Source organism: Gambusia affinis, linkage group LG01, assembly GCF_019740435.1.
Source record: "Gambusia affinis linkage group LG01, SWU_Gaff_1.0, whole genome shotgun sequence".
Classification (NCBI taxonomy): domain Eukaryota; kingdom Metazoa; phylum Chordata; class Actinopteri; order Cyprinodontiformes; family Poeciliidae; genus Gambusia; species Gambusia affinis.
Window position 1 is genome coordinate 16868383 of NC_057868.1, and position 61912 is coordinate 16930294.

At 41.1% G+C, this 61912-nt stretch overlaps 1 long non-coding RNA gene across 1 annotated transcript; it reads left to right on the forward strand.

Annotated features, from left to right (window-relative positions):
* The first annotated feature begins 28874 nt into the window (after positions 1–28874).
* LOC122830514 lies at positions 28875–60405 on the forward strand. The gene is made up of 3 exons (XR_006370551.1): positions 28875–29187; positions 29912–29994; positions 58537–60405. It is a non-coding gene; the product is annotated as an uncharacterized LOC122830514 (long non-coding RNA).
* Positions 60406–61912: the final 1507 nt, after the last annotated feature.

Consider the following 61912-nt stretch of genomic DNA (forward strand, 5'->3'; position numbering starts at 1 on the left):
TTTCAGAAAATATGAAAACTCATTTCTGTCAACCTTTTCTAATTTGATTTTTCAAAATGTGCATAGAAAAACCTTTGGTAAAAACATGGTTATTGCTACAGCAGATATGAAAAAACCTTTGTTGTATGACTGTTTCATAAAGAGGATGATTTTGGATGCCCATAACTGTCTTTATTTTATGAAGAACCATTTTAAGCACAGTCATCTCCAGTGGGTCCACACCACATTAGTCTCCAGTCCACAAGCAGCCTTCTTTATCGGTTTGTTGAGTTTTTTTTTTTTTTTTTTTATCCTTGGCTTTGATGCTGTTACCCCTACAGATGGCAGAAGAGACTGCACTCTGCACAACAGACAACAGAAGACATGCAGACTGCAACATATTGGACTCACTCTCCTTCCAGATGTAAAGTCTGCTCTGTCCCTTCTTGTAGACAGCTTTACTGCGTCTCCAGTCCAGTCTGTCGTCCAGGGGAACATAGAGACGTTTATCATTCTCTATTTCTTCTCTCATGAGAACATTGTTTGACCTAATCTTCTTGAAATCTACAATCTTCTACTTTGCTTTGGTTGCATTCAAAACAAGATGACTCTTCCTCCAGAATGACACAAAAGCCTCCTACGGATTAATCTGTGTTTAATCTGTCACTTACTGTCATGTCATCCTTGCAGATGACAGAATTCTGTCTTGTACTGGAAATCTGAGCTACGAATTGAAAAGGAGTGGTAAGAGTACGGTGGCGCTGACCATCTGGTTAGACACATGAACATTCATTGTCACAAACTGAACTGAATCAATCTGGACACTTTCAAGGGATATTCTTGGACAAAACCCCAACTCCATTGTGTGATGTCGGTACGACACGTCATCTGAAACCCAGCAATATGTTAGCAAATAATCTGCATGTCATATTAAAGTTTCTTTTATATATTACCATTCAGGGTACTGATATAAATCTATGTGGTATAATCTGATAGCAAAGTAGAAGAAAATTTCAAAAGAAACACATTTGGCCCAACCTTCATTACCAAATGCCTGGATTTACTTTTCCTTGAATGGAGAGAGAAGCAGACGATCTCGAGGCTGCTGTTAAATCTGATACAGTGAATCCTTCATTGGTAATGAAGTGGGAGATGACAGATGAGAGCGGATAGTGCTGGAGTCCTTCAGTGAGGAAAAGCTGAGGGAGATTCATGATGTTTTTGCCCAGTGGGAGCTACTTTATCACACAGCTATGCTGGCTGAAGACCAGTGGCGGGAAAATACTGGAGGCGTCCGAAAACTGTAAATGAGCCCAGCTTCAGACTCCATATTGCATTTTAATAGATACTGGAACATGCATTTAGCCCTACATAAACTGTGCCAAATGTCCTTTAGAAAGGCAGAATATATTTGCATATCCACATGTGAACATATCTAAAACCAGGATCCAAGGTTGAGGTTGAAAGGCCTTTATTATTATGACTGTCAAATAAAATATGTCATTTTATTTGGAAAATAAAAAGACACATTATTGCAGCATTTGTCTTAAACCAGCTTTGGATGTTGAGATTTTGGTACTCTTCCATTTTCAGAAAATTCAGACATAATTAAAATACAAAAGCCAGGCTAGATAAAGCAACACAGTCACAGATAGTAGCTACATTTCCATTAACCACAGAATTGCACAAATTAAAATTAGAAAAATAAATTTAGTTAATGGAAACATACTTTCTGCATCATACGAGGCAGTGATCAACAGCCTGACTGTTACTATTGGCTAAAATAGCAAAGATAACTAGACGTGGTAGGAGAATGATTATTAGTCTTTTTGTGTGTGTTTTTTTTTTTTTTCTCAGACAATGTGCAGCTGGCTCCATCAGAGGTCTCACAACTTCATGAAAAGTTGCGTGTCATTCCAACGTGTTGAATCCAACACTCTTCTGTAAAATTGCTGACTACAACTTCCCCAAAACACCACATAAGTAGCTGCTCCCAAGTAGGTGGGGCTTGTCGCTAATGCTTTTATTTTATGCTTGTTTGACTTTGACAACTGTAACATGTAGATGTGATGTGGAATTCTTTGTTTTCCAGTTCCATTACAAAATGAAACAAATGATGGCTTTGAGTTGTTCTTTAACAGTTTTCTGCGTATTTTTCCCTTTGCTGCGGCACACTGCACTAAATGAACAATATTTAAATCTCCAGGTTTCAGTTAGTTAAAGCTTAGTGTTTCTCTTTGCCTACATTCACCGTTTTTCACCAGAACTTGAATACACTGCTGACAGAATCAATTGGACTTCTAAGAGAGTTCCCTAAATACTTGGCAGCTGGAGGACTGACTTTTTTCCCTTCCTGAGTGGGACATAAAAGTCTTATGACTGAAGAGGTTTTTTTCTTCCCTACTTTGAAAAAATAAAAACAGACAGCACTTTGTGCAGAGCCTGCAGAGCCCGGCGTCTGAGGGAGTGAACCAGTGCACTAGGGTAGGCTTTTTTTGACACATCTGAATGCATGGTTGTATTGTCGATTTATGAATATTAATCGAGATATGACACTATTATTGCCTGCAATACATGCTGAAAGATGGCACCTTTCCCAAATCGTCTATAAGGCAATAAAAACCTAAATTGGAGTGCTGCACCATATCCTTTATCTATGATTAACGTGTTCTTCCATGACTATAAGCAAAATCTAGGAATATGGAGATAAGAAAAAACACCTAAGTGATACAAATGTGGCCTTGCAGCACCAACCACGACAAGGCTGGGTAATTGTTCTGAAAAGCAAAATATTCCCTCTGATATACCAAGTCACATATTCCTGGGTATGATGGCATCATGCCGAGGTTATGATCTCATTACATGGAAGAGAGCAGTCACTTGTTCCCACATAAAAAAAAATACTTCAAAAAAGACACTCAAGCCTCAAAACCGAGGCGCAACGTCCTCATAGTGAAGAGTTACCAGCATATCTATCAGAACTTCTAACCGGACCTGGCAAGGTAGGTTTGCCAACACTAAACCTGATGGTAGACTGATAGAAACTACAGATTCAAGAGAAGCAACATTATTTCTGCAGGAACTTGTGACATTTTGAGTTTCCTCCTTCTCTCTCGGCTCTCTGCGTCCACGCAGCTTCCTTTTCAGCTCCGCTAGGATTTGCGGTTGTAGTTCCAGTAATTTTTTTTGAGATTTTGAGTTGCTCCCGTCGTTAAAAACAATCCCCTGTTTCCACAGTCAAGCATCAATTGTTCAAAAATTTAAAGTTAAGAGCAAAAATCCTTCCAGCTGGACGACATCCACATCCAGAGGGACTTTGTTTTATGAACAAAAGTCTACAAATAAAAAAAATTAACCTGCTGCTGTGGATCACAGGCCATGTTAGCATGATTCAGTATTCAAATGTAAATTGTTTTCTCAGTGGTTTTTTTTAACCAGTGGTGTTTCAGGGATTAAATAGATTCGTAAATTTGGTTAAAAATGAAATTCTTCTTCATCAGTCACCGTTTGGCCAGCAGAGGTCATCAGATGTATTGCATGTCCGGTAAAATAGAGGGAACATTTGCTATATTGACTTACCTGCTACTTGTTGATTTTCTTTAATATGTGTAATCAAACAGAGAGGTAACTGTTGCTAAGACAGATGACCGTTGCTATGAAAGTCATCGATAAAATTGATCAAGTTGACATGGTTACATATATATTTTGTGAACAAATATATGATTATGTCTGAGACAATTTGAATCATGTCAGGAATTTAACCCTTTCCGACATATAATAATTAGATGGTGAAATTTCTTGTCAATTTCTTTTCTGCAGAAGCTCCCGAAGGTCATCCATGATGACCTCCAGCAGCAGTACAGCCAACTTAACACTGAGAGCATCAATCTGTGTGCTGACATCTACAAACTCAGAGCTGAGGATGAGCATTTAAAAGCAGGACTACACAGTTCTGCTTCCCTTCTCTGAAGGGTAAAGCAACACAGGTGCTATTTTTCACAGGTCTGACCTGTACCCTCTTTAATTGGGCCCTGGAGACGTTTAAAGACAATGTAAAGATTGTACGTGACTCCTTGACCCTGGAGGATCACTGGACATCACATACATACATATGAAGCTGAATTGATGGTAATACTCATGGTTCTTCTTCAGATGGATTAATCTGTCTATGCAAAAATCTGTCATCACTGCTCCCTGTCAGACCATTACGGTACTTGCATGGACACATGATCTCCACAGACCTTCTACCACAGCAGTTGCAATTCGCCTTTCCATCTGGTGATGCACCAAGATGCACAACAAGACCGTAGAGTTTAACATAGAAGTTCTGATGATGAGGTTTCATTGCTTTAGTATAACATTTTCTGGCTGTCGGCTCATTTTCTCTTCCCCATTCCATAGCAGTAAAAACAGATAAGTCTCCGTTGCCATAGTGCATCATCTATTTATCTGTTTAGCTGCCTCAGCTCCAACAGTGCACACGTGATGAAGGTCGGTGCTTGTTATTAGTCCTATTCTGTGTGTTTACCAAGATTGTGACTGGGCCTGATTTTTAGCGATGCGCTCAAGGTTCTCGCTCTTCTCCTGTGTCATTTCCTTCCTCAGCCTGGAGAAAGTCTCATCGCTCTTCTGTTCCAATGCGGCTGAGGAGAGGCCCCTAAGATTTTCATCATACAGAGCTGCTAGTGGCTCTAGCGGATCTCGACTCGCTTGGTCAGATGACGGAGAGTCTGCATCACTGCGGTCCCGACTACTGAGAACAGCTGCCTTGAGTTTATGTTTATTAAGGTTCTTAATATCTTCACCTGTCACCTCTGAATAGTCAAATAAATTCAGATTTAAAACAAATTGTAAAGTAGTATAGGAATAATAACAGCCTAATTTAAAGATTAAAAGCTACATCATGTATTGCATTTGAAGCCTGAGATGAACCTTGCTCCATTTGATGGAATTGATTAATTTAAGGAATTTATCAGCTTTACTTCTCTTCTGGATGTAAGAAGCCACTAGTTTGTCCCTGAGCTACCAGCCAGCTCAGTTTTCCCACACCTGACCCAAAGCTCCACTTTGAGCTTCAGTGCAGCTCAGAGTGGAGCTTCCTACAGCATGATCCCAATCTGAAGGAAGAAATAACACTGATACTAATTTCTACGAATATATTATGTACATAAGTTTCAGTGGTGATGGTAAATCTGTAGCAACAAAGTTGAGATTTTTACTTTTCTTTTCTTTTACAATAACTCTCATTGAAGACGGCCATGGCAGCGGAAAGCAATGTAATATTAATTGATTATGCAGCATCATTTTAAATCGCATGCACAGCCATTTGTCAGAATGTAGTTGTTCGTCATGTTTAAAATGACCCAGACTTTGTACATGTCAGTCCTCTTCCCTTGTGTTTGACTGGGCAACACTGTTTATGTCATATTCATGTAAAAATATGTCCAGTCCACGACGGTTTGTCCCAGAATAGAGACTTGGTGTCTCGATCAGCTAACAGTGGACGTCCAGCCACTGAAGTTTGGGTCATTTTCTTTCATCATTTATTCACTCACCTCCCTATAAGGTGGATATTTAGTCGTGTCCCATCAGTTGCATAACTTACTTTATCACGCGGTGCTAAAGAAGTTGTAGTATGTTGACAACATTGTAGCCAACATGAAAACAGAGAGATGATCAGGTAACCAAATCAACTGGAAACATTTTAAAGGCTCTTTCTGCCAACAAGTTGCGCTTTGTTTCCAAACAAATAATCCCTTTAAATGAGCTCTGTGTAGCGACTCTACTAAACTGAACTATTTTTGTTGCAGATCTTTAATTAAATGTTGCACCACCAAATCTCTTTTGATTGTTTTGAAACGTTACACTGAGTAGTACCTGAGTAGTAACCTGAGTAGTCCTATACATTTCTAGTCACATATCTCAATTGTTGGTGAATTGTTTTAAATGAACCAATATTCTTCTTTGCCATAATACTATTTACTATTATTCAATAACCACATTAACAGAAAGAATTGGCATAAAGATATGCTTTTCATTAATGCTCAACTCTGCCATTTTATTTTATACAGTACGTTTAACATAAGAATATAACAAATTTTTAAGACCAAAAATTGAATCAAGCCTAAATTCTTTGGAAAAAATGTCTTAATGCAACCAGAACTGACATTTTTTGTTGCTTTGTTTTTCTTGCTTGTGAAGAAAATCTATTCTCTTTTTCTCTTCTCATTCTAAATCATAGTGCTAAGGAGTTGGGCCTTGATGACGCCTTTTACTTAGACACCTTCATTTCTAACAGACATTGAAGAAGTCTATCCGCGGCAGCCCAACAGGCGTGAAATGTGAAAAGGAAGACATTCGGGGACATAAAAGGCGGGAGAACTCGAATTTCACCCCTCATCGCTTTAATACCTATCACCTCTTAGCTCATTCACTCCCCTCCCAGACACTTTTAAACCGTTATTTAATCCCGCCTAATGAAAGAGAATTCCTTTCTCTCTTTGTTGTTTGAGTAGGGCTTAACAGTAATTGAATGGTTAGTACTTCTTTACATAATTTTCTTGCACTAAGAAAAGGTGGAATAAAAAACCCATATGAGAGTTTAATGTAAGCTTGCTAGGAGGAAACTGGCCTTGAACCCACAGAATGAGTTTATAAGTGGGGAACAGGGCAGCTCAATTCCTGCCTGGACCACCCACTTGCTGACCTTTCTGAAATGGACTTTAATGCATGAAGTGGAATAAACCCAGATTAATCATGTGTTTCCACTGGGTCATGGACATGTGTGTAACACAGATGGTTGAGCTGACTTTCTAGTTTGTTTCTGGCATTAGTGGGGCGATCCCAACTAACCCCAAAACACACCTGTGCCAATATATGTGATTAGAGTGTTTTTTGTTTTTTGTTACTATTAAATAAAAGTGTAGGTAGGGTGAATACACTCAAACAGCTCGCCCATTTAATCTCAACTGTGAGTTTGAAGCGTTTCAAAGGTGAACAATGTGGCCTCAGTCAACCGTTAATATATGTATTTTTTTCCTCTTCTTTTTCCAAGAAGTAACATGCGGAAAGGTTGGGAAGCTGAAAGGTGCAAAATGTTTATTAAGGTGCCTGAAGATAACGCCTAAACCAGGGGAGGTCAAACTTTTTGTGCTGAAATACAAATAAACTTTACGTGATCTGTCAAAAAGACGCTGATGGAGTTCCTCTCACCCAGCTCTTCGTTAATTAACCCCATTGAAGAGTCTGAGCTCAGCATGGAGATGGAAAGTATGATCAAAAATTCCACTGTATTTCCTACAGCACTGAATGTACAGTTTCCCTTAAAGAGATTGTCTTATGTTCCCATTTCTACCTTTTTCTGCCTTCATGCTCTGAAGTGCCGTCTTTTCCTGTCTGTATCACAATGACGTGATCTGTCAACAAATCACAGTGAAAGCATAAATAACGTTTGTCTTTAGTCCCAACTTCTTACCATTGATTTCCCACTGTTACAATTTGGAATACCTGTCACGAAAACTTTAGCCACAGTTTACAGCAACATCTCTCAAAAGTACATGGTTATATTGGCAATGTTACTCAGCAATTTAATTCTTATTCGTAAGCAATTGAGTTTGAATTTGCATTGAATAAAAACGGCTTCCTCAGCGTATTTATTGTCATGTAAGAACGACTAAAGCATGAGAGTCTGAGCTGTTAAAATCTCAGGGTTCGGTAGAGCAGCCGAAGCAGCCAATTGAAGATGAGAAGGGCTTGGAGGTCTTTCTCTCCTGTGATCCATCAAAGCCTCACCGTTACAGACACGCGTAGGGGACTCGCCGCTGTGGCTCTGAGACTGGGTCTCTCTGCGGGCAAGAAAAGCTGGACTCGACCCAACAGCAGCTGAGCGGGGGAGAGTCATAACACTTCAAATAACGTGTAAGGGTTATGTGATCCTCTGTGAGCAAGCGAGACACTCTGCTGTGAATCTGAGCAAGAGAGAAATGAAAGGTGAGCCAGTGAGTGTTGGGTTAGGGAAGGAGAGAGAGAGAGAGAGAGAGAAGAAGAGGAGCAGAAGTCGTAAAGAATAAATCACTGTGCTAAATGAACAAAGGAATGAAAGAAAAATGAGCATGAGAACAGAATGTGTTGAGAGGACAGAAACGGAAAAGTCAGGTTCAAAAAAGGGGAGAGAGGGAGGAAACAGTGAGTGTTGAGTGTTAAAGGCAGCATAGTGACGTCTCTGCAGTGCTCCAGCAGACTGAGCATCTACAGGACATTGTTCCTGTGTACTGCAGGCATGCAGCATATGGGTGAGAGTGCAAATAAGTGAGTCATTGCTTGTCCTCGTGCAATAACATGGCCATTCTAAACAAGGGTCAGGTACTGAGGAACAAGTTCATATTTATGCATTTTAGGCTGTATGTGCGTGTGTGTGTGACTGTTATGTACTGGCAGTAACTGCTTAGTCGGGCAGGAAAATCGGAGCAGCGCTCCTCTCCATCCGTCTGCCGTAACACATCAGCGCTGCCCTCACCATCAGATGCGACAGCTCATGACTGTCAGTGTCCTCGCTAAAATCGTTGCCGTACGGCCGAGACAAGACCCAGCGGCGAAGCTCTGCTTACAGCCGCCGACTGAGGCGCATTTCAGGTTCAGCTTGAGATGATGAGGATGTAGAAGGGAGTTAAAACGCTTCAAGTGATTACATTTTTGACATTTGTGTGTGTTTGTTTTGTGATTTGTTATTCTCACACTGTTCATTCATTGGCCTTGTGGAAATCAGTGAGGTACAGTGGTGTAAGAAGAGCAATAAAAGTCCTAGAAATTAATGGAGGGAAAAAGAGGAGAGATTCCTTTATCTGTTAACTGACACCCCAATCGAGTTCATTTAGGCCCCCACATACTCGGGTGTACTTCACTCATCTGAGGTCATTCTCTCTTCTCTTTTCTAGAATGCTATAAAAAATAGTTGACTAAAATCGCTTTAAAGGCCAAAAAATCTCAGAATTTCATAAATTGTTCAATCGTATAAAGGCATTCCTTTGGGATATCCCAGCAATCCCTGACCTTTGAGCTTTAAAGCCTCCTTGTAGACTTTTACCAAACTAGACTCCTCAAACCAACCTGAATTTCTTGGGACTTCTCTCTACTCTGTAACTTGTGCAGCTTTTATTACCCTCATATATTCAGATCCTTCATGCCACCGAATGTTGCTGATTCCAATTTTGCAGTCGCAACAGTTCCATGGCAAACAGATCAGCAGTGTCCTCTGCAGAGTGAGGATCTGACGCAGTGTTATACTCCAATTAGGTTTCGGAGTATGTCCATGGCATTGTCTTACTTCATCACAGTAATGTAGACTGTCTATATTGTGCACTCTATAAAGTTTGTTTTTTGTTCCAAATGACAAAGTATCTGATTATGGCAGAATATGGGTGTCAACTGTACAATATTTTAATGTTGTGTTTTTAACTAATTAGATTCTAACAATGGCATCTACTGATCTAATCATGCCAATTTTCAGGAGGGCTCTTGGGTAATGTTGAGATACATTCCTGCCATGTGTGGTGTGTTAAGAGTGATCTGGTCCACTCACCAAGATGATGGGACTGCTCCAATCCAATATACTGGATACTGAATTGTCTTGGCCCAATATTGCAGTCTGTCTGGGGTTCTCCTGAGGACAAACAAGCATGCAGCCTGTTGAATTTGTGACGTGTAACCAATCAGAAAGCCAGTTGATGAAAAGACAGAGGGAAATCCAAAATACACAGATGATCAAACTGCCATGGCTGAGCAGAATGTCCTGTGGACGTTATAGACTTCTTTGTATTGTTTTTCTCTGTTGAATATAGTCCACAATCACCATTACGTCTTCCCAATCAGCCATATTTGTTTACGCTGAACTCACATTTGGAGTCAAGAGGTTTTACGAGATTGGTGTATAGTGTCTTGCTCCTCCTGTGTGTCTGGACACCACAAACTCTACAACTAATCCTCATGCCAAAGAATTTTTATTTTACTGCCTTGTGTGTGCTCTCTCTGGTTTTGAAAATGTTACTAATCTGGCCATGTGTACCAGAAATAAAAACAAACAATCTAAACAGGATTGCTCCTGAGGCATGCCTCACTAAGAAGAGATGCCAGGGAAGCTCCAGAGCTCTCTGGAGGAAGTACTTGTTCCTTCTGCGAAGGCTTCGGGAAGTCCCACAATTAAATATTAAGAAATCCAACTGTTTCTCTACCGGACTTGGTACCAGTGGCACATAAAGTGGGTATACACTTTGTGATGCAATGTAGCGCTGGGATACAGGGGGCTCCAAAGTCCATCCATCCATTTTCTTACACCCTTGTCCCTAGAGGGGTCAGGAGGTGCTGGTGCCTATCTCCAGCTAACGTTCCGGGCGAGAGGCAGAGTCACCCTGGACAGGTCGCCAGTCTGCCGCAGGGCAACACAGAGACATACAGGACACACAACCATGCACACACACACTCACACCTAGGGAGAATTTAGAGAGACCAAATTGTACAAAGGCATTCCTTTGGTTTCCTGTTTCCATTGGTTTTTGGACTGTGGGAGAAAGCCGGAGAACCCGGAGAGAACCCACGCATGCACAGGGAGAACATGCAAACTCCGTCCGGAAAGACCCCGGGCTGGGAATCGAACCCAGAACCTTCTTTCTGCAAAGCAACAGCTCTACCAACTGCACCTCTGTGCAGCCTGAGTCTCCGAAGTGACAGTGGATAATGCAATGCAAGGCAACATTTTCCATTTTTACTAGTAACAACTGTTTCTGCATGTGTTTAATGATGTGATCAATATTAGAGCTACCGACCAGACGTCCTGTCGCTCCTTCAACTCCTCTGCTTTCTCTTGCCCGCACTTCATGTAACTGCACTCCAGCACGCGCCTCTTTGAGAACTGCCCTACAGTGAGTCTGTATACACCTCACACATAGTTGCGTCTTTGCTTTGTACTTCCTTAAATTATAATAAGTGGAAGACTACGGTTGGATGAATGCTGTTTCTCAAATGTCGGAACAAAAAAGGCACAAAATGTAAAATTTTTATTCCATTGGTTAAATAACTTTAGTTTTTTCAAGGAAGGTGGGTATATTTTCAAGAGACGTTAAGGTGATTCGATGACTTACTGAACCGGATGAGTTTGTGGTCCACGTAGATCCTAATAATAATTGGTCCAGACAAAACCTAATGTCTTACCTCCTAACAAGTGGGTAAACACACAGAGAAAGAGAGTAGAAAGCGATACACCCACAGCATGTCTCACAATCAATCTCTCCTTTTTAAAGAGCTTTTCTCAAAGCTGCTCATTTAACAACCAAATCATCTCTTCCCTCCTCCTTCCACTTTTATTCTCTCCTCCACCAGCAGTCCTACGTAAGGTTATCTATAATGAATGAGATGTGTTGGAGAGACACTGTACATATTAATATACCTCAAGTTTCTGTACGTAAAATGTCTGCAGCCAGAAAAAAATGAATAAATAAATTAAGACTATTAGTCATAAAATTACCTTAATAACCTAAGCCTTGAATAAAATCCAACTATACTCCAAGAAGAACCATTTTCCCGATTACTGAGTCTTTTTTGTTTTCTTTTCTCTGTTCATTTTGTTCTCCGGTCACTCTTTAGAGACAGAGTGGGGTGCATTAGAATGGAGTGTGGAGCTGGGAGGACTTGCAGGATACAGAGTCTATGAAAAGGTTAAAGGTTGTTAATGAATGTTGTTTTCCTCCCCCCGCTGATACTGTCCCTCTGCTAAGCTCTTGTCTTTAAAGCTGTCAAGTGGCAAGCCAAAACCATTACTGCCTCGGGATAAATACGGGCGATCCACAATGCTGCTTTGTGTGCGGGTGTGCGTGTGCGCGAGTGTGTTAGTGCCTTCTGCTAAGGGTGATGTTGGTTCAATTTCTTTCTGCAATTTTTCTAGATAGCAGGAAATCTGGTTGAGTTGGGAGAAAAACCTGCAGTGATGCACAAGTATGCAAAAAAAGACAAAAACAACAACCTGAAAGACGCTTAAAGTGCAAAGATATCGACAACATCAAGAGTGCTGCAGAAAGCAGTGAGGGATGTGAAGCTATCTGCTCATAAATCATATTGAACCAGTGAGACCAGTGCAAGGTATGTTAAAGCTCACCTGGTTTCACTTGGTTTTCACTATTTCAGACCTTCACTATCTTGCACTTTTCTCCTTCTCTAATCCTCCCTCCCTTTTTTTGCCTCAACATTTCCCCCGTTTCCCCTTCTTTTCCATTTTCAACGTCCTTTTTCATTACACTGGATTATCCCCTCCCATCCCTCTTCTTGTCCTCTAACCCTCCTCTACTCTTCTTCTCTCTGCGTTCATTGTCTCTCCAATCATCCACCTCCACTTTCCCATTTTTTTCCCTCTGTCTCACGTACAAACTGATATCAGGTACACCCCAGCCCAGCCTGCTCCGATCCATCTCTACAGAGAGCTGCAATTTCTGATATCTGGGTTTGCCCTGCCCCCTCCCTCCTCTTCTTTTTTTTTTACTCACCTGCACCAGATTCTCTGCCCTTCCTCCTTCACTCGCCTGCTGCTTCCTCCTCCTCACCACTTTCAATATCCATTACTCTCTTACCTCACATTCAAGACATATGAAGAATGCTTAGTCTGTCCAGTATGCATCCATCTTCAGCCTGAGTGCCAGTCTGTTCTCGAAGCAGTTTCCACCGAGGCACAGATTCAACAATAGATCTTTTCCTGGAGGAGAATAGCTACAACTGCCCAAAGGTCCAAGTGGTTTGAAATTAGCATCCACTTGTAGTCAAAAATAACCATACATCTGCAGTTTGTCCACATTTAATCACATTTCCACCACAACTTTGAAGTATCTACAGTGTCTTTGTGAAGTGCATTATTTCTAAAATGAATTAGAATCAGGCTGAACATGGAATGAACATGGCAGGTAAGCCTGCCATGATGGAGAACGGTAGACAGTTCTCCATTAATGAGTTTTCTGCACATTTTGAAGTTTTGCATTAGAAAAGATTGAAAACGGCAAAATACTACAAGACTTCCAGAATTTCGCAAAACAACGTTTTTACATTAGTTGACGTGGTTTGTGGCTTTTCCAAAAGACAGTTAATGCACTACCGGGGGGACGGAAACACATTTGCCAAATAAATCCTGATGTTTGACCTCACATGACTGATCAGCTGTTACTGCTGCCAGCGTGCATCAGAATTGCATGTAATATATGTAAATACTTGTTGGCATGACAGAACAATTCCGCTTTGCCCAATGGCAACACGTTGAAACACTTCTCTCCATGTTTCTGAGATGTGTGGTCCATGCCAATTTTGCTAACTATGGCTTCCTGTTTGTTACAGGTATTTGTAGCGTCAACATCTGACAAAATTACACATTGCATATCCTGGTCGATTCCCTTTTTTTTACGTTTTACTCAACTTTGACAATAAATTGCCTGACAATTCAGCGTTTCCCTCGGAAAACTTGCTAAGTCCAGTGACAATTGATCTTGATTGTCAAGACAGATTGTCTTGATCAAGAAATCCCACTGATGAGTCCTCTTCTATTTGTACTTGGTTAAATTTTGGTTCCATGCCACCATGCAAACATCACATGTCTGTCTTTCCTGTAACCGTGAATAAGTCTTAAGGTCTGATCAAGTGAAAAGCCACTATGCCAAATTCCTTGTAATCCCAATTTTATTATTCAATTGAATTTAATTCTGCTCGGTTCATTCACATACGAGGGCAATTCACAACACGCCATCGCAGGGCATTTCACAAGAAAACTAAATCAGATTAGTTCAATCATACATCCATCACAACTGATGATAGTTATCAGACAATGCTGCTTAGCATAGTTAATTTGATTTCCAACATTCTTGTCCAACATCAATGTCTGGTCTCATAAGTGTGACTCTGGAAGAATGATCAACCTGAAAGTGTAACAGCTACAAGGGTTGGTTGACATAATTTTAAATCTAATAGGAATAAGAATATTACATCACTGTAATTTATTTTGAGGATGATGAGCATCTCAAATTTAGTCCACAATGTCACAAAGATCTGATTTGGTCAAAGATGACAAAGTCTGCACTCTGAAACGGTGCAGAAAATACGTTTTTCAAAGAGCTGCGTAACAGTGGACACGTCCTGGAAATAAGCAAAGGAGCCAAAGAGAAAACAGATAAGTTAGAGGAGAGGTGCTTTATTTTATCATAGTGCTTCAGCCTGCAGTGTATTTACAGGAACCGGGACCTGCTGTATCAAACCTTCGATCTCCACAGAACTCTCTTTGCCAGACCTTTTAGCTTTTTCATCATAAGGAATTGTTCTTTCACTTTAGTCTGCACCGCTCTATTATCCAGCTTACATTTGGTGCATCACCTCTGAAGATGACATCGTAGAAACTTTTTACAAGAATTGAAAAAAGTTGACTGCAAGGTTAAGGAGCTGAAATAAAATAAAACCCCCAGTACAAGCTCTGGTTGATAAAAACAGAAAAATGGAATGAACTTATAAAGAAAATGTCTAATCGTACTGATCATTCAAAGCTACTTTTCACGTTCAGTCCTCTGCATCCCCAATGTTCAATCCATACATCAGTTCATTGTATCAGTATGCAGCTCAGGGGTTACTGTCCTGCCTGAGTACATTTTGTCATATAGTGGGAGGAAACTGGAATCGACCCCACAGCCTTCCTCTTCCCACTGATCCAACATGCCGCATACCTGACGTTGGTAACCACACTTTTAACAGATGCATACAGCTTGTTTGTCACGTTTGCTTAAGTCCAGGGCTCCTATCTTGTCGAGTGACTTACTAATTTCAGGACCTTGAATGCAGCGTTGATGATAAATCAGAGCTGCCAGCACCAAAATACACACAGATTCATCACTGGATTAGCGTTCTACTTTTACTCATCTCCCTTTCGCTTCCTCACACCAACACAAAGATACATGCATCGTAGATAGTCTATTAGGGCCTTCGTATGCGCTTTATTAACTGCATTTGAAATGCACTCTTTTGTTCCACTGAATTACCTGCATATTTGGCCAGGAGATTTTTCTGTCTGACATCACTAGAAAAAAAAAATGTAGGAAATTTTACTAAGACCACCATGGCACAGTAAAAGCCACCACCTCTTCAAAATGAAGTTTTAAATTAATTTGAATTTTATGAAATTTTATTTATTTTGAAAAACCAACATCACTGGGTCCTGCCTGTCTGGCTGCAAAGCCGACTGCTGTGCGATGCGCTGCTCTTAGGAGTGAAGGAAAACCAGAGTGACTGTACGAAGTAGAGGAAGAGAAAAGATGAAAGAGATAATGAGGGAAGGTTGAGTTGAATGCATTTTTTGCTGAAGCTTGTGAAAATGACATATGTTAGCGTATGTTGTGTATTTAATTAATATATTTTTATACTTTGTGCATAATGTTTCAGATATGTTTTGAACAGCACGACGTAGCTTAATGTTGGATCATTTTTTCATGAAGACTCATTCCTGGTTGCATTTTCAAATGAGCATATTGAAATATTTTCCGAAGAGGAAGGGACCTGAGAGAGATGTTGACGGAGATGCTCAATGTTATTTACTGTGATTGTGAGGAATATAAGAAATTACACTGATCTGTCTCGTGGCACGTGCAATATTTCAATATTTCTAACGTTTCTTGCCTGGTATTGATTGAAACAAATCCCACACTTCCCAGTTATTATACTACTCAGCATCAGTGGGCCCCTTCAGAGTGAGTTCCCATACAACAGGCTGGTAGACCTCTTTTTCAAAAAACCAAGAAAAATAAGATGATCTCAGCCAGGTTGCAAACTGTGCCACTGGATTACTACAGAGGAGTTGTAATTTCAGCTATAGTGTTACTATAGTGAAAAAATTTCATTCAAAAAACGTTTACTTTGAAATGGTCCTATTTAAAACCATGTTGTTCTGCAAATGTGCAGATGTGCGTGAAGCTTCGAAGGCTGAAACATGTAGGCACAATGCTAATGGACACACTATTGTCTGCTGTTTGTAAAGAAGTCAATACAGGAGCAGCATTTATTTATTTTCCTTGGCACTGATTGGCTTTACCCCCAAGAGTGGAGTTAAGTGGAGGAACACTGTAGCAGTAAGTTTCTGCAGTACTGCTGAGACAGTTTCCACTGAGCATATTAATGCACATTATAATGTATTTGGTGTTTGAACTACTAAAATAGATAGTTATAGGTGTTTTTGAGGGGGTCTAAAATATTTTACTATTTGCAGTCAACCCTAACTATTGCAAATATTTGTGACCAAGGTGTGGTGATGAAGCTTTAAAGTGGGAGCGACCAACTCAGGACCTCCATGGTAGGGGTGGGGTTTGCATTTCCTCCTGTGTGGACGTATACGTTTAGAGTGGGTGTTTGCTTGCAGGCTTGTTTGTTTTGTATGCCATTCTATTGGTTAATCCATCCATATGGAAACCGTTTTTTGTTGGTTTTTTTTTTTTTTTTTGGTTGTAACTGGAAAAATTAAACTTAAGACACATCTACAGGTTATATAATGGCTGCTGTGTCAAGAAACAGTGATGGGGACTATAAGGTGACTTTACCTCCTTATTCCTTAGACATTTTCACTGTTAGGATGTTAAGGTTGTTAGATAATGCCCAAAGTTAAGTTGTTAAGAAAACACCAGAAGTAGAAGTATGGGTTCACTTTGGAATCTCTCATGGATGCAGAAATATCAGCAAAGAAACCTCTATAAATCACTTCCTCCAGGATTTTGCAATTCTTTGTGTGATTTGTTTTTTCTTTTTTGCAATCAAAATTGATTTTGTGATGGTATTTGAGAAATATTTGCAAGAAATTGTCAGCAACTTTCCCCAAATATAACGCCTTCCTAAATAGGACAAAAAAAAAAAAAAATGTTGAGAAAACAAGCAACTACACCAAGGGGACACAAACATTTTGATTCTTTAAATAACTTAAATAGTTTGAAGTTTGTTACTCGTCATACTGATCAAAGACTTAACAAAAAGTAAGGCTTGAGGCAGCAGTGTAGTAGAAATAAGAAACACTGTCACCTGCTGGTGGGAGTTAGTAGTCACTCAAACCCAGTGTTTTTGAGGAAAATTTGAAATAAATTTACAATTACGCATTGGTGCAGAAAAAAATGCAGGATCTGTTGATTTTGCATGAATTTCTGTGTTTGAGAAATTGCAAAAAACCCAGAAGTCCTGGAAGCTCCTGGGGTTATCACACAGACTGACAACAAGGTGGTTAACCTGGAATCAAACCGACAACCTTCCAGTTACAAGATCACTACTCCACCCACTGAGCCACAGTCACTTATACACTAAACATCATAAGATGTATATGAAATGGAAAGAATCCCTGTAAATGGTGAGAAATAATAGCAAAAATATTTTCAGTTTACTAATCAATGCTGTTTGACGGTCAAATGTGGAATCCAGAAATGTGGTATTCAAATTCAGCAGGGAAACTTATTTCGATGATGTGTTCATGATAGCATTTTGACAGTTAACATCCTGAAATAATGAGATAGCATGAAGCAAGTCCTGTTGACGTGTAGCTTTTCTCAAGCTCAATGCATCCTTTAATTACTTGTAGTGTCCAGTGTTTGGGAGGCAGGTTTGCCCTCTGGCTGTGTTCTGGAGAGCAGTGCTGTAGACAAGCTGGAGGTAAATCATGCTGTACAGCAAAGTACTGCTGAACGCAATTAATCACTGCGGTGGCAAACACAGAAAATTAAAGTCTAGGCTGAAAATGATTAAATCATCCTTCCAATTAAAGTATCAATGGATTTATCCAGCACTTTAAATGGAACAGCCCTGATCGATGTGTTTTACTTAACATTAAATGTCTCAGTTGGTTAAAATTTTAGAGCTTTTCATGCTGAATGGAGTTTCTTGGGCAAATGTCTGGTTATTTAGACATACCTTCAGAGGAGAGAGTATGTTTTTGATGCTCTGCTAATTTCTGTTTTCTCATTTATCATCAAAGACAATCTAAATGTTATTGCATCTCAAAATAGAGAGAGAGAATATAAAAAAGTGCATATATATATATATATACAAAAGTGTATTGAGTTAAATAAGTATTTGATCCCCCATAAAAGTGTGGCAGCCTTAAGACATTTTCCAAAGCTGGTCACCAGGTTTTACACATTAAAAGAGAAATTTTGACCAACTCCTTTTCTGGGCCCTCCAACCATAGCATCATGATCAAGAACATTTCTTCTTAAGTAGACCTAATTTATCTTGTGAACGCTGTTATAGCCAGTTGCGGTCAGCGTGGCTTCACCTGATGAAGTCGTAGTAGAAGTTGCCCCAACTAGTCCTAAAACATTTGCTTGGCAGCCTTTTGAATTTCGGTGGTAAGAAAAATGAAAATACAGGGAGAGATGAGACACAAAGAATATGTGAAGCTCTCCTGAAAGCACTATTGTAACAACCAACAGTCCAGCCATTGGTTGTCTCCCTACATCATATTTATCGCGCACCCTGTGAAGAGCAGTAATTGTTTTACAGTGGACTATGTTCAGCTGAGGGAAGATCTGGAGAGATCCAATCGGTAAAATGACATTTCGTCTCGTTTTCATGAACATAAATATGTGTCTCGTCTCATGAGTTTTAGGTATTGTTACATTACTTAGGACTAATATAAAAATCGAGTTGTTTTTTTCCTTCCTCTTTTTCTATAGAGTTAGAAACATCCCCATTTGTGCCATCAGAGCCAAGGACACCGGTGAGAGAGGTCCAACTGGTATCTGCAGGTGACTGTGGAGCAAGAAAGCAAAATGAAGGGTATAGACGTCTTGCTCAGGTGACACTTAAGGTAACTAGTTATTCAGTTATTTTTGGAACAAAGTAATGATGCGGCTGCATGATGCGGAGTTGGGGAGTGCAGGTTCAGGCTGCAGATTCTCCTGTCTTTACATGCGACTGCAGATGAGAGGCTCAAAATGCTTAAAACACACCACACACACACACTCTGCGACCAAACTGTTACAGCCAAGGTTTTTTATTATCACGTGTGGTCTCTCAGCTTTTGAAAATTGGCCAACAATTTCAAAAGTTTTCTAGAAAAAAAAAAAGTTTATCTAATGCCTGTGTCGTAATCTGGTCCGAGATAGGTTTATTTATATGTTTGAAATATGTGAAGATAGGGTTGAGACAAGTCAAACAAAAGGGATATTGGAATAATTTGTCAAAAAAAAGTACAAGGAAGGTGGAAATAATCACCTTTATCATTTAATGTTATGTCCTTTATTGTTCTGATTTATGGGTTGAAAGATAAAAAATGGCATCCAGAGGCCATTATTCAACACTGTATTTTGTGGTTGCAAGTGATACATTTGAAGTGGCAAAAATTAGAAATTTTTACGGTTGGGTCACATGGCAAGTCTTGTCCAATTTAACAGCTTTGTGTGATGAAACAAGTGTCACATCTAAAGGTACAGTGCGGCGCTGGCTTGTGCTGCCGCCAGCGACCGCTTGTCTGTTCTTGCTCTCTCATGCTCAATTGGTTGCCTGAGACACTGATACGCAGCGACCCGCCCTAATGGACTATCCTCTGCCCAGGAGCCCTAATTCACAGAGAAAATGATCACCTGGCGGCGCCCAGCTCCGAGCGAAGGGGAGTGAATGAACAGATGTACAAGGGAGCGAAGTAGCGTGTTAACATGCACGCTGCTATCGCAAACCGCAGCTGCAGGTCTGGTTTCCCTCGACCCCAAGGCATTCTTAGCCCCCCCTGCCCCTCTTTTACAACCCACTCTCTGACTCTCAGAGAGTGGGTTGCAGCTTTGCTTTCCCCGCCTCAGCCTACCTCCCTATCAGAGCGCTTTGCATCGCTCAGCTTTCTGCTCTTTTTTTCCTGTCTCAGAATAATGCACCACCCGGTGTTCTGGCTCTCCCATCGTACAGTTTTCGCTCTCAAATGCCCCCCCTGCCCCTATTCCATCTCCTCCCTCTGTGTCTTTTTGCTTTCCTTCGTCTGTCTGTTCCTCCCCCTCCTTCTCTCGCTGTCCTCGAGTGGCCAGGAGAATGATTATGCGAAGCAGGACTTAGATCCATCAATGTGTCATCGGCTCGCTCCCCAAGTCCCCTCCAAGGGTCCATCCCCTCCGCCAACCCCCACTGCTCGCTCTCCTCTGGCCCTTCTTCGGCCCACCAACTGACGCCGTATTAGCATGGCAGAGAACAGCAGCAAGACAAGGCACACTTGCTCTGACAATAAGGATAATTGAAACGCTGCTTGATTTAGCATTCTTCCTCATGGTCGCTCTCTCGCTGAAATGCAACGGCATATCTGGGATCGAGGGAGGATGGGGCTGAGTGAAACAAAGAGAGGAATAGAGAGAGATTGTGTAGAAACTGTCACATGACCTTGCCATTGAGACAGTTATATATCTATGTGAAACAAAGGGCAAGTCAATGCTATTCTCAGCCTAAAGAAGGAGTCCAGGTAGTCACAGAAAAAGCAATTTGGCTCAAAGCCATGACCGCCTTTCCTTTCTTCCAGAGTCTATAGATGGCTTTCTTGCTTGGAAAGCATCCTGGATGTATGAGAAGCTAGTGGGTCAAAATACAGTACTCTAAAGCTGAAAAAAGTCTTTTGAAATAAAACGTGCTCATAAAATGAGATTTAATGTTTCAGCTTCTGTATAAACCAATGAGAAATGCAAGTAAAGAATGTTTTGATGGCGTTATCTTTTGATATGTTGTATGTATTTGATTTTCCTCTTTGAGTTGTTACAGATAATGAGCAAATGATTGATTGTGCTTATTTTTGAGTATCTTAAGACTACATATAGTGCACAATGGCCGGGAGGAAAGTCAGCTTCAATAGTTCTACTGCGTCCAGGTCAACGCTCAGTCTCCACTGGAGAAGTTTAACTATCTAGGTGTCTCATCTTAGTGGAGGTAAGCTGGACTGGAAGATGGACAGACCAATTGGGGCCATGTCTGACAAATCTTTCTGGTCTTTTGTGGTGACAAAAGAGATGAGCCAAAAGTTTAAAATCTCTCTACTTAGGCCTTTCTGTCACAGTTCCACCTATCGTCAGGAGATATGGATCATGACCAAAAGAGTGAGATCCTGGATGTAAGAAGATGCGACTACAGTCACTGGAGTGGCTGGACACAGCTTTAGCATTAGGAACTCTATAATGTAGATGTAGCTAAGAGTAGAGCAAACGCTGCTCCACATTCAAAGGAGTCATCTGAGGTGGTTCAGGCGTTTGATGAGTAGGAATGTGCGATATATATGGTACACGGTAAAAACTAGGGGTGCAGTTGGTAGAGCTGTTGCCTTGCAGCAAGAAGGTCCTGGGTTCGATTCCCGGCCGGGGATCTTTCTGCATGGAGTTTGCATGTTCTCCCTGTGCATGGTGGGTTCTCTCCGGGTTCTCTGGCTTCCTCCCACAGTCCAAAAACATGACTGTCAGGTTAATTGGTCTCTCTATAAATTCTCCCTAGGTGTGAGTGTGTTGATTGTCTTGTATGTCTCTGTGTTGCCCTGCGACAGACTGGCGACCTGTCCAGGGTGAACCCGCCTCTCGCCCGGAACGTAGCTGGAGATAGGCACCAGCAACCCTCCCGACCCCATTATGGACGAAGGGTGTTCAGAAAACGGAAGGATGGATGGTAAAAACTATAGAAATTTGGCCTAGGAGATCTGTAATCTGTCGGCTAACCAAGGTAATGCTTGATAACCTAACCTGCCAGCATTTAAACAGAGCAAGTGGGAAGCAGCGTATCTAAAAGTGCGAGGGAAAAGCTCGTTAAAGAGCTACGTGCAAAAACATCAATTATCTGGACCTGGTTCGGGTTTAAAACGCAGGTGAAGTCAGCTCCAACCCTGCAGGACGCACACAAGACAAAGCTTGCATTTCTTCACCCTTCCGGCTCTCGCGGTCTTAGCACAATGCTCAAGGACATGGCAGGTGTCACCACAGACAAGGTCGGACAGCGAAGAAGCGCTGTGTGGTGGAACGATGGTGTGACGGTCTTTCCAAAACCACAGAAAAAAACCTTGTAAAAGCATGCCTTGCAACCACACACACAAAAAAGTGAAGTTTTAATGACCCAGAGTATTAAGACAGCAGGAGAATAAACCAGTGAAACCAAGAACCAAAGATATGTAATCTGCAGTGTGTGGAAGAGAGGAAATACAAGCATTAAAGTTTACCATCTTGAAACAAAGCAAGTCTTTAATATCAGCAGAACTCTACAAGTTCCTGTCACAACACTGAGAAGAAAAGGCAGGACTCAACGCAGACATCCATTATATTAAAGTTATTGTGTTTCTACGTATGGATATATTTTTCATTTATTTATTTAGCTTTGGTTTAACCGGTTAGTCACCATTGAGATTATGTTGTTGCCTTTCATTGCCAGGTCTCCCTTAAGATGAGATGTTTTGAGGAATATCTGACAATAATAGGCAGCAACATAAAACAAAACAGCTACAAATATTATGTACAAATATCACCCACGGAAACAAGCATTAAATAAGTTTGAAAACATACAAATATATACTTTCCACTCAATTAGTATGTCTTAAGCAAATCATATTGTGATATAAATCGTTACCACCATCCGTCACAATATATATCATGATATAAATTTTAGGCCATATTGCACATTGTTACTGATGAGAATGATTCCTGATCAGAAAGATCCTGTGACCCTCAGTGGGTCAAAAGTCATTCAATCATTGTTGCAAATGTTGTTTGTGCTGCAGCTTTACAAAACTACTAGAAACACATTGATACAAAGATTCCAGCTCAGGACTTTTGTATAGATTAAAAACAAACAAGAAATGTATTAAAACATGTTAAAGTCCATGCCGTACTTACTAAGCATTAATATGCAGGTTGGATCATCGCAGCACTGCAGAAACTAACATCCAAGCTCTTCTTTATCTCCACTGTTGGGGTTCAGCCAATCAGTGGCAAGAAAAATGAAAGGTGGTTCTTGATTGGATGCTTTGCAAATGCCAGTCAATTATCATTGCACCTAGGTACAGTATATTGGCTTCCCAACATGTATTTTGCATTGAACATTTCTGATATGTGGGACAAAACGTTTTACGCATAGGCAGATTTCTGCAAATAATTCAAAATCTGTTAACAATAGAATTGCGAATACTGAGCCACAAGCAAATGGGGGTCCACTGTATTGCATACTTACGTAATAACAGCTATGGCTGTTAGCATCAAGGCAGAGTACATAAAGCATGTCACATTATACGCTTGTGCAAATAAACAAGATATTATTTTGTTACAGCTCACAACTACAGTCTGTTTTTGGTCGGCCGTGACATCATTCCCAGGTCTCACTTCTAACATCCGAGGCAAATGTAACGCAGTGTGATGCTCATCTTTCTCCACCCTCAGCTTGTCAAACCAGGTTCTCTTTGAGTGTGTGTGTGGCAGGGCGCTGAGAGAAGGAGATGCCCTTTATCTCTACCTTGTGACAGACGGCTGAATCAAAGTTGAGCAGTGCGGGAACATCATAAACAGTCATTGCCTTCTCAACAGGATCGCACGTTTTCATGGGCATTCCACACAAGCTGGCCAGATTTTTATTGAAAAATAAAAGAGCCTGATGATTTTGTCAGTGTTACATGAGACAAGTCTATATTTAGATGTGTTCATCGATTTGCAGCTGACACACTACACTGCGAGCTGTCTGTGGCCCATAACTCAGCCTGGGCTTCTAAGATTGGCCGAATCCTGCCGCCAGTAAATCATAACAGCAGTGGAACGGAGCAGGAGGATGCTGGCTGACACGAGATGGGTCATTTCAGCTACAGGAAGTACTCAGGAATTAAAAACTGAAGTCAGCTGGAGGACGAAAACAGCGGGAAGAGGTAAGGTGGAGAAAAGTGGGAAAAGTGTCATTTCATTACAACGGCACGCACTAAGAGTTTTAGCTTATATGTAAATGTTTCTGAGTTTTTTTCAGTCTTGATAGAACCTTTACAAAGTTTAATTTTTTTAAGGTAATTCTAAATGAGCCAGAAGTATGAACAATTTCAAACTTTACTACAGTACAGAAACATTATTTGACACGCCACAGATTTTTCAAGCTTCCCCACCTACAAAGAATGGAGAGGTCTGTCATTTTTCTCTACTATGGATAAGACCAAAGAGTTGTATAAGGACACCACTGACAACATGGCAGGGGTCCATGAGGCTGGGATGAACTACAGAACAATAACAGCTTGGTGAAAAGGAAACATCTGGGCAATTATTAGAAAATGAAAGAAACTCCAGATAATTGTCCGTTTCTCTTGAACTGAGGCTCCATGCAAGATTTTACCTTGTGGATTATCATTGGTCATGAGAAAGGTGAGGGTGAACCCGGAATTACACTGGAGGACTTCATCAATGACCTGAAGAGAGCAGGGGCCGCAGTCTCAAAGGTTACCATAGTAACACACTACACCATCAAGGGTTGAAATCCTGCAGCTTGGCAAGGTCCCCATGTCAGCACATATGCAGACCCATCTGAAGTCTACTAATGAGTATTTGGATTATTTAATTACTTGCTCAGTTTAGATGTGGCTGCAAAGGAAATTAGAGCTTTCCATGTTTTGGAAGTGGGAAAACTTGATAACTGACTGTCAGTGGATGCTTATTTTTCCCACTATTAGACTGGGTACTTTTAAGAACTTCAACAATAAATCTTTTTTGCTGACCAAACACTACTTGACTTGATACTCTAAACCACAGGTGTCAAACTCCAGTCCTGGAGGGCTGGGGTCCTGCAGTTTTTAAAAGTGCCACAGGTACAAAACACTGGAATGAAATGAGTTAATAACCTCCTTCTTGTGTAGATAATTTCTCCAGAGCCTTGCTAAAGTTTCTATTCAGGTGTGATGCAGCAGAGGCACATCTAAACGTCGCAGGGCAGCGGCCCTTGGAGTTTGACTCCCCTGCTCTAAACACAGCAAGTCTATATCAGTTCATCTGGTGGCTTCGGTTTGCTGATGCAGCATTTCCTACCATTGAATATTAATTAGACTCTGGCCTCCTCTGTCATTGACTTGAAAGCCAGGGAGTGTTTAGGTGTTGGGGGTGCAGGGGTGTCGTTCTTCAGTGGACAGAAGAGTTAAATTCAGCTTAGATTACCCAAGGTCACTTTTTCCATAGAAGTGGCTGCTAAAGACAATGCGAACAAACTCTTTTATTTCGCTCGTTTACCAATTGAGTTTCTCATTGACCTCTGAAACCTCATGCTTCCTCTGGGCTGCGTGTTGTTTACAGGCAGTTGCCGTCCATCTGCAGTTCAAATCCCTCAGCCGTAGGCTGCGCACAAACAAGCTGCGAGGCCAAGCAGTCCGGCACAATCAGTGCCAGAGCCAAATCAAAAGTCAAAGTCTTTTCATGAGATTAAAAAAAAACTCTCCAGTGGTAGGCATTACCCAAAGGCATATATTTAACTCCCTTCCCTAGTGGTGCTAATTAAAAATACAATCACACATCATACTGTTTATGTGAGCCCTCCTTCATTCTGTCTTCTGTGTGGACTTTCTTGTCCTCTGCCCCTCCCTGCTTGTTTTTTTTTGTGTGTGTGTGTTTTTTTTTTATTCTGGCGCTTACTTGGATCAGAGGACTCTTTCCAAGATTAAAAAGCGTCTGCAAAATCCGGACACTGTATCCATCCCTTCTGCCCCTGCCACCAGGTAATGCAGGAAAAGCATTCATCTCCTAGGCCATTTCATATGCCAGGTAAAGTAATGTTCCCCCGGGAACTTTAACTGCATCACACTGATAGGTGGAGGGAGTGAAAAAAAAAAGAACAAGTGGAAAAACAAGGAAACACTCTCAGTGTTTTGTCTTGCAGCTTTGTCTCCAGTGGGACGGGCGGAGTTTGAAGGAGTTTATTGTTTTTTTGTCCTACAACACAACCTTATTATTCCGTCTGCTTGCCAAGTCGGATCAGATGAGTGTACCGACTCCAAAGGGCCTGTTGACACGGCGCCGCACAAACACACCGATCAGCACACACACTGCAGGCATGACAGAGGCGAGACAGGCGTAGGATATGAGCATTTGGATAAACACACAAACACCCCCGCACACACACGCCTACACACACGCCTACACACACACACAGTGAAGCATAAATCAAACAGAGAACAGACGATGTAGTTGTGCATTCAGAACTTAAAGATGTAATCCAGCTTCGTTTCAGTTTGGAAACACTTTGCATCAAAAATGTCAAGGAAAGCTCCAATGAAAAAAATAATGCAACATTTATTATTTTTGAGCATGTGTGACACATTCCATAAGTGTCCAAACTCAAGGGCTGCATTCTTCAACTTAGCCGTTTGGCAAAGGAAACGTCCTTCCTCGACTGCGAAGACCCGAAATGAACGGCCTTGAATTCTGACGGTCTAACCTTCAGATATGTTCTCACCCTTACCTCAGCATTTGTCCCATCGCCTGGCAACCATGACAGCACCAAACACAAACTGCTAAAAAGAAGCTTGCAATCTTGCTAAACCTTTGTGTTGTTTGTTTAGTCATATATTTTTTTTTCACCTCCACATTTAATGTACTTAAATATAACCTGGCTTCATCCGCCATTGTTACAAGGACAAAAATCTCCTAGATATTCAATGAATTTTGGAACAGGGTGGACTTCAAAAACTTCAAAGGTTTCAAAAATGTATCTTTGCGCATGTATCATGTTGCAGAGATTCGAAGACTCGTTATTTTAATGCAGCTCTGTGTTTACAGTAAAAGCCTGTCTTTGTAGAACAAGAAATACAAAGATGTGAAAACATGCCTCTACTGTGTGTGTTTGTGTCTGTGTTTCTGTTGTGCGCTCCAGTGTCTTGAGACTGATCTCAACACAGATCTCATACATACACAGTGCAGATACATGCGTCATCCCTGGAGCTCCTGAGAAGCGGAGATTGCCTCTTTAAGGTGGAAATCAATATACTTTCTTTCACCATCTCTCTTCCCCTCCTCCTCTTCTCTCAATTCTTGGACACCCTCAGCCCTTTCTCTTTCTCAGACTCCCTTTCCATCCGTCTCCACATGTCTCATGGCTTCTTCCTGATGCGTTCGCTGACTGAAAAGAGACTCTCACAGAGACTCCTCTATACCCATGACAAAAAACAAGTCACTGAAACATTAAATGTATGTTTTCTTTCCCGGTCTGATTCATTGTAATTCATCAAACATTTTTTCTTAAAGATTTATAGTTAGTTAGTTTATTGTCATTTTATTTTGTGCCACAATAAAAAAAACAACTTTCTATGGGATCATCCACTAACTAGGGTGTGTTCACATGATACTTTGGTAAACTTGGTTCAAATGGGTATCGTAAGAATTGTAAGAACTACTCAGTTTTGAGCTGGCGTTATTCATTTTCACGCTGCACTGTCAAACATTCTAAATCCTGCCGTATGGAAGCGCTGGACCAAGAACCACCAGAGGAAATGACACAAAAACCTTTAAAGAAGACACTGAGCGCAACTTCCTTCTTCATGAAATGTTAGCAAAAATGGAACGGTGTCAGCTTTTAGCGGTTGTAGGAATTTTTTGGCTTTGGTAAAAGAGCACAAGCGATTTCTCTCTTTACCTCTAAACTCATGTGTTTGTTTTGGTTGTATTTACCCAGAATGCCCTGGGCAGGGACGTTGTTAGAATGGATAAAGTCACACCAAATACAACAAGGGAGTTTTGTGAAATTGCAGACAGCTAATATTCACTAGCATCGCGCTACACGAGGCTGACATGAACATTTTCAAACTGAGTTTTTTTGAGAAGCTAAAGTCAAGTAAAAAAAGATCTACCAGCTCACACCCGTTTTCCCACCACTTAGATGATGTATTTAATTTTCAAGCATGCATTCAGTTGCTTGAAATTAATAGCTTTATAGAACCAGACATATCCAAAAGGACTTCCGGAGACCCACATATCAAAATAAAACTTGGCACATTTTTGTCCTGACAGCCTCAGCATCATTTGTGGAGCAGAATTTGGCATTTTCAGTAACAAAGATGAAACTACACTCTATCATATTAGTGAAACTCTTAGTGAAGAGTGAATACTAAATAGTCAATTAGTATTCACTAATTTTGTGAATACTAATTTTGGTATTCACTATGAGAATACCAAATTTGGCAAACCGATAAAAGCACTTCACTGATAGTAAAGGTCAATTTCACCCAGTGTCTTTCAGCTCCAAATCTGCTGCACTTCAACAGTGTTCTCAATCATTGTATTTGTGAAAACAAAAACATGGGAACTAATACGTTTCAGAAGAATAACAATATACTAACTATAGTGGACTGTCCCATCACAATTAGGGAACAATGCAGAATCAAAAAATGGTCTAGTTTGCTGTGATGATTTCCTTTTTGAGATGTAGAAACTGCAGCACTACTCTTCTTTTTTGTTTTTAGATCAAAATTTAAAAGAGAAATTGATTAATTTAGTGGACTTATTAAAATTTAAAGCACTTTCTTGGCTATTTAGGCCTGATGCATATTTTTTCTATGTTTCTTTGTTTTTCAGTACTGTGGATGGAAAAAATCTAGCTGAGAATAATCAAGAAAACAGCCCCAAAAGTTTTTGCCTTGCCAGTCTCGGTAATTAGACTCCATCATAATTACCTAACATGCCTTAACGCCTCCCCTTTGTCACCTCCCAGTTTTTCCCACCCTGCTCATCTAACTTTTCCCATCCCAGCCAACGGCCCTTTGGAGTCTATTTTTTGCCACCCTTCACTAAATAAGGCCGTGCTGCAGGGTTACGCCAGTGTGCTGGTGGAGTGGTGGGGGTGTCTGGTTCTTACCTTGGTATAAAAGCTCTGGGACAGAGGGGGTTCCCGCTCCACTACTAGACCTCCCGTTATACAAGTTCTCTTTGTGAATTGATTTTGCCTAATTTGGATTCTAAAACTTAAAAAAAAAAAAAAAAAGGGAAAAAAAACCCAGAACAAAACTCAAACAGTGCCTGTAAGCAGTATCAGATGGCCATTCATTACCAAACCGTTGTTTTTTCTTCTTTTTCTTTTTTTTTCTTTTTGTAAAGCAACATGTTTGTTCTTTGGTAGAGAATTGTTTTAATTTGTCATTTTGGAGGAACTGCTTTGACCTGATCCCTGGACGGCAGGTCTGGAAAAGCCCAGTGTGGAATATGGGAGCAGGAAGGACAAGAAAGATGGAACAGAGTAAGAGATGATTGATTTCATTGTGGTTTTTTAAATTTTTTTAATCTTCTTTTGATTTTGACTTTACCCTCTTTCCTTTTCCCCTGTATTTCTTCCTGTGTCTCCCTTTTAATCAGAACTTTTCCCACATTTTTCTCCTTCACCTTCCTCTTTCTCTGGTGTGTCGTGGTTCTTCCCTCCCCTCCTAATTGATGAATTTCTTTAATTGAAACGGTTTCTTCTTTTCCTCTCACCTCGCCTTCCATTCCCCCGCTCTTTCCCTCCCTCGTCCCCTCCCCCCCTCCACCGTCCGTCTTCCCGATTTGTCCTTCAGCACTGTCAGCACTCAGTATCTCGCTCCATCTCCTTCCCCTGCAGTCCGATCAGCTGTCTCTCCTTGTAACTTTACATGGCCCGGTTGTGATGCGAAGGGACAGACAGCTGCTGGCTGACGCATTTCACTGCCCAGTCATCACATCAAAATCGAGTCCTCTCACACAAACCTCTGTCCTTTCCATTTATTTTCTTTATGATTTGTACTGTTGCTGTCTGAGGGATCCTATTTTTTTATTTTTTTTTCTTGGTCTGATGCTCTCCTTCTACGTTTTTTTTTATCCTGCAAGAGAGAAATTCCAATGACCCTCTTCTTTTCTCTCCTCCTCTTTTCACTCCTCCTCCTCCTCTTCTTCCTCCTCCTCCTCCTTTTTTTCTCTCTGCATCCTTAAACTCTCCATCGCTGATTCAGCTCTCAGGGAGGAGAGACTCCGCCTGCAGCGATTGCCTCACTCCGCATGGGCCACCATCCCTCTCTGGATCACCTTTGCAACGGTAGGTGCAGAAGTGTGTGCGCGCGCGTGTGGGTGTGTGTGTGTATGTGGTTAGATATTTGTAAAACATCTTTTTACACACTGCATTTATTTTTTAAAGTGGTCTCTCTTGGTTTGCTTCACTCTGACCTCCTTCCTAAGAAGATTCTCTTTTGCTGGTTTGAAAGTAAAAAAGGGAATTTATTTTAAATTAAGGGGCTGAAGGTTTTTTTTCCACTTTGAGTGAAGTGTGAAAACAGAGAAAGCAGCAACACTGTAGCATGCTGTTAAAAAAGAAAAGAAAAAGAAAAAAGGCACACGAAGGGGTTGAAAGGTCACGGCTTGTGTTTGAAGTGATGCACTGAGGAGAGTTTTCAGTCAGAAAGTAGAACTTTAAGCCTCAAGCAAACATTCACAGTGCAGAAGCTGTAAGTTGAACTAAAAACATACGTGGACATTTCTTTTGTGTGGAGGATTTTGCTCACCACCCAGGGCTTCATAGTCCCAGGGGCGGCATGAGTAAGTAAAAAATGTCACAAACAAGTGTTGTTTTTTTTTTGTTTTTTTTTCTTATTGCTTATTTTGTCAATGGGAAACCAGCGCCACCTGTATTATGCAGATTCTAAGGATGGTGGGAAATAACGGCTTGGATCCTGGGAACGCTGGAAACACAAAGTCGGATCTGATGCATGGCTTCCAAATTGGCGCTGAATTCAGAAGCTGCAGCTCTTTGAAGAGTCTGGAATGCTTTTCCACAGCTCTGCTTGAATATCTAAAACACTGATCAAATCTAGATTGGGTTATTCTATAGGAATGTATAAAGTCTTTTAAAAACTTTTATTTATTTATTTATTTTCTCATGTTGAAATGTATTTATATTTATGGAAACACAAAACAAGCCTTTGAGGAAGGAGAGAGGACGCCATTAAAGCCACAACCGTCGCTGCCTGGAGTATAAGTTGCAGAGCCTCCATTTGAGTTGGCCTGCAGCATTTTACGAAAGATCACGACAATGAATAAGTTTTGTGACAAATTTTAAATTTGTTGCAATATTAGAAACAAACCTTAACAGAGTACAACTGCTGACATTTTGTGCATTTGACCAACGCGTGAACCTCAGAATCATTGCTGCCTTGTTTGGCAGCAGCAGAACGAAGACTGCAACAGAACAGAGACGTGACCGCTGATAAGTGGAGGAGAACCACGTGAAGTTCTTCGGCTCTTCGGCTCCTCTCTGTGTTCTAACCTCAGTTCTGGAGCAGTCGTCCAAACGAGGCCTCTGCTCTATCTATAGACGGGACACTCGCAGGTGTCACTCTCCGCAGGGAGGTTTTAAAGCAGCAGCCAGGTTCTAAAAGTGTCTTGCATATGCTCCTATCTGTTCCCCTCCTGCCCCTCCTCCCCGCCCCTCCTTGTCCCCGTCTCCTGCTGTCCCGGCTAATTTTACCCAGTTAGCAGATACCAGGGAGATCAGCCGTGGTCAGCTGTCTGTCAAGCATCCGGAGCCCTGACAGGCCTCGCAGCGAACTGCTGGAGGTGGCAGAGTATCGGTTGTCCCCCGTCCAGGCCCTGGAGGCCGGTGGGGGTCTGCCTGTGCTGCTGTGGCGATTATAGAACACAGCTGTCCCAAAGGGAATCTTTTGCTCCAATAATCAATAACCAGTTGGGTGCGAAACTTTCTTGATGTCCCACAAACCCCCCCTGTTTTCTTCCCTATATTTCAAATATTTGTGACAAATGCATTATGTTCAGTCGCGAGGATAACCGAAGTCCCAACAGATGTTGCCGAGTTTCACACAATTCCACCCCAGCAATGCATCACGGTGCAGGTGATTCTAATCCACGGGCCTTATCTTGAAATCTACAGCGGTCGGCAATTCCTCCCTGGAGAATTGCAGTTCCTGTCTGGAATATTGTGACGGCAATAGCACAGAGGCTGGAGTGGAGAAGCAGCTTAATTCTTTATAATGTGTCTGTGTGTCGAGCGCTGCACGTGCGCCAACCCCCTCCACCCCGCTTCCCTCTCGTTTAGCCGCTCCGGCCGGTGATTTACAAAACCCTCGTTCCGTCGCCGGGAGAGGACGAGCGTGATTTATGGAAGAGACTTTTAGTTTAATTACTGGGCGGGCAGGGCTGATGTGTGCAGCCCCCATGGCAATGGTTACACAATGGTAGGAACACACGAAGGCAATACTGGGGGATTGGGGGTGGGGGGGTGGTAGGACATGACATATTCACCTAGTTTTGTAGCTGCTCTTGATATACTTAGGGATTATGTATGTCCAAATTGCAGGAGTTGTCAAACTGTGTTGCAAGGAAAAGAACCAAAACTTGAGAGAATAAGTTCATTTTCACTGGTAGAAATAGTTCCAAAGTTTGAAACATGCAACATTTTCCCGTCATGCTGTTCGTTTTAAGTCGTTTTATTAACAGAGAAAATGCTGAGGTGACCAATACGGGTTTGTTCCACTGCACAGAGTCACACGAGTTGTGTTTCAATGCACCGGACATGCAAGGTTTTACCGATATAAAATTACACAAATGAATTTTATAGTGAATCAAACCGTGATTTTGTGGGATGCTGAGGCTAATAAGATGTAGAGTTCACACATTGGTATAGACCACACATCTCAGGAACAAATGAGAGCTCCCTGCTGGGAGTGAGGTTTAGATCTAAAAACCTCTCAGAGTTTGGTGCCTGTGAAAAGCAGAGACCCACCAGTGGATGGGAAAGTTCGTTACATCAGAACTCACTCTGGAAATTGTGTTTCAATCTCACTGTTGTTTTTTTTTTTGTTTTTTTTTTGAAAACCCCCAAATCCACCTCAAGCAAGCTTAAAAACTCTTTTGGGAAATTGAGGAAGTTATTCTTAATTCTGCAAATTTCCGTCAAATTCTTCTAAGGTGATACTTCAGAATGAGCATACAAATACACTGATAGAGACGCGGCTACAGCCTACGAGGTGTTCCACACTGCTGGTCAGCTGGTTGAAAGAAGGCTGCTGCACTTTTTTCTTGTGTGTCAAGGAAGTTAACTTTCTGTGAACATTCCCAGTTTGATAACCCACCAAAGGTTTCTGTGCTGAAACCAGTTTCTCTCTACAGTTGCTAAACTATGTGTGACATGTCTTCCAAGCAGCCCACTGCAGGCTGTAGCAGAGCAGATAACCTGACTCTACAAACAGTGAAATGGGTAAACGGTGTAATATTCTGCTCAACAGGCATGTAAAACCTTCTACTAAATACTGTCTTGACTGCATTTATCTTAAATCTGTATTGTAAAATACAATAAATCTGATTATTATTCCTGTCATAATCAACATGTTGGATTATTTTAGCATTGTTATGACATCTTTTGAGTTTTAATTAAACAATATGTAATGACTGTGTACATTTTATGGTTTTCTGTAAATAGGGAGACATTTTTAAGCTTCTTCCACGTCTCACATCAGTCCATGTCGGGTTCTAACACAAGAGGAAAGCATGTTTGGAAAGCTGCTACTTTTACAAAATCCCTCTTCAGCATGGAATATTTAGCCCCTCCACCCCCAGTAGAAGCAATACCTAAGCGTGTTATGGTGGGAATATTGCGCTGCGTCAGCAGCAAATGTGAGCTTTGATGGTGTTTTGATTAGCTGTAATTGTCATTCAAGGTGAGACAGTGACAGACTTCCTGATGTAGCAGTTTGGCTTCACTTTCCACGGGCGTGAAGAAGCAGCACTGCGTTCATTCTCATTCAGCTTCGGACCGTCTAGGTCCAGAAACGTACTGACCAACAGCAGATGTAGTTTTAGTTTGGTAAACAACTAAAACACATAAATAAATCCACAGATGGAGAAGATCCTTTAATTCCTTCTCTCTTAAGCGTTTTGGTACTGAGAAATCAGTGCGGAACTGGCCAACCTGAAAGAAAACTGGAAAAACCTGATTGGTGCATGTCTAATTACATCACATGTGTATGTGGAGTAAGGTAATTATAGGAAAGTACCTTTATAAATATTAGTGGCAGGATTCAATTAAAATTTCTAACTGAGTTAATTGCAGAGTCTGTGATTAATTGCATTTTAAACGAAAAGCACAGGACCGACAAAACAACCAACATTTTTAATTGCAAAATCCTTTTGGCTGCTAAATTATTGAATAGACATATGAGCTCAATAACAAAGATATTCATTGTTTCTATTGTGGCATGTTGGGCCTTCAGCCATCACATTGGTGAAAAGTGCTCCGACTTTGAAGTGTTTCAGGAATCCCTAATCATTCGTGAAACGTCTTTAGAAATGTGGACTCTGGCGTTAGTGATGGGGACGTCTGTGCTAGCTGCTACATGTTTAGCGTTCAAATGCTGTTTCAGGCTTGAATAGCTTCACTGAAAGGCTAGCTCCTTTTAGCAACACCTGAACAGGGCAGAAGTGTTTTTCTGCGTCCCGATCAAACGGTTTTTGAAGCAGAGACGAGCCTCCGGTGGGAGAAGCGGCTTAGTGGTCCATCACTGTTTGCTTGTGCATCAGATTTACGTCCGGACCAGAAGCACATGAAATGCAAAATGATACAAAGGAGAAAAAAACAGTGATTAATTGTGTTAAAATTGCTGTAATCTGTGTAAGTAACTAATCAAAGTAATATGTACTTATACACCTGTACATGTATACATCTATATGGGCACGGCTCTCTGAATGACCCCTACACTGCATGCTTTATACTGCTGTAGGTTTTCTTAACACCTCTCTCGGAGCCTTTATTAGATGCCTGACGTTAGCAATGGTTCAATTCATTAAAAGCACAACTCAGCCTTTGTGCATTTGCCTGTAAATTGGTATTGATCTCCGAGAGGGGCAGGGAGGTGGAGGGGGAGTGGGGGGGGGCGTGAAGAGGGAGGCGTGTGTGTGCGGCTGTGCAGTTGAGGCTAATGGGAGAGGGTCTTAGGTGAACGGGTCTCACTGGAGCTACAAGGGCGTCCGCACGGGAGCAGAGTGTGGGGCCGTATGAGCCACGAAATAAAAGCGGCACACATTCGTGGAAATGTAGCGCTGCTGTAGTTTGACGGGAGGAAAGGAAAGGCTGAGCCGACGAGGAAGAGAGGGAGACAATGAGAGCACATGCTATATAGAGAAAGGTGGGCAGTCGGGGGTGGAGGTGGGGTTGACTGCATTGCATGGGCAAGCCTATACACTGCATGGGGCAGAGTGTGTGTGAGAGGGATGAATGAGGAGAGGAACAGATCAGAGTGGTGGAGGAGCGATGGGACAAGCAGCTGAGCACCGGGCTAAAAGTTTTCAGAGACAGAGAGAGAGATGGAGAGAGAGAGAGAGAGAGAAAGAGAGAGAGAGAGAGACTGCAGAGGCAGCACCTGGGACACTGAGAGAGGAGAAGAAAGACACTTCTTCCCAGTCTCCTGTTCGTTCTCGTTGTACTGCTTCCTCTCTTTGGTGCATCGATAGAGCTGAATTAGAGGCAGGAGGGGTGGAAGGAGGAGGAGGAGGAGGTGGTGGAAGGGTGGTTGCTCCTGGCCAACATCTGCCTTTAGGTAAGTGCAACATCTTCCTCTTTTCCCTTCATCCTTTAACACCCCCCCCCCTCCTCCTCCTCCTCTCCTCCCTACTTTTCATCCCGCTGCAGCTGAACTCTTCTGTGTGTGAAGCTCAAGGTGAACCGCTTCCCGTCTCTTTGAGTGTGTGTGTGTGTGTGTGTGTGTGAGATTGTGTGAGACTGTGTGTGTGTGTCAGGTGTAGACATTCTGTGGTGAATCGGTCCACCGAAGCCCCAACCTGAACAACTCTTTTGGGTCAATGTGTAAAGAAGATGCCGGGTCCGTCTGGGTGGAGGGAAGTTGCTCAGGTGTGTTTGAGTTGCAGACGGTGGGGTGGTGAGGTATGGGGGTGGGGGTGGGGGGGGGTTGCTCCTGATTGAACATCTTTCCCTCCTTACTGACTGTGTTGTGAGGAGGAGGAGGTGGAGACACATGGGTGGCAGGTGGTGGTGGTGGAGAAGGGAGAGGAGGGGCGGCCTGGTGCGCCACCAAGGACAGTGGCCTGCTTGGGGGACATACTTCTTTATATGCCCATATGAACAAGAGCAACTATGGAATGTAAAGAAGTATGTATCCCAGGTGGGGAGACAATCCGACGTCCCGTCTGAGAGAAACTCGAACTTTTCAAAGACAATTTAACGAGTCCACAAGTGTTTCACCTCATCTCGATGCCTCATGCACATGTGCTGTACATATATTTCTATCTATCTGCATATACATATCTGTGTGTGTGTGCGTGCGTGTGTGTGTGTGTGTGTGTTAGGCGTGTTTTCCGCCTTGATGTGGCCCAGTTGAGTCCAGCCTGTTCGCTGCTGCAGAAGGATGCATGCAGTAGAAAAGATGCAGCTGCAAATCCAGTCAGCAGTTTCCACTTACCCACAATAGATTTTCAGATATTTCTTTCAACATTTTATTTGTGGAAACCTGGAATCCTCCTCCCGGTCCTCCTGCCCCCCAGCCCTCCACTCTGTTACTTGCAATGTAGAGAATACGTTTCCCTCACGCTCTCTTTTCCGTCTTATTCATTCTGTTTGTGTGAATTCTCCTTATGTGAGTTTTTGTTGCATTAGCGGGCACGCCGCAGGCAGACGGAAGCTTCCAGTAAAGTGGTGCCAGTGATTAAATGCTTCCCTAATGGATAGCACGGCTGTGAGGGGATGGTCAGGAAGAGGAAGGAGCAGAGACGGGCTGCTCGCCCCTTCTCGGTCACATCCGACAGACGCCTGCGTCGCCGTTACAGCGTCTGAATCAGACTTCAACTTTTAGGCCTGCTCAGTAGAAATGAATTAGTCGGATTATGTTTTTGTTTTCGGGGAGGAGTTGGTCAAATTAAGACATTTTCACCAGGGTTTTATGGTGAAACCAAATTTTTACACCAGGTTATGAACTCAAAATGTTGGTTTCACTTCCTGCTAAAATCAGTCACTTAAACAGAGCCGTTCAGTAAGTTAGAATAGTACTGAAGAGTCCATTTGTTGAGGGATCTTTGGAAATTAATTACACTCAGAAGGAAGTTTGAAAGCCTTTGTTTCTGTTAATTATCATGGTTTTCAGCTTTCAGCTTATAAAAACATGGACAAATTTTAATACTACATCAGACCATTTAAAAAAAAACAAATTAATACAAAAATACTACGGAAGTTTAGTATCTGCTCAAGTTTTCTAATGTTTCTTTTAATCTGACAAATGAGCCTCATCAGAACTAACTTATTAAATATGACTGTTACCCACAGAAACACAAAAGGATTCCACTATGTTTAATATCTTTCAAATTCTGCTTTATTAATTACTTTGTTAATTAATAACTGTTTTCACATGTAGTGAAATATTATTTATATACGGATTAATTATTACTAATAGAAATATTGCTTTTAAGCTGTTTTTTCTTAATTCAAGAGCTCTTCATAATGCTACTGTAAAGTCTACACAATCTCGAGCATGCAGTGTGTTCTTTGTAAAACTTGCCTGTCTCGCTTAGGAATTAGCAGAAAAACACACAAGTGCAAAAAAAATCTAAAAAACCCCCCAGAAATATGGGGGTAAAGTGACGTGTAACGACAATTGTCAGGCCTCATGATGTCGCCCTAATTCTGCTGAGCCAGCAAAACGCAGAGAGGCAGGTCTGATCATACTCTTCAGCTCTGATTAAGTATGCGTGTTACAGCGCAGTGTGTGGAGGCGTGACGGTGTGTGTGTGTGTGTGTGTACGGGTGCAGGAACATTGACTAATCTGGGTGTGGTTTGGGAACCAGCATAACGGTCAAGTTACACTTTAAATATATGCGTTTTGGCCTACTTTGTGCATGCATACAGTATGTGACCTAGTTAGGGTTTACTTGTCCCTCTTTAGGTGCTATTCGGGTCAGCTTCAGGGTTCCTACACAGTTTGCGTTGAAAAAAATCCCTAACTTTTCCAGACTTGTCAGTGTGTTTATTTTAAACATCTAAAATGCAAAATTTTATTTTGAATCAATGGCAGATATTTCTAAAGCTTTCCGGATGAACGTATGGAGTAGGAACACAGACACAGGCTTTTAAATAGGTTAGGGAAGGAAGAAAGGGCATATGGGAGGATGGAAGGAAAGAAGGAAAGAACAAGAAAAAAATGACTCTAGGAAGGACACTCAGAGGGAAGTAAAGTAGGAGACAAGGAAGGAAATAAGAAGATACAAGGAAAGACCAGAGGTGGAACCCACTGAATGAAGAAAAAATGGGAAAGAGGAAGGACACAAGAAATAAAACCTGAAGGGCAAGAAGAAGGCAGGACACAAGGAAGGAAAATGGATACAAATAAGGATTAAAGAAATGACACTAAAGCAAGGAAAAAAAGGATGCTGGGCAGGAAGAAAAGAAGGTCATGAGAGCTGAGGACTGAAGTGAATGAAAAAAGGAAGGACACAAGAAAGGAAGGAAGAAAGGCTAGATTTAGATAATAGGATAGGTATTTACTGTAACACTAACTCTGACGTTTGGATGTGGGAATGTGACCCTGACCAGGTGTCCGTCCTGCGGACTGGGGCGATTTCTTTTAACAATCTGAAAAGAGCGCTCACAGGGAATCAGGAACAAGAAGATCGCACAAAGACTGTAAAGCAGTCCGATTGGAAGCTAATTGGGCATTAGCAGGAGGAAAACTTCTAATCTTAGCACCTGACGATGAAGATGAGTAATCTGCGTCCAGAAGTGCGTGACATCCGCATCAGTAAAGAACATAAAGCCTCCACCCATCCGTATTAAAAAAACATAAAGTGTGTGTTTGTGAGAAAGTCCAAGCTGGTGTGTGCAGGCGCGCGCGTGTATGTGTGTTTTTTATGTTGTTAGGATTTATTGCAGTGATTTGTAAGAACCACAGGGAAAGGTCGTTGTTCTGTGGGGGAATTCAAAGATAGAAGGGCACAGTGGCGAAGAGAGGGGGTGGAGCGGTGAGGGAGGGGTGACCAAAGGGAAACGAGAGAGCAGCGCGGACTGAAGTGGGATCGGAGCGGAGGGAGTTGTGGCGAGTGAGCGTGTGAGATGAGGCGAGGCGAAAGAGGGAGCCTGGATTGATGATGGTGTTCAGGTCCTCGGTGTGTGTGTTGGAGGGGGGGTGTACAAGAGGGGTTGGGCGGGTATTGTTCTGTCACTTTGCCTGTGTCAGCAGGTGGAAGCTCTCATCAGGACATTAAATATGCAACAATGCTGACTGCTGCACCGTGCTGAGACAGCCAAAGCCGGACGACCAGGAGGCCCCGCTGAAACTAAACCGGCGGCACCGTTTTGCCTTACACCGCTCCAGCCATCCGTCCACCCCTTCTCTGGATGGTTAGAGATGGTAAAGGTGGTGAACTGAACGCCTTCCTGGTTGCCTGGTTGTAGGGGTTAGGAATAGTTGAAGAGGTGGAACACCAACATTCAGATAAAAAAATGAATAAATCTGCCTGAAGATAGAACTGACTGTGAATAAGTGCATACAGTCCTGTCTTTAGTCACCCCTCATGTCTTTACGTTGTCTGGATCAATAGTTTAACAGGCTTTCTAAAGATTCTATTTGGATATTTTATTTTTTTACTTCACAGTCCGTCTTTTTTTAATTGGGTTGTTTGGAAAGTCGGTTAAATCTGACCTAAGAGTCATTTGTTCCAATGCTGCAACACAATAATACTGTGAAATCCTCCAGTATAAAAACCTATGAATACAGAACTAAAAATTCTCTCTCATTCTAATTTATCACTATATAATTAAAGATAGATTAGGATTTGGGTACATAAAATCCAATCCAGGTAGAATAATAAAACTAATTTGATTGATCACATAACAATTTTGATAAAAAAAAGTATGAACTAAATAAAAATGTTTAATCAAGTTGCATGATCTGTAATTAAATACTGCTGGCCTGTAATCTGGAGGATTTTACTATATTAGTAGATTTTCAACTCTCTAAACTGTTCTTTGACATGAGTGGGTGTGTGTGGATGTCGTCCTGTCTGTCTATCTTAGGGAGAAACAACAAATCGGAACCGATTTTCTCAATATTCGGAGATCAGATATCAACCAACACTTGCAAGAGAAACCCATTATGTCCACTGATCTTACCTAGCTCCACAAAGTGAGAGAGGACTGACAGACAGACCTGCCCATCAGGTCACGCCTGCACTTTTGTGGTTAACAGTCTCTGCACTGTTTCCAACTTGCAGACTTTGCCTCTATATTTACTGAGTTTTCAGACCAAAATAAATCTGCATCGGAAAAAAAAAAGAAGAAAAATCAAAATCAGCAGATCAGGCTTTTTAAACATCTGTGATTGGCCAGAAAACTGCAATCAGTGCACCCATGCTGCACAGGGCGTAGCCCTCCTCTCATCTCCCCTCCTGCTGGAGAGATGCACCAAGACCTTTACAACCCTACTAGGACAAGTGGTTATAGATAATGGATGGATGGATTGCTTGGGCAGGTTTTTTTTTAGAAGATTTTTATTTTACTTTGCAATAAACATTTAAACATTTTGATTCCAATTTTTAATTCCTCACCTAAGTAGAAAAGTGTCTTTTGCTGTTATTTGTTGGTCTTAGAATCTGCTAAATCTGTTGTCAACTGGCCAGAGCTGATGTGTGTGAAAACACACTGTGCAGAACTGAACGTGCATATGAGGAGAAAGGGGAAGCAAAAAGAGGCTGTAATTTATTTTCTCTACACTGTCGCCCTTTATTGCCAGTTATTTTCCCCTTTTAATCATGTTTATTGTAAGTTTGCATCGGCAGTGACCTGCAGAATGTAATACGAGTGAGGAGTAATAGTAGTTGAAACAGGTAACGTATGGGTCGTGTCGCCCTGATACAAGGACACAGCCTATTATATCCCATTCTATGTTTATGTCTAAAGTGAATCCCGTGGGGACTGAAGGTGTGCACCCCTTCCAAAGTCATTGCTCAAATGACGGGCGCACACAGATGCCGTCACATTGTACATAAAGCCACAATGTGGAGTCCCAGAGTTTCTCTGATATGTGCACAATGCATGTCCACTGAGATTCGGAGGTAGAAGCTGCTTTATTTCAATGGGTGTTTAGTCAACGGACTGGAGGAAAGGTAACTGTGTGATTTCACAGTTTACACCAGGAAACTGTGCGTTTGTGCGCCTGTCATCACGGTGACGTGTTGAAGCACAAAGAATCGTTCGTTCCAAAAGGAAACCCGCTCTGCAGCAGAAGTGCCAATGAGATCACAGAGAACGATTGAAAACGACGAAAACTCATTGAGGCCTTGATAAAAAATGACTTCAGATTTTTAATGAATTACTCATGATCACGAGCCTTAAGACTCAATTAGTTAATTGGTCAAGCGCTGTAATGTGAGAATGATCGGTTTTACAGGAACGTCTCAATCGATCAAGAAAACAAGCGGCGTAATCAGAAAGCAAATTACGATTTATCATTTAGCAATTGAGTTATATGTTGTGTGTGAGCAGGTCAAAGCCAAAGAGCTTCACACACACACACGCACACACACACACATGCCGAGTGACTCCGAAAAGCCGATCCCTCTCTTGCACCGGGACAGGGATCAATGTTGAGGTAATTTGTTTCAATCAATTAAACAGACATCTGCTTGAATTAGTCTCCAATAGACTCCAAAAGGCCAAACCTCGTTCTGTTACTCTGGGAGTGTGTGAGCAGCGAGATCAAACCAGACAAACCTTTCTCTTTGGACCATGTCCTGTCCTCGTAGGTTATGCAAACAGCATGGAGGGTCTAGTTTTGTTGTCAGTGTCAGGGCAAAATTGTGTTACAAATCTGGGTAATTGACTGACTTTCTGAGATAAGAGCGTGTCTCTGGGAATGTCTTTCAGGAAACTTAGTGGACAGGTCACAAAAGTTTGAAAAAAGATTACAGGGAATGAGAAATTTATGATGAATTTATGTGGCTGCATGAAATGTGGGACACCAGTTCAATTTAATTGTTGGGTCACTTTGCATTTCATTCAGTGATTGTTTCTCTTTTTTATTTTTTTAAATATACATCTTAACTCTCAGAGTGCATTCGCACCAGCCCGGTTCAGTCCACTTTAATCAAACTCTAGTTCCTTTGCCTACAAGGTCCAGTTTGGTTGTGGAGATGTGAATGCTTAATCAAACTGTGATGCGGACCAACAAAGCAAAACCTGGACTGCTTACAAACCCAGGTCTCGGTTCAGTTCAAGAGAACTCTGACGTGTTTCAAATGCAAATGTGGATACCAACACGATCAAAAGCAGGAAGTGGATTATAGCTCAGGGCATTCTGGGTAATACCATCAAAACAAACACGAGAGTCTAGCAGGAGAGTAGCAGGAGAAATGGCTCTTGGTCTTTTGCCGAACACAAATGAGAAATCCTACAACTGCTAAAACCTTACACCACTTTTTAATTGTATTTTAATTCTGTGATGAAGCGAGTTACACTCAGAGTCTTTTCCAGACATTTTTATGTTGTTTCCTGCAGTGGTTGTTGGTGCGGCGCCGCCACAGGCGAGGAGGGAAACAGGTTGTTGAAATGGTTTGGTTTGCTTGACAGTGCAGTGTGAAAGTGAACCGCACCAGCTGAACATGTAACAAATGTTGCAGTTTCGGTGCTCAATCAAACTGAGTCTACCAGACTACTGGTGTGAAAACACCTGGAGATGCAGTGCTGGAATGTAGCAGAATAAACTCAACTTCAACAGACAACTTCTGTTCATTTTCATGGTTTAGTTTGTGGAGACGGGTAAATATGAGTAAAAGACGTGTAGCTCAAGTGTAATTTAGTTGCTCCCACTTGTACACGATGCGATGCTGCTGACGCCAGAGCCTGTCCGTTACCATGCCGAGTACGAGGAGAGAGGGGTCGCTGCAAATCAACACGCGGGATAATTGTTATGCAGTGAAGCTGTGAAGCAGAGGGAAGTAATTAAAGAAACAAGGGCAGTGTGGTGGCGCTGGTGGTGGGACACAACCCCCTCCATCCCTCTACGTCCTTTTCTCCATCTCCCCCCTGCTAGCTCCAAATTACACACACACACACACGCGCACGCACGCACACACAGACAGACACACTTCTTTTCAAACATGGGGTCCCTTTTACATTGGCACCCCTGTAATTACTGCCAGTGTTTACAGTGATTCTAATATTCTAATTATACTCCGCGGGTGTTTATAAGGTCATAACATTTACAATTTTACGACACAGTAATTGTCAGTTGACCAAAAAATTAGAAAAATGCATTTTCTGTCTCCTGCTGTTCTTCTGATGAAAACACATATTGGATGCCGTCACTCGACACCAAACAAGCAATTCTTTTCATAATGAATGCAAAAAAATATATTAAAAAATTGGGTGGTGGGACATACACCGTTTTCTTGTAATGCAGACCACACAATTCAAATTCATGCATCAATTTCCTGCGAAAATGTTCAGAAATGCACCGCCGGTGGAAGGATCTCAGGGAGACATGAGGCAGAGTTTCACTGATGTATCTCATAAAGGAATATCTTGGAATATCATACATTCCTGGGTACATTGTTGCTTCCATTACCAGTGATGAGAATAGCGAATGAACACTGGGAGATGGTGACTTGGTGCGCTGTAGATTATTTTTATATGAAGTCTCGTGGAGCAGAAGAGGAGGAACCAATGTAGTTATTGAAAAGTATATGCAATATGTACTCCTATTCTCCTTGTAGTAATTCAAGGCCAGAACAGTTTGACTTAAAGTATCAGATTCACCTAAAAAGTTTTCATTTTAATATCACTTTAAAGAATAATAATAAATCACAACATAAATCAACTCAGTTCCCTTAATATAGTTTTCTGTACTGCTGTGCAAATAATTCAAGCTGGTGTAGATCTGTTTAAATTGATCAGAGCAGCCGTCTGGGTCCAGATTAAAATAATTACATGTGTGAATGGATGCGAGTGTTGAAAGCTCTTTCTGAGGACAGATTTGTTCCGTGGACTTAAATGTACTTTGTGGTCGTAATTAGGCCTGCAGCCTATTATCGTTTTTGTTTTAATAATCGAGTATTTTATTGATTATTCTGACAATCAAGTAAAAAATGTATTAAAAATTGGCACCTTTTGCATATCTTTCATTTTACCATTCAAGTATTTATTTATGCAATATTAAAAGTGTATGAAAGTGGAAATGATTTTTTAAAATAAACAATTTATTGCCTAAAATTTAATAATATCAAAGGATATGTCTGCAGCTAAACAAACCCCTCTAACATCAACGTTTGAAAAGCTCACCTTTCCAGCTTGACTTTACATCATTACCTTTGTAGGGCTGATCTGTTGACTATTTTTCTACTAGTAACCGGATAGCAAAAATTGCTTAAGGTATTTTCGTCTTTACAGAAAATGAACCCAGTGAAGCTAAAACTTTGCCACTTGAGGAGTTTTGGGTAAAACATTTAAATAGGCAACAAAGGTTTATCACCTTCAATGCAAAACGTGTACGACGTTTGGATAAATTAATGCTTTGTGTTTTTCTTTCAGCAATGTCCCATTTTAGATTTAAATGATTATTTCATTACTAATTTAGTTGACAATTAGTTCAATAATCAAATCCTCACTATTAATTTGATTAATTGCTTCAGCCCTAGTCATAATAAACAACATGTTGCTGTTGCTGATGTCACTTGGTGACCTGTCAATTCCAGCTTTCATGACTAAAAGGACAACATGACTACAAAACATTAAATTGACAGAAACAAGTGAAATTCTGATGGATAAGTGTTAAAAAGTTTTGCTTTTTATTTGGACCTTTTGTCTGTGCCACTGTTTAACTAACAGTGTTTCTCTGTTCATCGTGTGCCCTGCCCACACTTGTTTCTTTATTGTGCCTCCGCAGGCTAGGTGTAAGAGTGAATTACTTGGTCATTTCTAACCTAATTAATTAATAATCAGTGTTCTGTTTTGCCCTTTGTGATGAACGAATGTGGTTGCTGAAGCGATTGCTGATTTGTTAGGGGAATAAGGGAGCAGGTGAGTTGAGGACAACCATAAAGCATAAAAATAAATATGCAGACTACTAACCTCATTTGTAAGGTTGAGATTTTCTTTTTATTTCAGTTTTGCATTTTATTTGTAGAACATGAGGTCAGATTTTGTGAAATGTTTTAATGCTTTTGATTAATCTGACAAAAATAATCTTTGAATCGTTGCTACTTTCTCATTTTACCCCGAGCTTCCTGGGTGTGCGATGGGATCGGTTGTCACAGACCTCGTTTGCTTTGGCAGTACCTCACTCATCGTGCTCACAATGTGGCTCTCAAAAATGAACAGAATCCGGTACAAATGCTTTTTCTGTGAGATCAAAATTAATCATTTCCCAACTTTTGCCATGAATGCTTTATCAGCTATTCTTTAAAATTCAATTATTACAGGGGAAAAGTAATAACATGAAAAAAATTGCAAAAACCTGGTGTCTACACCAAAAAACTGGTACTTTGCACAAACACCTTTGGGTTCATTTTCACACCCAATTGAAATAAAGCTCAGCTCTCCTGCTTGAGTTTTTCTTGCTTCTCTTTTTTATCCTTCAGCCAAAGTCTGATTTTGCAGCATAGCTACAAGGATTAAGAATCTCACTGCATAAAGGTATCAGTTAGCAGGAGTGCAGAAAATGTTTCACATCATTAAATACAGAACCTTTGACAATTGAGATATTCAGTATATCTTAATACTGGGGAATACTGACAACAGTGAGAAAATACTGAACGGTTCTCCAAAGATATGAAAAAATGTGAGACTGGAAGGGAGGAGAGTCTGACAGTTAGATGTAATTCTGTCAGATTGTTGTAAACAAAATTTTTTTAAGTTGCGGACAGAAAAAATTTTGTGGTTTGAAGCAAATCAACCACGCAAAGTGTAATATTGTCAAATATTGACACTCAATATGGCTGTAATAAATCAGGGTGTTCCATCACTCCCATCCCAGCCAGGAGAGCCTCTGCCAGGCCACTCACAAGTTGAGTTAAGAGATGAATTGTTCAGAAATGGTAAATATTACAAACATGTGGCATGTTGACAAACCGCTTTCAAAGAAGACAGAGCAATGTGTTCATGTACTTCAGCATATTTGTTCTTCCACCAGATGAGACAAGACTTAAAATTGATCATAGTCTAATTTTTTTTTTTACTTTAGCAGGCTGATTTTTAATATCCTTTATAGGTTTCATCGTCTGTACACCTTTACTGACCTACGTATCCATCCGAGCACGCCTCATGTGTTCCGCTCCCCTCCGCCTGTCAGGAGACGGTTATTAGGATCAGCGTACATGAGCGCAGGTGTCAGAAAGTGGCCGAGCCTCTCCGCCGCAGCCAGTGATAAAAGATGATGCGGGACTACCATTAGAGGAGAATCCTGCAAGACCGCAAATGCAAGCGAGTCAGTCCTGGCCCTGTCAGCTGGTAAAACGATCATGTCAGTCAGACTCACTGTCAGCGGAGTGACAGAGCAAGTCGGGCCCACTCCTCCTTCCTGTAAGTGCACATATCTAGGAATCGAAGAGGAGCAGAGTGCAGAGTCAGGGCAAAGCTTGTTAGCATTTGTCTGTCATCACGCTCACTGGCCAGAACCTACTGAAGAGGAAATAGGAGAACAAGGTAGAGGACAGAGGAGTTAAAGAAAAGGGCCTGAAGGCTTATAGATGGAATGCAGCTACTTTCCGTCTCCAAAACTGCTTGGAGTGCGGCTATCGTCAGGGACAAACGATTTGTTGACAGAAGGAAAGAGAAACCAAAGGAGAAAAATAACCGGATCATAAAGAGCATGAATTACACTAGCAGCGAGTCAGTGGCAGAGAGTAAATCTGCCGAAGCCGTAAAGAGTTATGCGTAGTGATCTGTTCCACCGATCGCTGTGTGCTTTGAGATAATTGCTTCCATTTTGTTGCACAGGGACTATTACGGTGTATGATAGCTGGATTACCATCTGTAACCGTGAGCTCCACTTTGCAGAAGTAGTGCTGCATCAGCAGCAGGACCTCTGGAAGATGTAGGTTTAGTGAACACGGTCGGCGTCGTAGCTCGGAGCTATTGTAGTAGTTATGGGCTCCCTTTATAGAATTTCACTAGCTGCAGTGAAAGATTTTTTTTTTTTTCCTCTGTTTGATTCAGTGAGATAACGTTATCTGAATGGAGTCATCTCTTGTTGTTAGTGTTTAAAGTTACTCAGTAGAACCTTTTCGGAATTGTGCATAGCAATATTTGCTTTGTATTTGTAAAGTAAGAGGAATCTATTTCACTACACACCCGTGTAGAACAGGTCAAAAGGAAATACCCAAAATCCAGTGGTGTTCTGTGATTTTGTAATTACTTTAGAATAATATTATTGAGTAAAACAAGATGCAATTTTATTTATTTTCCAACACTTTTTGATTTGCTTTCTCAGTCTGTCAGTCCAGGCCCGTTGGCCTAACATTCAGTCCTGAGTAAATCCTAGATGGTATCGCTCAGAGTGTTTTCACAACTGATAGTCCGGTTCACTCAGTTCAATTGGACACCAGAGTTACAACATTTTCAGCTGTTGTGGTTCGCTTTCACACTGCACTGTCAAATGGACCAAACCCTTTAAAAAACCTCTTCACCACTGAAGTGGATACATAAAAAACTCTGAAGAAGATACTGAGTGTAACTTCCTATTTCACAAAAAAAAGAAAAAAAAAAGAAATGTGGTGTAGTGGTGTGAAAAAGGAGCCACCACCCGGCCATAAACTTACCATAAAATCTCAAGGCTGAACAACAGAGACATGTTGTGATTGGTTCTGCTAACACTTTTTACACAACATGGCAACTATTCTATTGAGAGACTCCCAGACAACAAAGAATAAAGTCACCTAAGATTTATTTATTTTTTGTTTGTTTGTTTTGGTTTGTCCCACACATCCATCACATATTCATGTTTGAGGGTGGATTTGATTGTTTTGGAACTGGATTTATTTTGCTGAAAATTAAAAAAAACAAAAAAAAACATTCAATATGCAGTGAAGTGAGACTGTAAGGTTCAAGGATTTCTTTTTTGTCTTTGGCATAATATCACTAACCACGTCTCCCAATAGCTCTAGACATGCATGTTTGTTTTGATTGTATTTACCCAGCATGCCCTGCACCGTAGCTGGCTTCCTCTCCGCTTGCCCTCCAAATATACATCTGAATAGCTTCAGAATTCCCTTCAACCACACAAAGACCTGGTTTTGCAGGCGGGCCAGATTTCAGCGTTTTGTGCCGCATCAAAGTCTGGTTCGTTCAGGAAGTTGCGAATGCAATCAGAATTTTGAGGCAAAAAAACCCCTGGAGTTTGATTTAAGTGGACTATCAATTAATCAATCAAGTTTATTTGTGTAACACATTTCAGCAGCAAGGCGGTTCAAGGTAATAAAATAATAATAAAAATAAATAAATAATAAAAACTGAAAATTACAAAGAAAACACCATACAGACAAAATCATGCACATCAAATGTGTTGATGTGATGATTTCTTATGGTTTAAAAGCAAATCTAAACGGGTGGTTTTTTAGTCTTGATTTAAAGGAACTCAGTGTTTCTGCTGTTTTGCAGTTTTCTGCAAGTTGGTTCGAGATTTGTGGCGCTAATAAAGGCACCCTTAAATGCACCTGGCCTCAAGGTAAAAGTTAGAGTTACGGTCAGCCATTCAATATTGTTTGGAAACATCGAGGACTCTCTGGCATGAGGTTCTAGATTACATCAAGTGTTGCAGACCTTTATTAATTTAATTTACCAACATTTTTTCATATTACAAAGACGCAAAATTGCACAGACATATTTAGCACTGACCAATTGCTTCTGAACAGCTCCTCTTTTGTTTTGCCCATTTGAAGGCTCCCCTGCTCCCTTGTTCAAGCTGATTATGCTGATGTTAGAGCCTGTAAGCTAATATAATATAGAAACCAGGATAGATGAGCTATGGGACATTTCAACAGATGAGATTGTTTGTGGTAGAAATTCTTGGAATTGCTCACGTTAACCAGAAAGCCGTGTGTCACATGATCTAAAATACTTTCATGTTGCATTGTGGCTGCCGGTGTGGCTTTACGCTGGTACGTGTGTTGGACTTGAGTTCCTTTTATGTGGCTCCAGTGGTCAGTCTGTGGCCGGACTCAAAACGGTGAGGGCTACTCAGACCGTCATGAAGCACTGAAAGACCGCCTTCTGTCCTCTGGTGGTTTTATTGTAGAAACAACAATGTTCTGATCCCTCTAAAGACGTCTGTAAAGGATGAGATGAATAAGAAAATTAATGGCACAGATACAAATAAGAGAAGAAGTACAACATGGAAATATAATAGTGTGTAGTTTTAGACTTAATGGCAGAGTAAATGAGTGTTTCAAAAGTGTTGGGACAAATGACAGCACAGATTTCTGATAAAGTTTATTATTTGTCAACAATTTTTACACCAGCTCCCCTGTCAGTGTATATTTTCTATAAGTTTGTAAAGAAAATTGATGACTTTTTCTGAGATTTTTCTATACACAGAGAAGAACTTTGTTCTTAATATCTAATAATATTCTGCTTTTTAGTATCACTCGTAATTCTTCAGGCTTATTTAACTGTTGTAACAAAATGAGCTTTGTTACTCAAGATAATTTGATAAATAGCTTTACTCTGGAAATTTCGAAATTGTGACTTTCAGAGGTCGAGATTTAGTCAAACTGAAAAAGAAAAATTACTTTTATATATTGACAGAGTAAATGGACAAAGAAAAACAATGTAGAAGTAAAAACAAGTGAATCAAACTTTAACCTGCTACAAAAACAGCAAAATAACTTTTACCACAATATTCTGTTTAGAAATGATCAATGCTGGTCAAGTATGTTTGAGCTGTTGTGACGTCCAGATATAAAGGTGTGTGCTTTAAATTGTATCTTGAAGGGAAGTACGTTTTGAGTTGTGCAGAACAGTCAGTTTAACGATGCACTGCATTATGGGTTAACTATGCCACAATGGTTGCATTCATTTTTCTGAATATTCTGAAGGTGAGCAAACTATATGAAAATGGGTTTGCTCATGTCCGTGAGCAGACCATGTGAAGAAGCCTGAACTATTGGCCAAATAAACTAAGGAATGTTTATGGGTTTTTCAAGGTTTTCACGGGTTTGGACTGTTTTGACCACCTCTTATTCAGAATCTAAAATGTTAAACAAGGTGCAAGTTTCTTTCACACATTGTTAATATGGTCAGGATAATGTCTGGTAGTTTGTTTAGCCATGGTATACAACACTTTTCCTAACAGTCAAAAGCTTTGCTGACTTGTCTGCGACACTTACGCTACATATTTTACATAAGCGCTAAAAATGCTGATCTGTCTTAGATGAGCTGAATGACTCTAACTAACCCAAACCGTTTTCTATACCCAAGTCTAAACAGAGGAGTCAGAACAAAATCTCCACACACCTTTAAAGAAGCGGCCAGCGTCCCGCTCCCTGACAGCAGAAAAAACTTCCAAGCTGAAGCTATCTTTACACACAAGCACCCTCTCTGATTTTAACTGCATTGGATTTTTGTTTCACAACGGAGTGTATATCAAGCCTGCCTTTGTGGCCCTGCTGCGGCCTGTAATGAATGCATGGCTAAAATAACTAAGTGGCAGAGGGAGTGAGGTAGGAAGGGAACATGAGGTGGGGAGGAGGAAGAGGGGAAGAGATGAGGCTGGGGGTGGGGTGGTGCGTGCTCAGAGTGAGAATCATTCTGTAAAGGTGGAGCGAGAGAGAGAGAGAGAGAGAGAGAAAGGTGAAAACATAAGGGAGGTCAGCTGTGATATGGCAGTTGGTATACATGTTTCCTGATGTTAAAAACCAGATAAGGTAGTTTAAGTTGTTTTAACAAAGCCTTCTGGCTTCTTCCTGCTCAGTAAACTGAACCGTGCCCATCCAGTTATCCCTGTTCAGATTGTGGTTATCCGTCTTGCAGCAGTGAGCTACAAACTTTTATAAGCAGATAATAAATGTCCCAAGGAGCTCATCATCGGCTAATTCTAAGGAAAGATACCGTCTAAACATTTCTATTAAGGTTCCACGAGTGGAGTAGAGAGGCCTGAGTTTTTGTTAAGCATTGTGTATGTTGATGAAGAAACGTCCCTAGAGAGTGAGAGGGATAATTAAATATATCTTCCAAATAGGTATTGATCGTCTTAAGGGTGCTGCCGTTAGATTAAAAGGTTAAAGAATAAAACCGCTTTGAGGATTAAATTATTGTGAGGTAAAATCAAGAGCGTAGAAAGATAAAGACTGCAGTAATCAGAATGTATGAGCCCTGCAGACATGCTTATTGATGTCCTATAGACGGTTAGAATCCCGTCAAGACACATTATGAACCGTAAGCAAACCCATTAAGACGTTTTATCTACTGCTAGGTGAGCACGTTGGCTGTTTCAGTTGCTCCACAATATCAGCTATAGTGTGAATGGATCTCTAAATACAATTTTTTTTTTTTAAAGTGCGCAGTGTGGCACCCCAGCCAAGCAGTGGAACAAGGTCAGGAAGCGCTTTTAATTATTTTTTTCTCTTTTTAATCCAGACGTGTTTTATCTTTGGGGATGATAGGAGAGGAAGTGGCTAAGCACAGGATACGAGCTCCTGTTACCCTTCCGTCTCCTTCTCCGATCAACCAATCGGGCGTGCGAATAGTGCTGAGTCAGCCTCTGAGTTCTGCTCACGTATAAACGAAGGGTGGGGCCAGGGGGACGCTGGTGTCTGCAGTGGACTGCAGCAGCGGTGCCGGCGCTTACCTCACGGCTACAGGAACTGAATCACCAGCTTCCAAGTCTCACAACCCTCGGCTCTCATAGATTGGCCCTAAACGTCTTTGCTGGATAATATACACGCCACCTTACCCATTCCTATAGTCCGTAGGTAATTAGTGGGAATAAATATGGCAAGCCACTGAAGATAAAGTTTATAGCCTGGCCACGGGTCAGCGTGTTTCATTGCCATAGTGAGCCTTGCATTAAGGTAATTACAAGTCATTTCACATTTTCATCATGGGTGCATTCAGGTTTTCTTTGGGTTGAATCTTTGAAGCTGACTTCACTGAAATGCTGCATTAAGCATGCTGCTTTTAAAAAGTGATTTATTAATCATTTAATAACAGATCCCAAACAACTAAACTCAGGGCCAAGATGAAGTGTGTGTGTGTGCGTGTGCGGGTGTGTGTGTGTGTGGGTCAGTGAAGGCAACATTTTGTTCCGACATTGGCCTCCGTATTCTTTTACTGGATATCTGGTCATTGTGTAACAAAACATTCTCAACCTAAAATCTAACACATTATTGTTACATAATGAACTTTACCCTGATTGCCCCTTGTTAACAGTCCTGCTTGTAGTAATTAATGGAGCAAATCTCAATTCATGCTATGAGGATAAGCAGTATCAGTGCTGAAATCAAGCCTACATTTCTGTTAACATTGGAAGAGTTTCATTTCCTCTATTAACCTGTACAGAGCCACAGGGTGGGATGAAGTTTCCTTTCTCCAGCAGCCAGTAGATGAGAGGCAGGGTCACATGCATCTATTCCATCAAAGGGCAGCACAAGAAGTTTAAGTATATGTTATTTAAATCCAACTTCTGCAACTTCAGCGGATGTAGTGATAGTTCTCAACAGTCTAACACTGTCTCCCCTGCTTTCTTCAAAGCAAATTGCAAACTGTTGTACTCCTAACCATTGGACTTACTGGAGAGGTTGCCGGTTTGATTCTATCTACTCCCTGCCACACTGGGAAATACCAGTCTCCATATCAATGAATGCGTCAGCCTGGATGGGTAATCGGGACTCGCGGTTCTTAATTCTGCGGGTTCCATTTGTGACGGCGGGTTCCTGGAACAGCTCACTCCAAGTTCACCGAGGTGACAGGAAGTGATTCTAGGCCAGCCCTCCCACGCGGCGTGGCGCCGGGTGGAAAGCGAAGGACTGGCAGTCACAGAGACAGTCACTGAGACCTACTTGTCCTGATAAGGAGAGAGAGAGAGAGAGCGAGCAGGAGGGCGGACATGGTCAGTGAGTGAAGAGGCTGTGAAGCTGATGGGAGTGGCACTGCAGACAGGCTGTATCAGCTCAGCCCCTGGAGTGTCGGCTCATACATCTGTAATGAAAATATCACAATGAACAAGACTGACAGAGTCAACTGCGGTACTGGTTACAGAGTGTCACCCCACTTACATGGTGCTGGGCTGGCAGCTGCACGGTTACACCACCTGTATGCTATACATCTCCCCAGGGACACCACACACTCCAAACTCCTGACCTTTCCCTTTATGACTCCTTGACTGTCTTGGACCGCCGGCGTCCAGCTGTCCCTAACCATCATCTCCTCCTCCCCTCTGTCTACAATATAAGGGCAGGAATGCAGTGGACAGCACAGTCCCAGAATAGACAAGTAGCAGCCCCTATCTCCAACCACACAATCTGCCTGATAGAGGGCACCTACATTACAAGGCAGCCTGGAGCAAGAGTGCAGACGCATGCAGCACGTCGGCACACATACAAAAGCCTCGGCTAAACTTGTGAATGCACAACACCTTTGCTTATTGTGGGTTAGATCCTGATGGAGACGTCTCCCCCTGCTCTCCCCGCCCCCAGTTTAGTGTTGAAAGAGGAGTCGCCGGCGAAGCCTTCAGCTGGCACCTGATCGAGGTTAATGATAAAACGCAATGGGTGTAACGATTCTGTTTGATGTTGGATCTGAGTGAAGGTGCGCGGGGTGAAGGAGGGTTGGATGTTTGATGAGTGTGTGGGCCGGAGATTGGTAGAGTGAAGCACTGAATGCGCAGCAAAGGGATTCTCTCCCTAATCTACAGAAGATCCTGCTGTGAAAAGGATTCTGGGTGTAGCGCTTTCTCCTCTGAAGACGATATTCGCGCCCGAATGCTCACAGAAGCTGGCAAAGCAGTCTTCGCTCTCGCTCTCCTTCTAATGTGGACACTCACAGATCATTATCCGCCAAGAGAGGAGTGGAGGCAGGGCTCAAACGGGGGGGCCTCGCTGACATTGAAGGCAGACGTGAGCAATCCGTATGAGTTATATGCCTGGAGTCACCGGATTCATGTGCCTTCCTGCTGCCTCGCTGCATGTTGGTGATAGCTGTAGATCTGGAACTGGTAGAAGATTCAAGCCATGAAAGCTCAGATTCTCCTCCATATACCACATAAGGGTATGGTGGGAATTGTGTGAGCTTGTCTAAATCCATCCATCCATCCATTGTCCATCCATCCATCCATCCATCCATCCATCCATCCATCCATCCATCCATCCATCCATCCATCCATCCGTCCGTCCGTCTGTCTGTACATCAATGGTCTGCTCTCATGTCCATCCATTCCTCTCCCCTGTAGTCTGTTTTTTGACATGAAAAATGTCCTCCTACCAGTTCATTTTACACCTGAGTCATGGATGCACAGTCATCAATTTGCGAAACTCTTGGGTGACAACTTTATTAAACATAAGAGGGATGGAGTTAACAGGAAGGGATGAGAGATCACTCTTTCCCTACCTTCGTACATATAGTGACAGTATTTTATTTTTTACACAATTTGGATGCAGTGAGTCTGATGTATTTGTTGTCTCAGAAGGGGTGGACAGCTGTGATACAGGACTGACAGTGGAATTACTCACACACACTACAAACGCGTACTTTGTGAGAGCCAAAACCAAATAGAAGTTTGGAGCAGCTCAAACCCGCTGAATGTAAAGCTGTCAAATATGACTTGAATTTGGAGAAAACGCTGCATTTTCTGACTTTTTCAGGGATTTTAGGCGGCAACGGGAGGTTTTAAGGAAAGTGTGTCTGCTGATAATTGTGCCAACAGAGGAATGCAAACTCACTTTATTTTGAGTTTCACAGATTGTCTGAAAATGTTGCAGTAGAGTTTACAACCTCCAGGCTGAAACTGCATGAAACCGTTGTTTCTCTGTTTTCAGCAATAAACGTTTCATGATGTTCACCTTCAGCATCACCGTTTATTCAAATTAATGGATCTGATTTCCGGTAACACAGTCCAATTAGTGATCCATACATGGTGGGATCAAACTGGATCACCATTTGAAATGCATGCATACAAGAATGTTTTTTTTTTTTGTTGTTGTTTTGACGTTAACTTAATATAATTAGACGTCTTTTTATGGCAAAGTAAAAAGACTTCCTCTGTTGAACGTTTGTTTGCTTGGAGAACCCAACCCACCTGTCAACCAGGTGATGTCTTTACATTTCCCAACCACCACTTCACATTTTTCAGTCCAATATTGACTTTTCAATGTCTAGTGTACAAACGTCTGCCTGGAAGGTGGTTTGTATTCAACCTTCTGATTATAAAATATTTATCTGTAATTATGATAGATTTAGGCTCTAGGAACAATTCAGATTGTATTAAACAAGACTTTGTTAAAGATTATGAGCATCTTCATTTTGAATCAGTAAAGCTCAGTTGTTCTCCTAGCCTGAAACAACAGGATTGCATCCAAAGTGCATTTAAAAACATCTCCTCACTCTTAAGTAATCACTGTGGAATAAACAGTCAAGTTTTGATTAAAAACTTAATTAGACACAAGTTTATTAGAAACATGCATAAAATTTAACAGTTGAGCAAATTTTGACACAAGTGTGTAAAATAATATTACAAATTTTTAAAAAAGAAAATCAAATTGTACAACTGAAAATCCATGGCAAATCCCACTGCTGCAAAAATAATACATGAAATATTCCAGTTGTAATAATCTAATTCTGATTATGATAACATCCCAAAGCAGTAATATTAAATAAATATCAGCTGCAACTTTTAGTAGCTCTTTTAAATATTGTGAATGTGTTGATTCTTTAAAGACCAATTCATTAAAATAGCTTTTCAACTAAATTCAGCCTGTATTTTTCATCTTTACCTTTATGTCCTTCCTTTAATCCATTGTATATTTTTAGTTATGCTGATATTTTATTGTAAAGCACTTTGTGTATAAATCAAGTTTATTTCAACAAACAAGCTGGGATTAAAGAGGCCGACTGCTGATATATTAACCAGCAGAAGTTGTAAAACAGCACAATGACTCCTATGAAACTAACGCTCATTTACGGTCAACACTGTTGCTTTGTCATGTTACCCATCATCAGAAACAATTTCTTTTTTTCTTAAAAAAAAAAACATGAACTGAAGGAATGGTATGATTTAAATCCTAGAGGTTTAATTCTAAAAAAAACAACAAAAAACTTGGCTTACTTTCTTGTTAAGCATGTCTGTCTAGATTACCTGCCTGATGGAAAACTGTGTTAAAAACCCTTCTAAGCTGCAGTGGTTTTGAGCTGGTTATAAACAGAGCCTTTGGTCTGCTGGGACTAACCTGAGGGAGAACCCAATCTGAATCAGAGAGTAATCTATGCCTTGTACAACATTAACTACTCCTAATCTTTTAATAGAACCTCTCTTCAAAAAGGCACGAATTACGTCTTTAAAGCTAGAAGTAATCAATTGAAGACATTGAATAATGTGTCACTATTTCAACCCTGCCCAATGAAATAGTGACATAAATTTCTGGATCTGCAAACAGATTGGTCACAGAAAACCAGTTTTGTGAACAGACACACAAAAATGCGGTAATAGCAATAATACGATCCATGAGACCAAGGCAAGGCAAAAGAGGCATAAAAAAAGTTGCCTGGCAACTTTATTTATAAAGCACCTTTCAGCCAAAGACAATTCAAAGTGCTTGTACAAGAAAATTAAAAACAACATAAAAAATCAAGCAGATTCAAAATAAATAAAATAAACATTAAAATTTTGAATATAGTGAATGAATAGAATTTAAAGAAATTTAAGAATAGGCTACATCAAATAAGAAGGTCTTTAACCTTGTTTTAAATAATCTCAAGGTAGGGGCAGTCTTACAAGCTTATTCCAGAGAATAAAAACTAAAAGTTGCTTCACCATGTTTAGTTCTGACTCTCAGAATAGTTAGTAGATTTGATTCTGATGATCTTAAAGGTCTGAGTGGTTCATATGGTTGAAGAAGATCAGAAATGTAGTCTGGCTTTCTATCATGAAGTGCTTTGTAAACTATTGAGGAAATTTTATATTCTATTCTTTGAGCAACAGGCAGCCAGCGCAGTGAACATTATCAGCTTGAATGTCTGGTTGTGTAAGAATGTAGAAATCCAGAGTTCCCAGGTGAAACAATGCAGACCTCATGAGAAGTGTTGTCATCATAGATGCTGGGGTGATGGGAGATGAATGCTGATGATCCAGTCTGCTTAGGACTGAAGAGAAAACTGTCAAAATAATATTTGATACTCTCTCACACAGATCACACACACAAATGTTTAGATTCAGGTATTTTCAGATACACTCTACGTTGGAATGCGGTAGCCACTAAATACATGTTGTATCAACTTGTTCTGTATATTTTTTAGTGATGACATAGTTTGTTGTTTGTTGCTATAGTTTCATGTTTATTTTTTCTCTTTCTGCACATGTGGAAACAGACTTCTAGGCTGTTGTAATCTCTGTATCTGTCTTTCCTTTCACTGTTCTTTCCCTTTAAACTTTTGTCCCACCTTTCCCTCTTTCTTTCCCTCCTCTGTCTCTGTTGCATTTAGAAGCAATCCAAAGCAATTTCCAAAAAAAAGAAAAGGAAATTAGATCTACAGACTAAAAGGAAAGCAGCAATCACCCACCTACACACACACCTTTGATATGTTGTCGTTTACCGTAGGCCCTTTTACACTATGTGAACAAATCATCTGCCTACAAACAGAAGGAACTGTAAATGTGAAAGCTAAGATTTATTATTGTTGTTTACAAAAATAATAATAATAATAACATAATTCCATTAATAAAACATCAATCTCTAAGATTTTGCTGCCAGTACCTACCATAAACAGTTTATTTCCTAATGATTATTAGCTGGACTAATTGAAGCAGGAAATGAGTAACTCCAAGGACGAGTGGAGCGGTGAGCCAGCAGCCCTGCTGAGTACATGGACTCTGTGCCACCGCGCTCACCATAGCGGCTACGATAAACGGCCTTTTCCACGGGTACAATCGTCCCAAAAATGGCCGAGAATAAAAACCAAGAGTTTAGGAAAGAAACGGGTTTGAGCACGGGGTACGAGGGTGAGAAAGAAACAGGAAGAACGGATGTTCTGCATAGCGACGGAGGTCAATGAGAGTTCATTTTCCTGCCGTCCTATCCGCTGGCTTCATTAGCAGTATTGACAGTTAGGTGATGAATTCATTGTTTTCTCTGGTTTGTCTGCAGCCATCATTTATATGCGCTCCTCTCTTATCTCTCAGGGCCCTGCTCCCTGTTTTTCTCATCGCTTTTTCATCACCTACATTTTTCTCCGTCCTCTGTCTCTCCTGCTCTCCCCTGTTCTTGTTCACCATCTTTCCTTCTTCAACTCTTTAAGCACACACATTTTTTTTATCCTGTATTTCCATACAGTGAAGAACAGAAGTTACTATTAGTGACGGTTTGCATTGTGAATGCATGTAGAGATGATGCTCACACACGTGATTCCACTCACATTTGGGCTCTTGTCTCTTTCAGATCATTCCCTCTTCATCCTCTTCTTCTTCTTGGAACCAAAATGCTTTGCTAAAGCTGGTAAAATGGAACCAAATCAACTGTTCAATGGATTTGGTCCCCTTCAACCAGCTGTAGCTGTGCATTGATCACTCCGAAGAGCCGACTGACAGCCACGCAGTGGGACTAAAGCGACGCCTCTTTCTCCTCTCCACACATAAACTCATTGTCGTGTGTTTCTCAGCACCGGCGACTGTGTGCATTTATCTCTGTTAAAAAGATTACCACAAGCAATTTACTTAATCTGACTTAAACAAGCCAAGTGAGTAATTATAGATATCTTAGTGCATGCATTGTTATGCCGTGTAAAGCTGTAACTGTATTGTCCTTTGGAGAATTGAATTGTTCTTTGGAGATTTTCCCCAAAAGTCTACTGAGAGGCGGAGTTATTAAGAAGCGAAACGGCTGAAACTGTGTGAGAGAGATGCTCAGGTTTGTGTGCTTATGTGTCTACTAAATTAATAAAGCCTTATTCCGAACTTCAAAACCAACTAAGTATGTGCTTACAAAGCGCTGGAGCTCATAAGTGATAAAGTTGTTCTCTGAGTGATCGTGATGTTTTTAATAAGAACACGACTGGGATCCAGCTGGTTCCTGGGCATAAATTACATCCAAAGTTTTATTGACATTAACAGCATGCTGAGCGGCAGATTTATGCAAGATCAACGCAATCATTATCAGTGGAAATTGTTCTCAGTTACGCCTGCGGTTTTTCATGCCTTCGTGATAAAAACCTGTTTTCAGCGTTCCTGGTTAAGACGTGTATATTTACACTTACCAAATCTAAGACTTTTGCACATGGCAAAGGGCTTAAATTTTAAGTAGATTGATGTAGTTGGGGAATAAAAATCACTTCTGATACAGTTAATATCTTCCAGGTCGGTCACCAGTGCTTCACCGTTCAACAGTAGAGCCGTTTTGTGTTGGTACTCCCTATAGCAGCTGCTATCAGTCACTTTAAGTTGCATCTTTTCCAACTCTAGACAGGACTATGATGTAGCACATGTCATTTTGGTAACCGTTAAGAGTCTAAAATATCTAAATGATCTGATAGTTTTAAGCGTTAATCCTCTCCAGAAAAGTGGTTTTAGTCAGAGTGTCTTTTCGGCCCTTCAGACAGTCAGAGCTTTGACCACTTAAAAATCAATCGGAAAAAACAATTAAAGAATTTGTTCGTAACATATCAGATCTGTCAACATTTTGAATAATAATGTGGGTTCTCATAATCCCACCATGTGACCATAGGTACCTTGCCATCTAAGTGACGGATTAGTTTAGTGTGAATCAATTCTCATACTTTTTATGACAACTGTGTCGTAGTTTCCTCGTTTTGTTTTGTGTTTTTGACAGAATTTGTGTAGTAAAGTCACATCAGGCTTGTATAACCTTTGTTTTTAACATTGTCCACGGATGACAAATGAAAAATTGCCCTTTGATAAAAAATAGCCTTTTGACTAATTTTGGTGCATTTAAACAAATGTTAATTAATACGTCTTTTCCCTGCCTAATAAATGAAATTAAATTGTCCGTAAAAAAATCTAAGACAAGTAGAAGAAACACTCAAACCTTTGACACCTAGCATAAAGCGCTACCTTTCTTTACCTTTCAATAACAAGAGACATGCTGGCATAACATTATAATTACATATCAATAGAAGACACTTTAAAGAAAGTTTGTAAAAACTTATTTCAGTTATTGAATGTCATTTTTTATAAATGTTTTCAAGTGTTTGCGAATGTTCCCTTGTAGATGTATGCAAAGTGAGTTGTAATTGTATGTGGGCTGGCTACCATACTATGGTGCGTGACATGATGAATAAAAAATCAAATCATATATCTGTTGAGGTATTTTGCTCACTTCTTCCTACACAAATTTTAAGTAGACATTTCCCTCCAGCTGCACAGGCAAAAAGCCAAGGGCTCTTACACTAGCTATGTGAAATTAATAATGCTAAGTGTAAACAACCAATTCTATTTTAAAACTTTAATTGGCTGCCCGAAGCCAAAAAGACTCTTTTAGCGCTTCTAGAATAATAACAATAAAAAAATCTAGTTGCCGATGGGAGCAAATAAGGTTTGTTTCTCCTAAAAATCCTCTTTAAATACATGCAGCTGAAGCATCTCTAATAGCTTTCATTTCTTTTAAGCAGGTCAACGTTTCCAGGAACTTTTATTTAGTGATCTTTTTGTTTCCCTGGGTTCTAAATATAACATGACACAGCGACCCATTTAGCTACTAGTCGTGAGGACCGATGACAATCCATTTTTATCTTGCTACCAGACACACTGAAAAGGAAGGTAAGAGAAAAACAATCTCTGAAACTCACTGTTGGAGAGCAGCAGCAAAGCATGGTGTCTCAGGATGAAAATGTCACAATGATGACTCTCACACCCAGGGTTAAACGTGGTATTTCTCTTCCAGACTCCCAGGGGACTGTGTTAATGCAAGGCATTATAAAGTTTTTGAAATAGTAATACACTGTAAATGTACAGAGCCTTAAAAAGGCTGATAAAGAAGACAACTGGTTCTGTTCTGACTGTGGAACATCTGGAGATGAGGATTCTTCATCAAATCAAGACAATTATGGGCAATCCTGAGCATCCTCTTCATGAGACTGTTCAAGGGTTCATGCAGCAGGGCAATGATTCAAAATACATGAGAAGGTCCTCCTCCAAACACTCATGAGGCCCCAAAAAAGTGGGATTGGGGATGTCTAGTCTAAGTCTGGACTTAAATCAGTAGAGGAACGTAAAACATTCATTGCTGATTATGACAGACGCTTGAGTGCAGCCATCGTCAAAGGCTCAACCAGTTAGCGGGTAAGTTCAAATTATCTCGGATAGTGTTTGTCGCTTTATATGCACACTTCTCTTCATAGATAGCACACACACTGCATGTATGTCACAATTGGGATGGCGACACAAAATGTTTTCTAACACCATCTCTTCATATGATTAAATTGGCTCATATGAAGACCTGTCTTTATGGATTTTACCAAGGCTGCACAGTGGCGCAGTTGGTAGAGCTGTTGCCTTGCAGCAAGAAGGTCCTGGGTTTGATTCCCGGCCCGGGGTCTTTCTGCACAGAGTTTGCATGTTCTCCCTGTGCATGCATGGATTCTCTCTGGGTGCTCCGGCTTCCAACCACAGTCCAAAACATGACTGTCAGGTTAATTGGTCTCTCTAAATGGATGGAAGGCTGGATGGGCAATTTGCCTTGGGTCACTGTGTACATTTGTTGAAACCACATTTGTTTCCAAGCTGTAGCTTCATGGTGGATGTCTTCAGATCCACTCACCACATGAAATCAATTTCTAGTTAGTTTTGAGGTTTCCATTCAG